Here is a 60948-nt window from a genome sequence, read left to right as displayed (position 1 = left end):
TCCCTCCTCGTGCATTTTGGGGTCAATAAAATAAAGGAATTCTGTCCTGTCGTCAGGTCTCTTTTTCCTGAACGAGTGAGACAACAAGGGACAAAGTGAAACAAACACAGAGAGCTGCCAAAGGCTCAGGAGAGAGAAATCTGAGAAGGGAATGTTATGTGTAATCCAGCTAATTAAGTTGAATAAACTTTTATTAAAAGATTTTATTTATTTATTTTTAGACAGAAGGGAGGAAGAAAGACAGGGAGAGAAGTATCCAGGTGTGGTTGCCTCTCAAGTGCCCCCTACTGGGGACCTAGCCTGCAACCCAGACATGTGCCCTGACTGGGAATCGAACCCACGACCCTTTGGTTCACAGGCTGGTGCTCAGTCCACTGAGCCACAGCAGCCAGGGCATGTAATTGCAGGTAGTCCTTCACAGCTGCCTGCAGGGAAGGTGTCATCCTTCCATTTTACACGTAGGACACCGAGTCTCATCCAAGGCATGGAGACTGCTGGGTACCTCGGAGGGTGACAATGGCAGCATGAGTTCCCTGTCTTCATGTGGAGGCAGACATTTCCAAGTAGCTCTGGGAGAGGGGATCCCTGACGGCGGTGGGACAGAACAGAATACCCAGTGCCGCTTACTGTGCGTGCACTACGTGACCAGCGTTGCACATGTATCTCCGTCTTGAAACCTCACCCATTTGAAAGACAAAAAGAAAGCTGAAGCTCAGAGACTTAATTTCGTCTCCAAGGTCAAAATAACCAGTAATGGCAGGAGTCAGGATTCAAATTCAAGACCCTTTGACTCCAAAGACGGTCCTCTGAGACAGGTTTGAAAGCTGTGCCCCCAAAGACCCCGGGGATCACAAAAGGGAACTTGGGTGCTTCAAATAGGGAAGCTCTGCTTTTCATGTTGTGTGGTGGTTTTTTTTTTTTCAGAGACAATTTGGAATAAAATTTTGTACAAAGATTTGGTTTTTATAATATTTATATCATGAAGTCCTGAACTGCAAGTTGGCGGTGGGGCGGGGGGGCGGTGAGGAGGTAGTGAGGGCTGAGAAAATGACATTGGATTTGGAAATGAGAAGCCTGGTGGTGTCCTGGGTATGGGCAGTTAGATCCCACTGGCTCCTAGCAACAGAAACTTATTGTGGCTATTCTAAGCAGAGAAGGGCTTTGTGAGAGTGGTGTGGGCATGTCGTGGGCATCTAGTGTCCCTTCATAATAGTAGCCGTAAGTGTGTCCCTGTTGGATTCTTCATCTTGCAACCAGTAGAACTGGGGGGAAGCTGGAAGAATCCAGCTTGGGAGCAGATGGTACAGCAGGCAAGACTGAGGTGTCCCCAGGGCCCCTCTGAATAAGCATACACGTTCAGGTCTTCAGTCATTCACGGCTTGAGGTGAAAATTCTACAGAGAGCCCCTCTTTGTCTGGTGGTAGGGCAGGCCCCCCTTTTTTTAATCAGCAGGCCCCCCTCACTCACCTGTCCTGGGTAGAGGGAGAGTCATTCCCCCACAGCAAAATCAGGGTACCTGTTATCAGGAAAAGAACAAATGAATGCTAGGTAACAGAACGACAAAATAGACGCTACACGCAGAAAGTTTTCTGTCCAAGTGAAGGGAGCTGGGGTGGGTCCAATGGTCCAAGAGCTTAAGGCCCCATTGTGTGTTAAAGATGCCCTGTTTGTTCCTGGGAATTTTTGAAACCTTCAAGGTTAACTTGTTTATAGTCACCTTAGAGTGGGTGTGCCTACATCTGACTAACATCACCTCCCATTGTAAACCTTTCCTATTCCCTTTCTTTCCTTCCTTCTCTGATAAATATTATTGTATGCTCATAAAGTCAAGTCTAAAGCTTTTGATGCATCATCTGTGCTAACCTCAGATGTAGGTGTGTGCACAACATTAAAATCACTGGGACCACGTGACAAAAAGCTGTTGGCACGTGTCTCCTTCTGGTTTACTGGCTGCGTTTCCTCTACTTAGTAAGTAAGTCACCTTGCAGAGCTGAATTTCAGTTTCTTTAATACGTGAATAATAGTACTTAATTCATAAGAGCGTTAAGTCAACACTAGCTACCTTACACTGAACACTAACCATGCAACTACCCCAGAGGTCACAATTTTAAATGTCCTCCAGGCCAGGCAAGTAGTGTGAAAGGACATAGTTATTGTGGGCATGAGGACATGTGAGACAGTAAGGGAGGGTGGAGATTATAGGAAAGTGGAAATAATTCTGCCCTCATAAAATCAGAGCAGATCTACTTAACCGTAGTTAATGGTTTTCAAAGTACGGTAAGGTAGTGATACTTGACTGTCGGTATGAGCATCACATGAAAACTGGTTGAAATGCTAGTTCTCAAGTCCCACCTGTCAAATTCAAAACAGAGTCTAGAGGCTTTGCCAGAAATAAATAATACCCCCTGGGTGGTACAGCCCAGTGGATTGAGCGGCCTGTGAACCAAAAGGTCACCGGTTTGATTCTCAGTCAGGGCACATGCCTGGGTTGCGGGCCAGGTCCCCAGTAGGGGGCGTGCGAGAGGCAACCATACATTGATGCTTCTCTCTCCCTCTTTCTCCTGTCTAAAAATAAATAAATAAAAATCTTTAATATATATATATATTCAATTTCTTTAAAAAATAGAAATAAATGATAAAGGTTTACTAAGAGTCTTAGGGTTTGCAAACTGAAAACAAAATTAGGAAAAGACCCAGAAGTGTTTCAAAGAAGAGAAAAAAGTTAGGAGTTCTTATAGTAAAAGCACAGTCTTGAGAATGATCAGTCCTGCTTTCTTCGATTGATTCAGGATGGTTATCAGATGCCAGGCTGTCTGGAGGATGAGTGACAGGAGGTCTGGTCATGCCCAGTGACCTGGACAATGGCTGTCATGTGGTTTGCACCCATGAGTCCTTCAGGGGGTAATTAGAGGGCTGCCTGGAGGTTTCATATAGATCCAGGCATTGACTGACGCAGGACTGGAAAGTTCGAAAGTTTAAGTTCCCAAGCTTGTTAAAGCAAAAACAGAACAGTTCCCTCCTATCTCAGCCTACTTGATTTTAGTAATTTAGCAGCTTGACTATAGTGACTCCATTTGATTTCTTCCCTCTAGTCCTCGCATCCCAGACTTACTGAATCGAAACTCTGGGGGCAGAGATATCCAAATCTGTGTTTTAACAAGCTCTCCCACTGAGCTGAGACCCACTTACTGCTACATAAGACTGCAGGACTGTGTTGCCCGATCTTTTACTTTTTCTAAGAGAAGCTAGAAATTTATTTTTCTGAGAAACCCCTCACTTTCAAATCTGGGCAACAAATTCAAATTTTAAAATATACGGTGTGTTCTGACAACAGACATGTTTCAGCCAGGTTTGCAACCTCTGGTTTATGCTTTCCCCCCACTTTAATCCTTAAAATAATCCTACAACACAGTTATGATGATACCTCTTTTATACAAGAACATGCCAGTCCAAAAAGTGAAATGTTGCTCTAAGTCAATAGCCAGGATTTGGACTTGAATGTGTGTGGTTCTAAAGCCTCTGCCTGTTTACCTTTTATGTAGAAGAGGAAATACAGGAGGGTCCCTAGCACAGAGACCAGCTTCACAAAAGCGAAGCATCTTTTACTCGCCAAGGGCTGTCCACTGATGAAACTATGTTCTCCATCCTCTGCCCCACCACATGTGGCTGCCTCAGGCTGATCCTCATTCCTGTAAAAGAATGCCTGTCATCAGGGGAGCCCAAGAGGGCCAGGGAGTGGTGAGGCTGGGCAGTTTCCTGGCCCGAGGAGCTGGGCAGGTCCCGGAAGAAAGCTGTGGGCAGCAGAACCTACAGCTTTCTGAATATCCAGAAGCCAGCTGAATCCACAGGCTAAAACCGGCTGCTCTCCAAAGAGACTTCTGTGTGCCCTCCGCTGGGTTTCCGCAGCTCCCCCACCTGGCTCCTGCTTCATTGCTGTTGACTTCTCTGAGCTCAGAGTCAACAGTCCTGGCCCCTCCCAAGGAAGGCACGTCTCTGGTTCCCCAGGCTGGGCACGGGAAGTTGGGGGAGGCACTCTCAGCCTTACCCGTCTGTGGGGACAGTGGCTGGAGGTGAGCCCACTCACCTGACGTCCCAAGGTCACTGCCCCGGACCCCCTTATAGCCTTCGGCAGCAAAGAGCTCCTGGGGATAGGGGGAGCAAGAGTTAGAAAATTTTAGTTTAAGGTGAATAGTTATAAGGCTAGTAGGTTAAAGCTATTGTTTCAGGAACGGCAGGTAACGCCCATCCTGACTCCTGGGAGAGACAGCCACCTCCAGGAGCACCGCTAAAGATGACCGCCTGGGAACAAGTGGACACATCCTGGGAACAGGTGGACACATCTGGGCCATTGTGCTATGGGGAGAGATAGACAACCGCCAGCTCACCTCCTGCTCAGGGACAGCTAACTGCCCAGGGCGAGAATAGTACAGTTTTTAAAATCTAATTACCGTGAATTTCAAAACCCCTCACTGCACTTTGTTCTCCGTTATAAAAAGGCTGGCCTGGAAGGAAATGTAAGATGTTCCATTAGGGTGGGAATCCGCAGTCTGCTCAGGACCCGGCTGTCTGAATAAAGTACCCATGGAGATGCAATCCCCGTCTCTGCTTATTGGGCTTGGTATGTGACCAGCAACACAAATGCCGGCTTTTCCAGGTTCCCTGGGACTTAGAGAATACCCAAGTGCTGGAGCAGGAAGGATATCGGAAGGTACTTCTTGTCTAACTCCCTGGGTAACTCAGTCTTGGCATTCGCCAGCCCTGAGTGTAAAACTTGGTGCATACTTCTCAGGGCCCTCAGTAACTGCAGACAGCATCTACCGGTACATCTGGGTCAGGACTGGGCCCCTGTGCCCACCACGGGGACCCAGCCCTCCACCAGGACACAGCTCTTCCAGGCCAGGAACGCTGCCTTTGCATTCTCACTGAATTCTGGGACTATTACCATCTGTGTAGCTGACAGAACGACAGCTCGGGGCCAGAAGGGATTCATCCCAGGCCCCGCAGCTGCACGGTGGTCAAGGTGGTCATCGGACCCAGACCCTGTCCCCTCCAGACCAGTGCCGGAAGATTCCTTTGATTGCTTCTTTCTGAATCAGGTGTCTTGCCCTCTTGCCCAACAGACCTCACGTAGTGGGCACCTCGAGAATATTTACGGTGGCGCAGGAAAGACCGGGGCTTGGAGAGGAGGAGACCCGGGTTCAGATCTTGGTCCCCACAGAGTTCCGTGGGAACTTGCTGGGGAGGGGCCCGAACCGCCCAACGCCCAGGGCATCCGTCAAGTCCGGCTGACGGTAATAACAGCTCTCTGTTCACAGGGCTGCTGGGCAGATCCCTGAGACCCGTCAGTCAGCGAGCAGGAGGGGCGCACGGAGGGGCACACGGTCAGCCCTGACAGGTGGCTGGGGTGAAAAGAGAGGAAGAAACCCACTCCCCAAATTTCTGGAGACCATTAATAGGTGTTTCACCTTTACGGACCTCAGTTTCTTGTGTCAAATGGGTTCGTTTATTCATAAATGCTCTTTTTTTTTTGTAGGGGTTACTATGTGCTCTACATCCCCACGCTACACCTCCATCACTAATCCCTAAAGAGGGGTTTGTTCTGAACTGGCTGACCCCAAGTCCAACCACTTAATCCCCAGGCTTTCTAGCCTCCCCGTGGGCCCCGCCCTTTCCCCCTCCTCCTCGGACCTGGGCTTCACGGGAGACCCCGGTCCCGGAATGGGAACCTGGAGTCCCGCGGCCCTGCCCTCAGGCCCCAGGAGGGAGGAGGGGAAGGGGAAGTGGACAAGGGTCCGGCTGCGCCAGCCTGGAAGCTGATTAGGTTCCTGGTTCCCACCGGGCCAAGAGTGACACCTGATCCCAGGGGATTGTGAAATGGCAGGAGGTGGCCGCCCGCCCGTGGTGCGCTCTACCCCCGCCGGCTCGGCCCCGCCCCTATCCACAGCCCCAGCGCGCGCGCACGGTTAAATCCCCCCATCCCGACGGCGGCGGCGGCTCTCACCCGCACCCCGCCGGGCGCAGCACCATGACTGCCGGCCGCCTCGGTCCGCTCGTCACCCCCCTCTTCCTGGGCCTGGTGCTGCTCGTCTTCCACCCGGGCGCAGATGCGTGGTTCCGGAGCAGGGCGAGCGCCCCGAGGGACGAGCCACGAACGCCAGGTGGGAGCCGGGCAGAGGCGGCGTAGCCTCTCTGCGGGCGGGGGAAGTGCGATTTCTGGGGCGGAAGTGGGGAGACTCAGGAAGACTAAAATGTGGGGGTCCCTGGTGCCTAAGGTGGGGACCCTGGGAACGTAGGGTGTGGGGTCCGAAGTACTGGGGGCGGTGATACCACTGAAGACTGAGATTTGAGGGGGGGTAGGCTTTGTGCTGAAGGTGGGGAGTGTGACCGGAGGGGGGCGCTCTGTCTAGACATCAGTAGCTCCTACGTGGCCAGCTGTGTGGGGGTCCCCTGAGGATAGAGGGCTCTGGGATCGAGGGTGCGATAACGGCTGTACTCCCCGTGGTCGCGGACCCCTGTCCTGGAAGGCGGGTCCGCTGAAGGCTGTAAAGGGGACGTCTGGGGCCAGACTGAGAATTCCTTGAAGCTTGAGATTTGGGGTCCTCGGAGCAGGAGGTGGCTGTCCTCTGGGACAGGCGCTCCGGGCTGCCACTGATGGTCCTCAGCCTCCCCTCCCAGGCCCAGCCCCAGGCCCAGGCCCAACCCCGCGGCCAACCCCGCGGCCAACCCCAGTCCCAGAAGCAGCGAAAACGGGCGTGTGCCCCGAGCTGGAGAAGGACGTGAACTGTACGCAGGAGTGCAGCTCCGATGCAGAGTGCCCGGAAAACCTCAAGTGCTGCAAGGCCGGCTGCGCCAGCGTCTGCCACTTGCCGGATGGTAACTCCCGGGCGACCGCGCGGGGCGGGCGGGGCGCTGGGAGGAGGCGCGAGCGAGCGCCGGGGTTGGAGGAGGAGGGACGCGCCGGGACCCCGGGACCCCTGGCAAAGTCCAGGCGGATGGAACCAGATCGGTCCGAGCTCGCCTTGCCCCGGGGGAGACAAAGGCGTCACTGAGGCGCAGCGGGAGGTCAGGGGGGCCCCCCACCCCTACCTGTATTCTATTCTCTGGTGCGTGACGGGCTTCCGGCACGCACAACAGGGACGTTGTTCTGCAGGTTAGGGGACGGGGTCTCGAAGTTCCCTCACCCACCCGGTGGTGGAGCCGTGGGGAAGCCCAGAGCTGGCAGGGAGCTGGGTCCCAAGGCCTGGGGCCTCTGCCAGCCCCGGGGGAAGGCCTCGGGACTCCGGCCTGGCAGGACTTCCCGGATAACTCTGTCCAGGCAGAAGGAAACCTTACAGATTGAGTGAGGAGAGAGAAAAGTTCTTGCCCAAGATCGCACGTTGACTCAGCAGGAGGCATAGCCAAGGGGTTGGACTGTTGTCCCCCTGGTTTGAAGAAAGTCAGGGCTCTTGCCTGAGCACGCCCCTCCCCTCCTCACTAAAACAAACTCTCCCACTCTGGGGACTGAGTGAGAGAAAGTGTGAGAAAGCTCAGGTGCTCCATAAACAGTGCTTTCGAGAGAGTCCCTCCACTAGGGCTGTGGGACCCCCGTCAGAGCAGAGAGTGGCATTAGACGGCATGGGATCCCAGCTTCCTGTTTTCCGCAGGGAAGACCTGAGGACTGGAAGCAGGTCTCTGCCCTGGGGTACCAACTTGGGGTGATCACTGGTCCTTCTCCAGAATATGGCCCCTGTGGTTTCTCTTCTTGGTTACTTCTCCAAAGATGCCGGCGGGGGCTGGGAAGGTTTGTGGTTAGAGACCTCAGACACTTAGCATCAGAGAGGTGGGAGGCAGAGAAAGGACTGGCCCACCCCGGCAGCTGCTGGATCTGGGGGCCTACAGGCTGGACCAGAGCGAGGAGGAGCGGAAGGGGAGGTAGAGATCAGGACAGACAGCGAGAGGTGGACAGACGAAAAGAAGAAGGGAGTCGCCACTGTCAGGTGGGGTCTTTGCTGTCCCCCTGTCTCAGATGGACACACTGAGGCAGGAAGAGGGCCAGGCTGGATGGCCTCCTGAACTAGAACCCTGGTTCTGTCACCTGCTAGTCGCGTGATCCTGAGCCAGCTGCTTTACCTCTCTGAGCCTCTACCTTTCCTCTCTCGCTCAAACTTTGTAGGAGCCCCATGAGGGCTAACTGAAATGATATATGTAACACATCTTCGTAGAGAGTAGGCACTCCGTACACGGTGCCTTGTTTTACTAGTAAACTGCTGGGCAGCTGGGTCTCCGGAGAGCCCCTGCCTTTTTCAAAGAAGTGGACGTCTTCGTGCTAGGAAGTCAGCCACTCCCGTCCTCTGCAGCCCGTCACGGGCTCCGTGCCTGTGTTTGACGTTCAGCGGGCTTGCTCCCGGGGCCTCTGGGACGTGAGCTGAGTGCCCTTCTCCGTGAGCCAGGAAGTGGGGCCCAGTGCGTGTGGGGAGGTGAGCAGAAAGGACAGATGTGGGAAGGCTGGGCTCGGGTCTAGACGGCAGTGCGGTGCTGGGTGGTGCCTTCGTGCCTCCGTGCCTCATTTTCCCCACCTGTGACAGGAACAGGGCCGGAAGCGTCCCCGACAGAGGGGACATGTGTGGTGAGGATTGAAGGAGGTGGTGGGTTTGCACCAAGAGCATTTTCAGGGGCGCATCTCTGCAGCCGTAGCTGTGCGTGTGTCAGTGGACGGACGTTTGTCTTTGCGTGGCGCTCTGTGGATGCGAATGGGAGTGAGTACAGAGAGTGTGGGTGTGTGATCCCTCCTCTGTGCACCGTGCTTTGCAGCCTAGAAAGCAGCTGAGCGCATGGCGTGCGGACTCTGAAGCCAGATTCCTGGCTTTCAGATCCTGCCTCTGTCCTATATGACCTCCAGCAAATTGCTGAACCTCTTGTGCCTCAGTTTCCTCATCTGTCACAGGAAGAGACACTAACAATACCTCTCCCTCTCTTTTAGAACTGTTGTGACAATTAGATGAGTTAATACACAAGTTAATACACATCGAGCGCTTAGCGTAACACAGAGAAAGAGCTAAGTAAATGTGAACTGTTGTAATCACTCATTTTTGTTATTACTGCAAAGGAGTTTGGTTTTTCAGGGAGAATTCATACAGGTATATCGCCTCCATTACTGTGACAACAGCCAGTGCCCGCGATGCGGGCAGCACTGTTCTTCTGTGGCACCTAACGAACAGCAGCTGTGGGAGATTTCTGGCCCAGGCCACGATATTAGGAAAGGGCAGAGCTGGGACTCACCCTGGGGTCCTGTGATTCTGAAACCAGGGCTGGAAGGAGCCGGAGGGAGAGGGTTTGCAGGGGCGGGGCGGGGCGGGGGCGGGGATGGATCTCCCAGGTGAGCAGCTGCGCTGGGAGAGCAGCTGTGGATACATGTTCTCCTCCGGGCATTTCCCTCCGCCCACCCCGCTCCCCCACTCCTTTTTCTCTGCAGAAAAGCCGGGCTCCTGCCCCGAGGTGGACCTTCCCTTGACTCCGCTTGGCCTCTGCCGGGACCAGTGCCAGGTGGACAGCCAGTGTCCCGAACGGATGAAATGCTGCCGCAATGGTTGCGGGAAGGTGTCCTGCGTCACTCCCGTCTTCTGAGGTAGGTGGGTGGGAGGCAGGCGGTGCCCTGATGCCCACGAGTGATGGCACCTGCCGGAGGTGGAGAAGGAGGGGCCGGGCTGGCACACTGCCCTTCACTGATCTGCTTGTTCATTTACCTTCTTCCCCGGACAGATGCTTACTGAGCAGCTGTCATGTGCGTGCTCCGCTGCGGGGGCTGGGGAGGCTTCGTGGGGGAACAGATCAGAAACATCTCTCGGAGGGGGTTTCTGGCTAGCAGACCATCATCAAAATAAGAGGCACATTCTGCAGAATATTAGAGAAATAAGTGTCGTGGAGCAAAAGAAAACCGAAGGGGGATAAGGAGTACGGGGTGGGGGCGGGGTGGGGTGGGCCATGGAGGGCCTGTCCGGATGGGGCACTGGCACTGACGGGGGGAGCCCTGAGGACTCGGGGACAGCGCGGCAGCAGGAGCAGAGGCAGGAGCCTCCTGGCGCATTTCAGGAAAAGCCAGAGGCTGGAGCCAGTAAGACGAGAAGGATGGGTAAGCGGGCAGCTCCTTAGTGGCCTGACCGGCTGTTGTGAGGACTCTGGTCTTGAGCCAGACATGTTGCGCCCTTGGAAATGGACATGCTCTGACTTAGATTTGAAAAGGCTTGCTCTGACTGCTGTGTGGAGACCAGGCTGCAGGGGCAGCGGCAGAAGCAGGGGAGCCAGCCAGGAGGCCCCCTGCAAAGAGCGGAGTGGGGGGGGGGCGGGGAGAGGGTGACCAGGGGTGAGTAGTGGCTGGGCTGGGGACAGAGATGAAGGTGGATGACGAATTGGGCAGCTCGGGAAAGAGAGATTTACCCTTTCATTTCCTTAATGCCACGGCACTTACGTAAGTCATCAGCGGGAGGAGCGGCCCTGTCGTGGGAGGGGGCGGAGGGGCTGGAGGGCCCCTGGGGGAGGCGGGAAGTTCTGCGCAGCCAGCAGGAGGCGGAAGAGTTGATCTTCACTTTCACCGAGAAGCCTGGCTTTCCAGGATGGAGGTGGTAGAGATCAGTTAACTTCAGTTTACTCCCTCAAACGTGTGTCGGGGCTGTGTCGAGCACTTCGCCTGTGGCAGCTGGAATTGTACGTGGCCCCTCCCGTGGCCCTGACACTAGAAGGACTGTGGAGCCTCCCTGTCCCCATCTGTGATTAACAATAAACCAGGACTGAGCCCTAAAGAAAGCAGAAGGAAACACAGCAAAACAAAACCCGACTACGTGCTCAGTCGGCCCACTGAGTGATCCAGGACCGTGCCACCAGCTCTGCCCGGTGCCGGGACAGAAGGTGACCGCTGCCCTTCCTCACAGAGCTGGCAGCCGGTGGCTGCAGGGGACAGACGGACGGACACTCCCAGTGCCTGTAGTCAGTGCTGCAGAGGAAGCAGAATAAACGAGAACCTGCAGTCTCGTTGTCGATCTGCTGCCTTGGACAAGGTCTCAGCCACGGGACTGGCAGGTCACAGCGGAGCCCAGTTCGCATGGAGGAGACTGGAGCCCAGCGAGAGGGGAGCCCGAGCCCGAGGCTCCTGTTTCCAGGCCTGACTTTGGTGCCTGGGAGGGACCCGAGGTCTCCCCAGGGTGCAGAGCTTTCCTCCCTCACCTCCACGAGCACCCACAGCAAGGCAGGGCGTTTTTAGTCAGGAAAACACAAGTTTGAATCTCAGCCCTGACACTTAAAACTAGCCTTTCACCTGAGCTGCAGTTATTTTACTTATAAAATGAGATAAATAAGATTTGTGTGATTAGATAACCCTGGCTTAACCCAAAGGACAGGGGTATGGTGGAACTCCCTCCCTGGTGGTAGGGGGACACCTGAGGAGATGAATGACCATGGCTCCTCGGGAAGGCCACATGGACGGCTGGGGCCGCGGGGTGGCCAGGTGTGTCCTGGGAGTGGTCTGAAGCAGAGGTGCGTGACCTGCAGGGAAGTGCAGGCAGAGCCCTGGGGCCTCCAGGAGGCGAAGGGTGTGTGTGTGTGTGTGTGTGTGTGTGTGTGTGTGTGTGTGTTGGAAGGTCCGATGCGGCAGGGGAAGCTTTGATCCAGAATTTACCGGTAAGCGGCAGGTACTGTCGTCCCGGATATTGTTGTTGATGGTTTTATTATGATTTTCTCCCTCCAGTTTCAGCCACCGCAGCCGGAGGAATGAGGGAGTGGAAGTTTCTGCCAGGCCCTGTCTGGCTCCGGCCCAGCCCCGTCTGGCTCCAGCCCAGCTGCCCTCCCCTCTTTCTGGCCTCTGCACTCCCTCCTGTGCTGGCCACAGTTTCATTTTCCAGCCAATAAAGTGACCGCTTCCAGCACCGGTGGGGCCGTGACCTCCATTCTTATCGTTCTGTCCCTGCGTCCCCTGCCGCTGGGTCAGGATGGGGTGGGGGAGCGGCCAGACCGCCCAGGCATAAAGCCCAGCGAGGGATCAGCTCTGAAACAATGAAGATATTTTCAGGGCCTGCCTCACGGGCAGTGGGTGGTTCTCCTCCCAGGACGATGGAGGAGAAAACTGAGGCGCAGAGATGATGACATGCTTCTAAGGCCGCTCCGATTCATCCGACTCAGCAGCCGCCCTGCTGCTGGGGCTCCTGGTGGCCCAGCAGCAGGGGCCTCGAGCACCAGATGCAAGGTGGGGAGGCTCCCTGGTGAGGCCTGGACCCAGGAGACCACCCAGAGCAGGCGATGGCAGGCCCGCGGTGCAGACCAGGACTCCTACATAGACCGCAGAGAAAAAACGTGGCCAGGCTGGGTTCTTTGTTGTTACTGTTTTTGGTCAAGCCATTGTTTGGTATAAACAATACATTCATACAGATCGAAATGTAAACGGTAGAGATGGAAGGCATCTTGTACCCTCAGCTCCCTCCCTCTAACCCCAGCCGCCCCCAGTGGGTTTGTTTCTGTGGGCGCCGGCGAGAGCAGTCCCCGTGTTCGTTCCGGAGGCCGCGCCGGCTCTCCGTCCAGCTTCCCGCTCTTCCTTCTCTGTGTCTCTCGTTTCCTCTTCCTTCCGTCCCTTAATCCTCTCCCCTCTGTCTCCCTTCTTCTCTCTTACTCACTCTCTTCCTTTTTTCTTCCTATTTCCCCCCTCTTTCCCTTACTTTTCTATCTTCCCTTCCCCCCCTCCCTCTGTCTGGCCCCTTTTTCTATACCCTCTATTTCCCCCCTTATCCCTCACCACCCTCTGTCTAGCCCCCCAACCCCCCTATTCTTCCTCTGTCCCTCCCTGTCCCCTCCCTCCATCACCCCCTCTCTGTTCCCCTTTCTCCATGGCCCTCTCTCTCACCTTCTCTCCCTACCCGTCTCTCAACACCCACAGGTGTTCTAAATGCTGTCTCCCCTACACCTGCTGATACCCTTCAGGAATGGTGTCTAGCATCATCTCCCTCATGCAGACTGGGGAGAAGGGGAGGCCCTGAGAGGCACAAGGGCTTTTCCGGGACACAGAGCTGGGGAGAAAAAACAGGCGTGAGCTCAGGTCTCCTCGCAGCTGGGAAGCCGGCGCATCTCCCGGGAGCTGTGTCGGATGACGGTGTGGGTACGGAGATGGCGCGGGCCGGGAGGGTGAGCAGTCAGCAGTCCAGAGGGGGCTTTGGGTGGCTCTGATTGGAAAAAGGGACCCAGGGGATTCATGGAACCTTGAGGGGTGATGTCACTTCCTTGGTGACAGACTGCACAACAGGAGTTAGAACTCCGGGAACCAGACACCCCTCCGCAGCCCACTTGACTGGAGCCTGGTCAAAGAGAGCAGGATGTACGCTGGCTGCTTCCTGACCTTCTGAGGCTCGGGCTGAGCACAGCCCAGGGTGTCAGCCCAGAGTGACGGGCGTTTCTGTGGCTGTGGAGAGTGGCGCAGAGCTCGCATCCAATACCTCCGGCGATTCGGCACGAGGCTCCCTCAGGTGACAGGGCAGCCCCAGGCCGACCCGTCCGGGCCAGGCTGCCACTGTGCTCCCACGTGGGCAGCCCTTTCTCTTCCTCCTCCCTCCTTCCCCTCCTCCCAGGACCCCCTCTTGTTCTTCTGCATGTACTGCCCCTCTCCATTCCTTTACACCTGTTTTCTCTCCTTCTCTCCCCTCCCTATTTCCCTGCCCTCCTTCTCGCCCCTCCCTCTCTGATCTCCCTCATCTGTCTCTGTCTAGGAATACAATTCTTTTTACACGAATCACACCCTGTACACACTGTTCTGTATCTCGTTTCACGTATCTAGAGGGTCACTCCGTAGTGAGGGGTAAAGAATTGCTTCATCCTTCGCTGTGGCTGTAGAACCTCCCGTTGTTTGGATGTACAGAGTTTATTTGACCACCCCTCTACTGGGACTGTTCAGGTGGCTTTCAGCCCCGTGCGGGCCTGGGTTCGAACCCGAGTCACCCGACGCCACAGTCCCGTGCTTGCTCCACTGCCGGGTTTTCTCACTTCAACCCACGGAGTGTGTGCTCAGCCTTTGGGCTGAGAACGAGGGAAAGGACACAAGTGCTGGCAGCGACTCCGGCCCCCAGGACAGCCTCCAGGCGTCCTGTTGCTGCGCCCGCTGTGGACCGTGGGGCAGATGGTGTGTGACGGTCTGGAGACAGAAGAGGTCAGCGGCTTGGTGTCTGGCCAGTCTTACCTTTCTTATCCTCTTGTGGGTCCTGGCCCTGGGCCCTGAGGGGGGCGGGGCTTCTCCCTCCACCCCCCCTGGGGTACGAGGTGAATGGGTCTCCTGGATGGGAGTGGCGGTGCTCAGGGCCTAAGTCCGTCCCCTGGCGATAGGTGGCAGTGAAGGTTCTTTTTTAACTTTCCCTTTTCTTATTTCTATCCTTGGCCACACTTCAGGCTTCCCAGCCCTTCTAGGCAGAAACAAAGGCAGCCGGTGGTGGGCTGGGTAGAGTCGTTCGGGACTAACTGTGTGGCTGCCAGGCCCCCACTTTCTCCAGGTGTGCGTTCTGAACAAGCGTGCTGGGCCGGGCTGTGTCTAACTGGGGGATGGCAGAGTCTTTTGTACGCGTGCCCTCACTCCTTCCACCTGCTCCCGCACTGCGCAATGTTCCCCCTTGCGCTGCTCCTTTCATGAGCCTATCTGTGGCCACAGAACCTTCAACCCAGAGCTCCAGGCGGCTGCCCCCAGCTACCCACTCGTTGGAGTTCGCAGGCACGTTTGCTACTTCTGATTTAGCTCAAGATATGAAGTGCCAGCGGAGGAATATCAGACCTGGCCGTTGAGGGTTTACTGAGTGATAAGGATGCACAGGGCCACCCTGAGTAGGGGGTCCAAGGGAGATGGACCCCCAACTAATCGGCAAACTCCCAGGCTTTCCACCAGAACCTTAATAGGGGACGGGGCTTTTTCAAGGGGCTTGCTGGGGAAGAGGAGGTGAGAAAAACCAGGGCGGAGGTGGGGACGCATCCCAGGGGCAAACAGGAAGAATCTGCCTGGGAAAGAGAGTCGGGTGAGAAATCTGGGTGGGGGGTTATAAGGAGCCCCTGGCCTAGGACTTTTCTTCGATCAGACTTGCAGCCAGCTGGCTGCTGGAGGCCAGGGACTCCGAAGGCCTTCGGCTCAGGAGGGCAAAGAGGAAAGAAGGAGGGGCTCTGGACTGGCCCCTTCCTCCCCCCTATCAGGTTTCGATGGGACCCGAGTGCCATGGTCAGACCACAGCGGTTTTTAGTTTGGGCTGGGCAGGGTGGGGGACTCCAGGGCCAGGAATGGAGGTAAAACTGCACCATCCTGATGGGACTGTCCCCCTCGGGCCCCTCCCAGGACTGCTCGGGGCAGGGTTTCTCCCTGCTCTCACCTTTCCCCTCACCAGCAGCGAGCTGCTTTGCTGGCACCTCTAAACCCCATGCCTGGTCCCCAGAGCTGTGGAGGGTAACACCCGTGTGGGACAGCAGCTGTTCCGCAGGAAAGCTCAGGTTTGCGGTGGGAGGGAAGTTATGTAGGAGTGAGCTGGAGCTTGGGAAACGAAGGTCTAGAGCCAGACCAGTAGAGGGTAGCCCTGCCTGGGGAACAGTGCACGCAGAGGCATTCAGTCATTGGCTTCCAATTTATTGAGCTCCTACTACGTGTTTTGTTCCAGGTGGTGGAATATCAAGGAGGAGAGTGTGTGTGTGTGTGTGTGTGTGTGTGTGTGTGTGTGTTGGGGGGACTAGTCAATGAATGAATGAACCCACACGTGTGTACCACGTCAGGCTGTGGAAAGGGGATGGAGGACTGTTAAGCTGGGTAAGAGGACTAGTGGGTCCAGAGGGTGGGTCGAGGTAGGGCTGGTTACTTTGCAGAAGGTATTCAGGGAAGTCACGCATAGGTATCATGCAAGCAGTGAGCTGAAGGAAGGGAGATGTGAGCCATGTGACAATCCGAGGGGACAGCGGTCCAAGCCAAGGAAACTTCCAGAGCTAAGGGCCTGAGGTCAGCGTGCTGTTTGGAGGTGTTCGAGGCTGGTGTGAATGAATGGTCAGGAGCACAGGGGAGATGAGGTCGGAGATGTCGTGTGGGCACAGGTTACAGAGAGCCCATGGTCACTGCTAGGACTTTGCCTTTTGTTCTGAGTGAATTTAGGAGCCACAGGAGGGGTTTGAACAGGGCGATGACCCCAGTTGGAAAAAGATCCGTCTGGCTGCCATGTTAAGAATAGACTCTAGGGGGCGATGTGGAAGCTGGGAGACCGGTTAAGCTACTGCAGCAAGGGAGACACTTTGAGACTCTGTAAAAATCCTATTACTTCTCAAAATTTTACTTACTAGTTTTTAACATTCATGGATGATTCTTGCCAGAATCGATGATTATTTAATGGTTGCTAAACAGTGGTTTTCTAATCTACCCTTTTGAGCTCTTTTTCGGCTTCCCATCTCCAGCTACAGTAGGGGGTTGAGATCTCTCCTCCGAGTTTGATTACACGTCCTATGCTGGGGTTTACTCCATCTCTGTAGTACAACGTCCTACTCCCAAGGGGGACTCACCCCTAGCCTTACGTTAACCCACCCACTCTGGGCAGAGCTCGGGACCCCTCTCTTCCCCTCCCCTCCTCCCTCCCTTTCTTCTTTCCTCGCCATCTTCCATAAAAGTCAGCGATGATGAGACTCCTAGCGTTCCCTCATAGTTTAAAGCCTTAATTCCAAAAACTAAATCCCAGGTTCCTCCTCCCCTCCATGATATAATCTCTATGAAACTACTCAGCAAGTACTTGCCGATACCACCTTATTCCAGTAATCCAAGTTAGCATTGTGAGCAGCCAAACAAATCAACATCATGGGCCCTGTGCGTGTCACTGCTCTCGGCTCAGGGGAGGGGGGGATGTGTAACAGGGGTGTCCAACCTTTTGGCGTCTCTGCGCCGCACCGGAAGAAGAAAAGTTGTCTCAGACCACATGCTAAATACATTGCGACACATAATCACAAAAAATACAAGTAAATGTACGATTTTGTGTTGGGCCGCGTTCACAGCCATCCTGGGCTGCATGCGGCCTGCGGGCGGTAGGTCCGACACCCCTAAGGCCAGGTCCCCGACTTCAAGAACCTCCAGAATGAGAGCCTGCAGACGGAGAGGCAGGCAAGCCCCGAAGACCTCTCTGTAGTCTCCATGGAGATGTCCGGGGGTGTTATGGAAGGGAGAGGGAAAGAGGGACCGGGCTGGCCATGGCCAAGCTGAACGTGAACGATGGCACACTGATTAAGAACGTGGGCGCTGGAGTCAGACTTTGATTTGACACCAGCTTCATTCCCTGCCCGTTTGCTATTTTGGGCGTGTAATTTATCTTCCCGACCTTCAGCTTTCTCGTTCGTAGGATACAGATATTAATAGAGTCCCCCTCTTTGGGCTGTTGGGAATATTGAATGAGATGCTGTGTGTTAAGCATGAAGCTGGGCTCCTGGCGTATCGTACGTGTGTGTCCCACCAGGTCTTTGGGGGGCTGCTGTTTGGCCCCTGGACAGTCCCTAAACTGGCAGAACTGGCCCTCGACCATGGCCAAGAGGGGCTGGAACGGAGCCCCAGGTCTGCCTCGGCTTCCACAGCCCAGGCTGATCTGCAGACCTGGCTCTGGAGGCCCGGCTGGGCGTGTCTCCCTCCCAACTGGATGTTGCATCTCTGAGTACAGAGGAAGTTTGGGCAAATAATCAGGTGGCTGTGGCAATGCAGAGGAAAATGTCTTTTTCTTCGATTAGTGATGCCTCTATTTCATCCCCACCCCCTGATTTTAGAGGCGTCCCTACCCATCTTTGGCCCTCCATTTTCCCTTCTTGATTTAGACAGCTGAACAGATGATACCCGTGTTTTCTCCTTCCCTTCCCAGCTGTAATAACTGGGGCCGCCCAAGGCGAATCAAGGGACTCCAAGACTAGGGCTCTTCACGCCTCTCCCCATGTAGCCCGTGGCAGGACAGTGTGGGCTTTTAGAAAGTTTCACTAATTTTTCAATTAAAAATGGCCTTAGTATCTTCGGTCCCTCCCCCACTTCCCTTCCTTCTCTGGTTTCTGTTGTTCCCCTTGTCTTGTTTCGCAGGACTCTGGAAATCCTTTCCTTGTCCAGTGCTGGCCTCCATACCACGCTCGGGTAGTCAGCTTCACCAAAACCTCTCTCCTCCAACACTGTTACCCTGCACTGGGCTAAGCAGTGATTCAAACTAAGTGTGGATAACCATTCCCTGGTTTCCCCAGTATGTGTGCGTGTATGTATGTAAGCAAGCAGGTCTTCCAATTTTAAGCACGTTGGCAATATTTATAGAATTTCAAGCACAGAGATGAGTGATGTTAAGAACACAGCAGGGAGAATAAGCCTGGGGTGGAGAAATGCATCTCTTGTTCACACAAATGTCTATAGTTGTCTGAGAGCAACCCCGACCCCGGGGAGGGCTAGTCTTTTCTTAAGAAACCGGGTGTACTGGCAGGCTTCCTTGCACGTTTCTTTCTTCAAAAAGTTGTTCCCATTGCCTTGGCAGCCTCCGTAGAAAAACACCTCACATTCAGAAGTATTGGAGTTGTAAAACCATCGTTGGATTCGAGCTCGACAAGGGCCCCTCTCCACATGAAGCCTGCAGACCTTTGGGGAGACAGTGTGTCTATTCCGGCCTAAAGAGAGAGAGTGGTTGAGAGAGGCCAGACCTGCTACCTTTCTCTTGTTAGCCCCATCTGCCAGGGGCTGGGATGGCCGTGGGCACCCACGTGAGGCTGTCTCTGAGCTCTGGACCTCTTCCCATGCAGCCCATGGCTCACCCAGCCGTGACCTTATCCATCTAAATAGAAACGGAAGTCTTTACTTCTGGGTGTAGCCTACTGTGCTAGAAACCCCAGACTTGAGAATCCGGCTGTAGCGGATTCAACTCCACTTACTGCTGTGTGACACTGTGTCAGCTTAACGTCTCCCAATCATCACTCCTTCGTTTGTGAAGTTAGGGAGTTGAGCTCCGTGCTCTCCGAGCATCCTTTCAGAGCTGATTTTCTAGGATTGGGTGAGCAGACTCTCTCTGGCTTCCCTCTCCTGCCTCGTCATCATTCTAGGGTAGATGTCCGATAGGAAAGGACTGACTTGGCATCTGCGAGTGGGGCTCAAAGTTGATTCAATTATTTCTAGCTGTATGATCTTAGACAAACCCCCTGTATCTTTGGCACTCAATTGTCTTCATGTAAAATGGACAATAATATTCCCACTGTAGGCTTACTGAAGGCTTAGAGAGAACCTGTGGGAAGCAGTGATCAACAGAAAAGCATAACTAAAGGGTAGCTGTTCGCAATCACTCTTTCCCTTCCTTCACCAAGAAGACTCTCGAGAGCAGGGACCTCATGCTACTCGTTTCCACAGACTACGTGCCTCACACAGAGCCATGCCTGGCCCTGAGTTCTCAGTAAATACTTGTTCATAGAAAAGAAACCCGTGAGATCCTCTGAGGTGGGGTCGCAAGGTTCTTTGTGTTCCCATTTTATGTAAAGCACTTTATCCTTGCAATTACTCTCCAAGGTAAATATCAGGACTTCCAACTTTATATGAAGAAACTAAGGTCAGAATGGGAAGTGCCTTTCCTAAGGTCATGCTAGAAAGTGGTCGGACCAAGAATCAAACCCAGGATGGTTAGGCTGCGAAGGCTTGCGGGTTCTCAGTCCATATGTGTTGTTGGAGAATTGGTGGATGGACGGAAGGATAATCACTCCTGTGGCGGACATTCAGCCCTCAGGCTAGGCGGAGGAAAGATGCGGTCTCTGTCCTTTCTTCCCCCCATAAGGCTGACTCTAAGGGTAAAGGATAACCGGAAAGAGGCAGACTAGTTCATTCAGTCAAGATAGGAAGCGGAATGGGGCCCGTTGGAATGTTCCTGAGACATCCTAGTCACAGCAGCCTCACGCCCCGGACACTTACAGGTGGCTTTGCAGGGGCTGGAGTCCCACTTGCTTTTTAATTTTCTCATTCCTGCCTCTCTGCTCCTCCATTTCATTGAGCCAAAAAGGGAAAAAAAGTCTCTTGACTTGTTTCCTGTTTCATGAAGTTAAGATGATAATACCCCCTGTGTACGTGTGCCTGTGTGAGCGTGTGCATGTATGTGTGTGTTTTGAGTGTGAAAGAAACTGCTAATGCTTTCCAAGAACCTAATAGTTCTTTTGTTCTGCCTATTTATCTCATTTTCTATTCTGTTCTCACTTTATTACTTTTGCCTTAGCTTGGGGGGTTTGCTCTCTTGTGTCCCTAAGGTCTTGAGTGCTATGCGTGGCTAACTGACTTACATGTAAACACTTAAGGCTACAAATTCCCTCTAAGAACTATGTTAGCTGTCTACCACACAGTTTGTTCCATGATATTTTCATAACTGATTAGTTCTAAGATAACAATATATTAACAGCTAAATTGTACCGAAAGCTTTATATGCAGCGCAGCAGTTGGTCAATAAAGTCAATTCATTCACCTTATTTTAAAGAAGAAGGAACTGAAGCTCAGAGAGGCTAAATAGTATTCCCAAGGCATGGGGTTTGTAAGTGGTAGAGCCAGGACCCGAACCCCCTCACCCAGGTGTCTGATTCCGGGTGTGCTCATCCTGTTGCCCACTACACTCTCCTTCCTTGTCGCAGAGGTTCTTGAACCTGAGTGCGCACCAGAATCACCTGGAGGGCTTGTTAACCCGTAGATCGTGAGAACCACCCCCCAAAGTCTCTGGTTCAGAAGGCCTGGAAATTAGTAAGTTCTTCTGAACCAGGAGACGAACTCTAAGACTTTCTGGCCTATAGGGTTGTTGGGAGGTATAGCATCTCATTTATATATAAGGATCTATAATCGATAGCTTCGTGCAGGTACGTATGTGCAGAGAGCTATATGTGGACGCTCACTCACATGTTAACAGTGATCATCTCTGGTAGATACAATTTGTACAAATGTCTATTTTCTCCCTTACACTTTTGTATTTTGAGTTTCTTACCAAGTATAGGTATTTTTATAAGCATGTATTATAAGACACATTTTTAGAAAGGAATCTTCCTGCCTGCTCAAAAATCTTGGCAACTACTGCTAATTGCCCTCCTTTCTAATGGATTATCCTGGATGTATTGCATTTCATCTCCCAATTTCACTTGCAGACTTTAAGTTTCAGCAAAGAAAGTAGTCCTTTCTACACATAAGTCCAACTTGGCGAAGTCCCTCACCTTCAAATTTTGGCTCATGTCTCTTCTTCCCAACCTTTCCTTGCTCTCAGACAGCCCCGCCCCAGACTTGGAACCCCCTTTACCTGCTTTACTTTTTCTCTTTTGTATAGCACATTTACCCTCTGTTATGTATATTACCTATTGTCTGCCTCTCTTCCACTGGAATATACATTCCACAAAGCAGGGTCTTTGTTTCACTCATTACTTTAGCCCTAGCACCTAGCACCTGGCATATTGCATGCTCCCAACACGTATTGAATGAAGTGAATTGAGTTGACTCCCTGCCCTATGAGATAATGAACAGACTCTCTTTGTACTGCTGAACCCCCCGCCCCAGCCCTTTCCCAGGCTGCTCTGGGAGCTCCCCCTTCCATACCAACCTTTTCCTATGTCAGACTGGAGCTCTTGGCCGAAGGTGAGAAGCAGGAGAAATGGGAGAGAGACCCGGTGCTGCATGGCGTCACCCATCCAGTGGCCCAGCCTGGGGCTGGTGTTTTAGGAATAAAGTGGACCCACGGGGAGGAGCTTGACCCCACATTCTGTTCTTTCATCTCTAACTCCTGCTAATCACCAGTTAGCAGGGCTGCCCCTGGAACAGAGCGTCCAGCCAAAGAACGTCTCTGCCCATTTTCTTTGGTCTTATCTGATCTTTGGCCTTTATCCAAAGCCACCTTACCAGCACTTCAGTGTGGAAGCCGCTGTAACAATAATAAAACCACAGGTACCATTTGTTGCATGTCTTTACCTTCCCAGGCACCAGGTAAACTACACTTCACGCATTACCTCCCTTGAATCCACCCAGGATTTCCAAAAGGCTTAGAACCCCCATTTTGTAGGTGAAGAGAGGTTAAACTACCTTCACCATTGTCCCATGAATGGTGAGTTTCAGAGCCAAGACTGGGACCCTCATCTGTCCAGTTCCAATGTCCTTGTATTACTCATTCATTCAACAAACATGTATTGAATTCCCAACACTCTGCCAGGCATAGTCTTGGCTGCTGCCTCCCTCCCATCTGGGGTCTCCCAGGGAATGGTGAAAGCAACACACACATTGTTGTGTAGAAGGACGACACAACTTTGTTTGGTTTAGAGAATCGTGCTGTCTAGAGACACACCTCATTTGCCAAGGACCAGTGCACTCCCTACCCACATCCTTTCTCAAATCCTCTAGGGCTCTGACTTTTTTTTTAAAGATTTCATTTATTTATTTTTAGAGAGGGAAGGGAGGGAGATAGAGAGAGAGAGAGAGAGAGAGAGAGAGACATCAATGTGCGGTTGCTGGGGGTCATGGCCTGCAATCCAAGCATGTGCCCTGACTGGGAATCCAACCTGCAACACTTTGGTTCGCAGCCCGCACTCAATCCACTGAGCTACGCCAGCCAGGGCTAGATCTGACTTTTTATAAAAGATAAAGCTGGCATGGTTTAGTGGGATTTTGTGAGTCTTGGATATGAAATTTAAGGTTGTGCTTTTGAGTTCAGGTGCTCTTGACCTTGGGCAAGTCGTGTGATCTCTCTGAGCCTGTTTTCTCATCTGTACGTTGAGGTTAATTGTGCTGGTTTAGCATACTTCCAGCACTGGCACAAGGGTGCAGTGAATACACAACTGCTTCATACATCATCAGTGCATGCGGGCACATGCTATTTGCAGACGTGCGCGTGCACGGTGATCTTTTTTGTAAACGGGAGTGTCAGCTGGATCAGAACCATACTTGCTCCACAGAAGTGTGCTACCCATCTTTGCATCTCACCAGTAACTCTTCCTCCTTTCTCTTTAAGTCCCCTGCAGCCTTGATGATTCTCATTGCAGCCGTGATGGTTCTCATTCCTTGGACCTTGCCTCTCCAAACTCTAGTTCATGCAATGGTCAGTCAGCCCTCTCATCCTCACTGCTTCCTCTGCCTTCATGTTCTCGAAGACTCCTCTGGAGCCTGCGTTCCAGCATCTCTGTGATACATCTTCTTTTGCACTTCGGATGGTTCCTGGCATCTCTCTCCTTAGCTCTCTTGAGTGGTCAGATCTGTTCATCAGAAACCAAAACAATGGCAGGAGGAGGCCCCCAGGGAGTGAACAGACTGGAACTTGCCGTTCAGACAAAGCAAAGACAGGACTGCCTATATGTGCTCTTGGCTGAGAGCTCCCTCTTCTAGAGCAGCGGACCAGGAGGTGAGAATTGACCTTTTAACACACAGTTCTGAAGAGCAGTTTTCATCTGGGGAGGGGGCGATTCTGCTGCTCAGGGACACTTGGCAATATCTAGAGACATTTTTTTAAAGATTTGTTTGTTTGTTTGTTTGTTTTTAGAAAGAGGGTAATGGAAAAAGAGAGGGAGAGAAACATCAGTGGTTGCCTCTCACATATCCCCTATTGGGGATCTGGCTCACAACCCAGGCATGTGCCCTGACTGGGAGTCGAACCGGTGACCCTTCGGTTCACAGGCCGACACTCAATCCACTGAGCCACACCAGCCAGGGCTCTAGAGACATTTTTGATTGTCACAACTTGGGGGAGGGTTCTCCTGCTGGTAGAGGCCAGTGAGGCTGCTAACCTAGCCATCCTGCAATGCACAGGATAGCCCACAACAAAGAATGGTCTGTTTCCAAACATCAGTAGTGCCAAGGTTAGGAAACCCTGTAGAAGAATTGTGGGTATAAGTATTTTTTTTTAGTTATAAAAATATTTCCAATGTGAGCAGGGTGATAAGGACTCCATGCAGCGAGGGCAGTGTTTGATGAGGTGTGCCTGTACTTACCTGGCTGAGCACACCTGGTGGGTGGGCGTGGGAGGCACTGGCCTTTGAAAACCAGGCATTCTGTACTCAGGTTGCCCTGGGGGATCTTTGGCCACAACTCAGGGAACTGGCTCTTCCTTGGGCGGTGTAGATGGTAGAGTTACAATCATCCCAGAAGACGGAGGGCAAGTGTAAGACTTATTAAAAGCTCTTAGTAGTAACCTAGCACTTATACTCATCAAAGGAATCTTACTAACCCTGTATAATCATATGCATGTAGAGAACTAAATTACTTTTGATTAGCATCCATTGATTTGGGTGTTGTAGGGATGGGAGAATAATGTTTCCCTTTCAGGTTCTGAACTCCACAAAACCTTTCCAGAAGGGGGAAGGAAACTACTACCACTTCAACACTGACAATATGTCAATGAACTTTCTGCCTTGTCTCATTACATTCTTACCAAAAAAGTCCTTGGAGTAGATATTATTGTCATTCTCGTTTTACAGAACAGTGGAACAGGGACTTAGAGCAAAGACTTGTTTGTACATATAACAAATACATTTATCATAAGCACATCCTACTAAGAGAGTTTATTTCTGCCTTTTTACCTTATTTTTATGTTCAAAATAAATGTCTAGAGGTGCAAAATAAGGTTGATCACTTTAAGAGCAGAGTCACTTTATGTCTTCAGAAATCCAAGTAAAATTTTTAGTCGAAGATACTTTTTAGCATTCTATGCCAAATAGCTTGAATATAAACAGAGCTACCTTGGGACCTTTCTTTCTTTTTATGTCTTATCCAATGTTTTAAAGACTCTAGAACTCTGAGTTCTTAAAGTACTGGTATTGGTGAGTCACTTATATGATTTAGCTATAAAAAAATTCCTTGACCTACCCCCAAACAGACACTGTATTTAAAAGTCTCCGCAGTGCACGCCCACCTTCCTCACAGAGCCTGCTGGTGTTGTTTCGTGTCTGAGGTATCACAGACGAGCTCAGGCAGCAGTCCTTGTTGACTTCTCAGGGTGGAAACTGGCCTTGAACACAAAACCTAGGGCTCCCTTACAGTTACACGGGCTCAGTTCTCCCTTCCTGCTGTGTTATTGCCCTGGAGCACAGCTCATCTAGTGAGAGGCAGACGTAGCACAGGGGCTTGGACTCCCAGGCCGTCCTGGAAGGTGCATGGTGCAGGGTGTCCAACCCGCAGCCTACGGGCTGTATGTGGCCCAGGATGGCTATGAATGCAGCCCAACACAACACTCTACATGTACTTAAACCATCAAGTGATTTTTTTGTTTGGTTTTGTGAGTGTTTGTGCATTTAATGTGTGGCCCAAGACAACTCTTCTTCTTCCAGTGTGGCCCAGAGACACCAAAAGTTTGGATACCCCTGGTACAGTGTTAGGGCCACACTTTTCCCTTCATGAACACTACTGATATCTTTTTGGATGTCACTGGGGCCGGGAAGGATGACAGCCAAGGCAATGTCCCGGGTGAGGCTGGGGTGAGGAGAAGATCCTTTTTTCCCGCCCTGTCTTTTCCCAGTGGTGCATGTGTAGAACTGGGGCCCAGAGAGGAGTGTGACTTGCTCAGCGTCACGTAGAGATTAATGGCTGGGCCAGCATGAGAGACCAGATGCCGGTGCCCAAGCCCCAAGCTTTCCTACTGTTCATGGAGCTAGCCTCCCTTTGCCCTGCTATTATGGAGCAAGTGTTCTCTCTGATTCCTATCCAAGCCCTGGTTCTTTCTTACTGTCCAGATCCTCCCAACACGTACGTGATCAACAGTCAGTATTAAGTTTTCTGTTTGAAATACTGACTTTGGTTTCTGTGTTCATTACTAAACTCCGACTGATGAGCAAGAGCCTGGCCTTTCAGCTTTGATAGTGCAGTGCTATCAAAGCGGTCAAGGTCTGACCTTGGACAAAGACTCCTCAGGGTGTGGACTTCTTCAACTGTAGGAGTGACCTTAAGATGCGGACTATTAAAAAACAAAGCAGTGAGTAGCCATTACATTCACCCAGATTTCCAACGAGACTGTGGGGTCTGACAACACCTTGCTGCTCTTTGAACCTGGATTTTAGCTCCACTTTTACTATTGATTTGCTGTGTGATCTTGGGTGTCTATTTCCGACTAGTAGCTTTCATTTGTACATTTGTAAAAAAATAAAAAGGAGGGTTATGGGGGCTATTGGAGCTCTCTAACTCCCTCAACTGGGACATTCCCAGAGTTTGCAAACCACCCACAGCTTTCTCTGGGCATTTCTGGCTCTGCAAGAAGCTTTGGGGTGAGAATAAGAAGGAGAGGGAAGACAAGGTGTCCCAGGTTTGCATGGCGCCATGAATAACACCTGAAGATTCCACTGGAGGTGTCCATTGGAGGTGTTCTAACAGGCCAAGAAATGAGCAAACAGTTGATAACAAAGAGGTACAGCATCTTTGCTGTAATGACATCACTGATGTCATTATAAGGCGTGGAGATCCCTGTACTCTGCCACAAGGGCTCAGAGCTCTCTGCCGAGCACAGCAGGTGCACAGATACTGTCAACTACAGGGAACACGCTGGCTCTTCCCAAGGACCTCTCTGGTCCATGGGCTCCCAGCGTAGATGATGCTGTCCCAGTCACTCATGTACATCAACCCCAAGCAAGGATTGGGAAGCTCCAATGTGATGGGAAAGCCCCAGGTGCCTACCAGATTGGGCAGGACTCCTGAGTTGCCTTATCTTCTTAACTTTAGAAGTATTCCTTGACATTAGTCCATTGCCTTCAACTTGCCTTCAACTGATGGGAAACTGAGGTCCTGAGAGGAACGTCCCTGCACTCTACCCTGTCCCAACCAGGTTTCTTGATGGAATTGTACGAAGAGAATTTATTTAAATTGCTGTATTTTTAGAACACAAACCTTTAATAGGACTACAAATATCAAGTATGGCTGTGCATTCATGCTTCTGTTTTATGCATCTAACCAGTCAAAATAAAAATAGAATCATTTTTGGGTCAGCCACATTCAACAAAGGACCTAATTATCTTTCCATAGTAATTGAGTTTCGCGTGCTTGCTGCCATATATGTAAAAACTGTAATAATTAGTCTATATGGATTTTGTGCAATTTGTGGTATTTGTTAGCTTTCTAAAAATGTTCCTTCTCATTTGAAATAATATTCACTTCTTAATTTAAGTTGTATTCATTTTTAAAAGGACACTCCTAACTTTATAAACTTTAGACCATACAAAACATGGATCTGCTGTGGATCTTCAGCATCTTGTGACAACTTCACCAGGGCAACAGGGTCACCAGAGTTCTCCACCTGCAGGGTTTTCCTGCTCCTCCCTCTTGACATCACTAGGAGACCCAGTGGCTTCTCTGAAAACCACACTGGGGCATCAGATGTGAATTTTTCAGCCTTGGAGAAACCAGATCTCACAGAGCACTTTATTGGGGGAAACGGGGGCCTCCAAAGCATACATGGAGGCCCTGAAAGTCAAAGAGACAGGGACACATACTGAGAAAGGGTCAAAAGGTGAAGGGCATTATGCTTGAAGAGAAGCTGAACTGGAGGAAAGGGAGTAAGCAAATCCTGGGGTTCTGTGTTTGGAACAGCCAAGGTCCTGGGCAGCCGAGGTGTGGCCAGTGGAAACCAATATGGAGCATCAGTCAAGCGCAAGTGTAGAGAGACTGGGTTATGAGCCAGGTCCTGGAGGTTGTCCCAGTTCAGGTTAGGTTATCCTAGTCAAGAAGACGACTCTGCAAGATAGCAGGATAGAAAAGGGTGAGATGCTGGGGCTCTGATCCCCTTAGGAAAAAAATCTTGCAGTTAATGGAAAAAGGGAGGTAAGGTTAGTGCGTGTGTGTGTTATTCTGATAGTAGGATTGTTAAAGCTGGGGACAGTGAAGCAAAGGGAGGGCTTAGGGTAGGAGAAGCAACAGGAGAGAGCCCGGGCGGGGCTCTGCTTTGGATTCTGGAAACGTTACAGGAAAGAAGTGAGCCACGCTGGGCCGGGTGGACTCACTGAGAAGTGAGCATCACAGGGACGGAAGTGAGCCAAGGTGGGGCTGCCGTTAGCTCACTGGGAAGTCAGAGAAAAGGGGGCCTTGGAGACAGGTTCCTGGTGTTAGCTTGGGAGGAGCTGCTGCTGCCTGCTGCTCCCCTCATTGCAAGTCTTGCCAGGACCCTCAGAGCTTAGGAGAAAGCAGAAATACACGCCTGAGAAAAGGGGGAAGAAAGGTGTGGGCGTGCTCAAGGTAATATCACTTTGACATCTTTTCACAGGAAGAGGAAACAGAAGTGGAGTGACTCGTGTGGCTCTGGTTTTTCCAGTAGAGCCCCAGTTTATGTCTGTCCTCTCAGTATAATGAGTAACTGCATTCCCTTCCTCAAAAGTGTCTTGGTGTGGTCAATAAAGCATTTGGTTGTCCTGGCTATAATCACCTTAAGAAGGGAACGAGAATTGGTGATGAGGTTTGGTGAGAAGTAAAGGCCTGGAGTGACTGACAGGTGCATGGTGCCCAGCACCGAGCCGATTCACTGGGCTTCCTTCTGACTTAGTGTCGGACACTCACCACTTTTGCTTCCTCTCTCTGCACCCCCTGTTTATCTCATACTTGCCAACTTTTTCTCCTGCTCCCCATCCCACCCTCTTTTTCCTCTACTAACCCCTCTGAAGGTGCATTCTTACCTCCTGATTGAATTGGCCAGTCCCAAGCTGGCCAATTTCCTGAAATAGACCAGCCAACACCCAAACCTCCCAGGGTAGCTAGCCCAGATGAGCATGACAGATGGGACCCCTAGGACTTACATTTCTCTGAGCAGAAGGCCTTGCAGGCAGATTCAGATCGAAAGTTGTTATTGTTTCCTTGGCAACCACCATACATGAATTTGGAGCATGCCTGAGTTTCCATATTATACCACCAGCGTGGAAGGAGGGCCAAGCAGGGGCCAACTACCTGTGGCAAACTGCATATGTCTGCAGAGAGATTGCAGAGAAGAGCAGTTCGGGTGCCTGCCTACCTAGAGAACATTTCAAGCATGTGCAAAGGCATGGAGGAGTGACGCTCTCACACTCCTCCATGCCTTTGCACGTGCCTGAAATGTCCGTCCGTCTTTTGCTCACTAGGTACATTCCTTTTCGTTCTTCAAAACACTTCCCAGACCTCAAACTCTTCTGCATTGCATTTCCTGGCCCCATGCTTCACTCCTTGCTTTTCTTTATTGCTTCTCAGTCTTGCACACACATTCACTGCTTCGATGCAATTATTTGTACGCATTTTCTGACTCCTCCATGAGAATGTGAGATTTGGGCCTTTTGCAATCTCGGTACTCCAGTTCCTAGCAGATAGCTTGGCACTGAGTGGACGCTTCAGGATTGTTCACAGCAAAAAAAATCAAGTGTATCCCCCTACATTTTTCTTACAGATGGGGAAACTAAGGCCCATAAAGTAAAAACTTTGTTACTCACATCACATACTTAAATAGGAGCAAAAAATGAAATAAAACCCAATTGTTGATAGATTTGTATATATTTTTTGCCATTTTATTATTCATAGTTTTGATCTTTTCTTTAACATTCCTTATAATGATGGTTTGGTGATGATGAACTCCTTTAGTTTTTTCTTGTCTGGGAAGCTCTCTATCTGCCCTTCGATTCTAAATGATAGCTTTGCTGGGTAGAGCAAATTTGGTGGTAGGTCTCTGCTTTTCATGACTTCGAATATTGCTCGCCAATCCCTTCTAATCTGCCTGCAAAGTTTCTTTTCAGAAATCATCTGACTGTCTTGTGGGAACTCCCCTGTGGGTAACTTTTATTCCTGCTGCCTTTAAGCTTGTCTCTTTATCTTTAACCTTTGGCATTCTAACTATGAGTGGCCTCTTTGCATCCATCTTGTTTGGGACTCTCTGTGTTTCCTGGACTTGCATGTCTATTTCCTTCACCAAATCAGGACGTTTTCATCATTATCGTTTCAAATAGTTTTCCAATTTCTTGCTCTTCTCCTTCTGGCACACCATGAGAATGCTGGACCTCTTAAAGTTGTCACAGAGGCTGTTGATACTATCCTCTTTTTTTTTCTATTCTTTTTTTCTTCTTGTTGTTCTGATTGGTTGATTTTTGTTTCCTGATGTTCCAAATCATTGATATGATTCTTGGCTTCATCCACTCTACTGTTGTGTCCTTATAAATTGTTTTTTACTGCAATTAGTGTATCTTTTATTTCTGACTGGATCTTTTTTGTGCTGCTGAGCTCCTCAGTAAGTTCCTCGAGCATCTGTATAAGCAGTGTTTTGAATTCAACATTTAATAGATTGCTTGTCTCCATTTTGTTTAGCTCTTTATCTGGAATTTTTGATCTGTTCTTTCATTTGGGCCATATTTCTTTGTCTCCTCATTTTGGCAGGCTCCCTGTGTTTGTTTCTATGTATTAGGTAGAGTTGCTTTGACTCCATGTCTTGGTAGTGTTGCTTAATGTAGTAGATGTCCTGTAGGGTCCAGTGGCACAGCCTCCCCTATCATCCAAGCTGGGTACTCGAGGTGCACCCTTCGTGTGGGCTAAGTACGCCCTCCTCTTGTAGTTGAGCCTTGATTACTGTTGACGAATCAATGGGAGGGACTTACCCAGGCCAGCCAGCTGCAAGAATTGGCTATAACCATTTACCGCAAACCTCCATCCCCTGTGGAGGATCAGCTGTACAGGGGCAGGGTGGTGGTGCTCCAGTGTGGTCTGTAGCAATCCACTGGGTACGCTGGTCTTGGAGTTTCCCAGGTGGTACAGGCCAAGTTCAGTCCCCACCTGTGTTTTTCCCAGTGCCACCCTGCCTGAGTTATAAAGGAGTCTGAGATGGCTGCTGCTTATGCTGGGCTTTGGAGATTCCCAAGCAAAGCCAAGCTGTGAAACTAGGCTAGCTGCTGCTAGTGCCAGGCCTAGGGCTCACTGGGGCCAGCTGTTGCTTGTTTGATAGGATTTAGGAAGTTATGAGTCATGAGCCAAAACCAGCTATTCGTATGAAAAAGCAGCTTTGGTGGGCCCACAAATTGAGTGGGGTAGAGTGAGTGAGTAGAGTCTCTGAGGATCTCCAAGGCTGGTTAAACAGTGTTAGCCAGGTTGATGGAGTCTCAGATATGACACCAGCTCGCCAGCTCTCTGAGGGGGAGGATTTAGAAAAGGGACAATGGGCCCTGGCTGGTGTAGCTCAGTGGATTGAGCTCGGGCTGTAGTTGAGGTCACCGGTTCAATTCCCAGTCAGGGCACATGCCTGGGTTGCAGGCCGGGTCCCCACTGGGGGCCACATAAGACGCAACCACACACTGATGTTTCTCTCCCTCTCTTTCTCCTTCCCATCCCCTTTCTTTAAAAAAATAATAAATTATTTTAAAAATAAAAAATAATAAAGAAAAAAAGAAAAGGGACAATGGCCTCTCCCCACCTTGATGCCTGTATACCAGTGGTGCCTTTCAAGCTGCTACCCTGGTGCTGGAGCTCAGAGGGAGTGAGTCTGAGTAGGTGAGTTCGTTTGTAGGCTCTTTAGGAGGAACTGCTTGGGGCTCCAGAAGTTTCTTCCACCAATTCAATCCCCATGGGCTTTTGCAGCTGGAAGTTGTGAGGACTTATCTTCCTGGCACTGGAACCCTGGGCTGGGGGGCACCTGATGTGGGGCTGGGACTCCTTATTCCTGAGATATCCCTACTGAATTTTTATCCACCACACGTGGGTGAGGGCTTAGCCTGTTCCGCATCTGTGCCCCTCCTACCAGTCTGGATGGATGTGGTTTCTTTAATTCTATAGTTGTCAGATTTCCATTCAACTTGATTTCTGACGGTTCTGAATGATGGTTGTTCTATATTTAGTTGTAATTTTGATGTGATTGTGTGAAAAGGTGAGCCATGTCTCACCTTATCGCCACCATCTTGATCAGAAGTCCCAAAACATTGTCATCACAAAAGAAAACCCCATACCCATTAACAGTCACTCTGTTATCCCTCAGCCTACTCCAGCTCCTGGAAACCACTAAACTATTTTCTACTTCTATGAATTTACCTATTCTGGATGTTTTATGTAAATGGAATTATAGAGTGTAGGGCCTTTTGTGTCTGGCTTCCTTTACTTAGCGTAATGTTTTTGAGGTTCATGTACAGAGTAGTGTCTACATGTGCTTCATTCCTTTTTATGGCTGAACAATAGTCAGTGCACAATGATAGCTTTCCACCTTGAGCTTCAGAGTCTCTGCTTCTCCGCTGTGGGTTTTTCATGGCTCCTGGGAGCTTGCTTAGATTGTGTGCAGAACACAATCTAAGGGATTGTGTGCAATCCCTAGAAAAATGAGGGATTTCATGCCCCCAGACACCCACTAGGGTATGGGAGTCAGTGGATACCCACCTCAGCTTCCCCATAACTGAAGACAGGTTTTTTAAAATATGGAAACATGTTTTACATGGTCCCTTAGAAGGTCTCCAATAGGATTAAGCTATAGTTTCTCACAGTAGCAACTTGCTCATAATCAATTTCTCACTTTCCTGTATCACTTACCCCACTCCCTACATTTATGTCCCAAATAAAATACTTTCACCCATGCCCTTGTCCTAGGACCAATTTCTGGGGGCTCCAAACTAAGGCAATGCCCATGGGCCCCTGTCAGAAAAGGGTCTGAAATTCTTTTGAAGAAACAGAGGAGGATAACAATATCCCTGGGGTTCTCAACTTTCAAGGTTCTGATTTTCTTCATGCCCCTGAATGGTGTCTCCAGGAGCCCCAGTGAGCTTTTACTCTCCACAAACCATAATGTGCCAACTGATGGGAATCATTCAGCCTCAGAGGCACAGGGTCACACAGAGCACCTTATTGGGAAAAACTGGGAGCTGCACAGGTATAAACAGGGGGTGTTAGAAGTTGGACTATAGAAATGGGATCAAAGCAGGATATCATGGCTGTGGCTGGTGTGGCTCAATTGCTTGGGCATCGTCCCACAAACTAAAACATGGATTCGATTCCCAGTCAGGGCACATGTCTGGGCTGTGTGTTCAGTCCCCGTAGGGGTGCATGTAGGAGGCAACCAACTGATGTTTCTTTCTCACATCAATGTTTCTCTTCTCCTCTTTCTCCCTCCCCTCCCCTCTCTCTGGAATCAAAGAAAGGAAGGGAGGGAGGAAGAGAGGGAGGGAGAGAGGGAGGTAGGGAGAGAGGGGGGAGAAGGATGGAGGGATTTTTAAGAAAAACAGGATATTATGTATGAAAAGAGACTGAGATGGAGCAAGAGGGAGGCAGATCCTGGGGTTCTGTTTTGGGAAGGGCTAAGGCCTTTGAATGCTGGGAGTGGAACCCATCCTGGAGCATCGATCAGGCGCACAGAGCCTTGAATCAGGAGCCAAAGCCTGAAGGTTGTTCCGGTGTATCTGTATTCTCAGGATGAGGAGACTGTTGAGAAGGTAGGACAGGACCAGCTGAGCATTTTTGGGCTTGCCTATCTTCAGAACTAGTCTTGAAAGTCACATTTGTTCATCTTGCATAGAACATCAAAAGGAACTGGGTTTACTTTGAGAAGCTAGGAATCTCCTAAAGGAAAAACGGATGTGGAGAGGAGTGGATGGATGATGGGAGTGGACTGCTAGCCAAGAGTGGTAATGAGGAAATTAAAGGCCTGGGGTGGTCAGTCAACATGTCCAATGCGAGGGCGGATGTCCTGTGAGCTCTCTGAAGTTGGGTCCCTGAGATTTCACCACATCTGCATCCTCGCTCCACCCCTCATGCTGGCCAGCTTTGATTCATGACCATGTCCCTTCCCAACCTCAGTTTGCAGGAAGCCACTGTCCAACCCTCTGTGAGATGTATTCTCACCTCCTGATTGGAGCTGGTTCTGTCTGCACCTGGTCCACCAAGAAAGTAGCCTTCCCAGATTAGACCAGCCAACACCCAGACCTCCCCTGTGGCCCTGGCGAAGATGAAAGATTGGGGCCCTTGGGACTCACGTTTCTTGGAGCACACGCTCAGGCACAGGTCTTTGGATTGGAAGTTGTTATTGTTTCCCTGGCAGCCGCCGTAGTCAAAGTCGTAACAGGTATCATTTTTCTTATCATACCACCAGCGAGGAAACAAAGCTAAGCAGGGCCCAATATCTTTCGGCAAACTGCATATGTCTGCAGGGAGACCCCAGAGTTGAGAACTTGAAGAATGTCCACCCCGCAAAAGTACAACTGTTACTGTCCCTCCCACAACCCCCATAGATGACACTGAGTGGTCTCCTTTCACCTTGTCATACCTCAGGGGCCCAGCTCCCTCTGCAGGGAGACCCCCAAAGTGGAGCTCTTTGGGTGCCTCCACCCCTGGAGAACATCGGTATCTCCCTTCACGTCTGGTCACTGGCCTCATTGTCTCTCCAGAGAGTGAGCAGGCTCTGGTTTCAAGGTCCTTTTCCTAATTCAGTGTCTGCCCATCAACCTCCCATATTACCTGCTTTGTCCTTGACTTCCTTCTCTGTAAAGTGGAAATGCAAAATCCTACCGTGCTTGCTGCACAGGGCTGTCCTGAGGGGCAAGTGAGACCACCCTCCTGGCCCCCTGAGCTGTGAGCTCCTTGATTGTCCCTGAATGAGCGGCTTCTAGCACTGTGCCTGGCAGAGAGTAGCTCAGCGGCTCAGTAAACACGCCCCGAATGGTTGAAAGAGATGGAAGTGCCTTGGAAATGACCAACTGTAAGCCATCTACTCTGCCTTCCAAACTGTGTCAAGAAGAGACTATGGGATCATGAGTCAAGTGAAAGTTGCTGCAGGGAAGGAGAGGGTGGTTTTTTTGGAAAGTCAAGCACCTTTTCTTTCTGCAGTCAGCTTCAGTCCTGTTGTGGGTTGAACTGCATCTCTCCCCACCCCCTCGCCCTTCATATGGTCAAGTCTTAACCCTCAGAGTGTGACCCTCTTTGGAAATAGAGTTGTGGCAGATGTAATTAGCTGAGATGAGATGAGTCATACTGGAATAGGGTGCATCTCTAACCCGACATAATGGATGGCCTCGTAAAAAGGAGAAATTTGAGCATGGACACACACAGGGAGAGCTCTCTGTGAAGATAAAGACAGAGGTTTACAAGATTTCCAGCCAAAGATTTCTGGCAAACCACCAGAAATCGGGGAAGAGGCGGGGAACACATTCTCTTGCACAATCTGAGAAAGAACCAATCCTGCCAACACTTGACCTTGGACGTCTAGCCTGCAGAACTGTAAGACAACACCTTTCTGTGGTGAAAGCCACCCAGTCTGTGGGTCTTTGTTACAGCAGCCCCAGCAAACTAACACAGATCGGAAACCGTGAGTTCAGCTAAATAGTTGGGTTCTACTGACTTTCACTTCCTCATAGCTAACCTCTCTGTCACGTTCTCATCAAATTGTATTTGTTTTTCAATTACAGTTGACATTTCATATTATATCAGTTTCAAGTGGACAGCATAGTGGTTCGATATTTATATTGTAGCTTATGAAGTGATCCCCCTGTAAGTCTGGTACCCACCATACATAGTTACTACAATATTTAAAAAATTTTCAATCACAGTTTACATTCTGTATTCTTTTGTATTAGTTTCAGGAGGACAGCATAGTGGTTAGACAATCGCATACTTTACAGGGTGATCCCCCTGATATCCCAGCACCTACCCACCGGGCACCATACATGGTTACCACGGTGTTACTGACTGTATTCCCTCTGCTGTACTTCACGTCCCCGGGACGATTTTGTAACTGCCACTTTGTACCTCTTCATCCCTTTACCTCTTTCCCTCAGCCCTGCAACTTCCTCCCACCGGGCAACCATCACCTTGTTCACTGTATCTAGGAGTCTGTTTCTGTTTTGTTTGTTTTGTTTATTAGATTCCACGTATGAGTGAAATCCTACATGTTTGTCTTTGTCCGACTTATTTCATTTAGCATAATGTGCTCTAGGCCGATCCAGGTTGTCACAAATGAGGAGATTTAATTCTTTTTTAGGGCTGAGTCATATTCCATTGTCTACAGGCACCATGTCCACTCCTCGCTTTAAGTCTGTGTCTCGTGCCTGGACAGTTGAGATGGCCTCGAACGGACCTCCCTGCCTCCGCCCCTGTTCCTTCCAATCCGTCCTTCGCGCTGCCCAGCAGGGAGAAGGACCCGGTGCATCTGAAGCAGCGCTGGTCGCAGCATTCTGCACTCACGTTCTGCCTCCTGCCTGTGGCTCTGGCCTCCTCCCACCGTGGTTCCCTTCCGGGCTCCACGCCCCTGCACCCGCACCCCGCCATGCTGTCCCCCGCTGTCACACCTCTCACTCCACAGCCCCTCTGCCTACCCCAATGTTGTTCATTAGTGACACTCCTTTTCTCCCTTCAAAACCTTTCTGGGACATCAGCTTCCATGTGGTGTCTCTGACTCCATTCTGCATTCCACCCCCCTCACGTGCCGGAACTGGCCGGGCATCTTTCGATGGTGCTTCTGAATGGGGCACATTTGTCACCTGTGTCCATCTTCGGCCTCGACTGTGAGGTTGTGAGTTTCTAATGAACAGATTATAACTGATTTGGTCTTGGAAACCCCATTCCTAGCAGGCAGTCTGGCACAGTGTAGAATCTGGCAGAACGTTGAGGGTAAAGCAAAGAATGAATGAGGAGTCTTTGACTGGGACTGGATCAGCCACTGAGCGCCAACCATGTGCTAGACACTTGAGGAGACCAAGGAAAGGGTTGGCCCTGCTGTGCGAGAGCTCCCGGTCACGAATGACGAATAGTTAAGCTAATATGTGTCACATGACTCTGGTCTACCAGGCAGCGCTCACAGCACTTCACGCACATCAACTCCCTGAGTCCTTCAAGTAACTCTAATGTCAGCCCTTTCATTATCTGAGGAAATGGAGGCACGGAGAGGGGAAGTTATTCCTTTGCCCCCCACCCCCAAGATACATAGGCTGGTGGAGACTGGAGCCGAGGTTTGACCTCGGGAAGTCTGAATTCAGAATCCCTCCTCTGCAGGCAAATGAACGGCTCACCATCCTCCTGCCTCCCCGCTCTGCCCCATGGTCAAGTCCGGTTTACTTTACCTCCTGAACGCCTATGGGACACACCCCATTCTTCTTCATCCCCTCAGCCACCTCCCTCGTCCAAGCTGCCATTGCCTTTCATCCTGAAGTCCTTCAAGACAGTCCATTTCTCCTCTGCAGGCAGAGTGGGAGCCTGTTCGTGTCGCCGCCCACCTCAGTGAGTCTCCATTGCTCTTAAGAGACTCCAGCCCACTGGACCCTACCTACCCGCAATGTTTTTCTCCATGTACCACGCTGATACTCCCTCAGCTCCTCTGTGAAGTACATGTTGTTCCCTGTGCCTGGAGAGCCCTTCCATCCACTTTGGCCTAAATGTACTCCCTGCCCTTCTGAATTCAACTCCACTTTTGCTTTCTCGGGGAAGCTTTCCTCAACCTCCCTGGCTGCCTTGGTCAGATCCCACTGACTTTCAGAGACGCAACATTTGTTCAAGGAATGAGGAAAGAATCTTTGATAGTCTTTTGGAAACCCGGGGAGATGGGCATGGAGTGAAGACTGTAGCAGCAAAGGAAAAGCGCTCCAGTCTGCAGGGGTCAGGGGTCAGGGGAGGTTTCCTGGCGTGCCAGGTCAGACTTGTGGGGTTAGGCAGGGAGGCGGACACTCCAGAGCAGAAAGTGTCATTATCTCTCACAGCGACAAGGTCGGTATAGGGTGGCCCCCAAAGTAGTAAGAGTAGAAAGTAGCCAAGAGAAAATCTGGTTCGACCACACCCTTATACCCTCCTTGTGGGGGAAGAAACCGAAGCCCGGACAAAATGAAGATCCCATCTACTGTCAGACGTCCGTCCTGTTAGGGGCAGGGACGAGTGCTGTTATCAGGTCTCCCACGTCCCGCACTGTTGCCCAGAGACCAACCCTTAGCAAACCAGCAACAAAGGCAGCCCAAGTGGGCCGAAAGCGAGGGCTTGGGGAGAAGAATTGGTTATTCCGACGCTCTGAATCGTACCTTCTTTGAGGTCTACACATTTTTTTCCGCAGCCAAAGACGCAGCACTTCATGTTGCCTGGACAGTTTTTGTCCTTCTTACATATATCCCTTTCTTTGAATTCACATTTCTCTTGGCTTTTGGGGCATCTCTCTGCAAAAGGAACAGTCTTATCACCACAAGGCTTGGAGGGCACAGTGTCTACTCTTCTCCAGACCCAAGGCAATTCTGGGGGTGCAGGGAAATTTGCTTCTACTTTGCTCATCTCCAGGAGCCCTCGTCCTCAGGGTGCCCTTTCGTGTCTCCCAGCCCTGCCCACACTGCTCTCCCTCCTGACCGCCCCTCACTCCCCACCTTCCTGTCCCATCCTCGGTTCTATCCTCTGGCCCCACCCCTTTGAAGGCAGGACTTCTCAGCCTGGACACTAGGGGCAGTCTGGCTGGACAATTACTTGATAGGAAAGAGAGACCTGTCTTGTGCACCATAGAATGTGTAGCGACATCCCTGGCCTCTCTCCACCAGATGCCAGTAGCTCCCCCCAGTCATAACTCAGAATATCTCCAGACTTTGCAGATGTCCCCTGGAGGGCAAAATCACCTTATTGGAAGCCACTGGTCTAAAAGAATCTGGTCGTTTCAGCCTGGTTGGGGACTCAGTGTTTGGGAGTTCCTTCTGAGGGGTGCTATTGTACAGTGGTTAATATCACTCATCCTGGCATCAGACAGTTAGGTTTTTAAATCCTTAACTCTTGGTTTTACCATTGACTCTTTCTGAGCCTTGGTTTCTTCACTGATAAAATCGTCATAGCCTTACGGAGTTATGAGGAAGAAACAAGACAGTGTGTAGAGCTAGAATCATAGTAACCGATACACAGTAACATTAACTAACATCTGTTAATTATTTACAAAAGGCCAAGCACTCTTCTAAGCAATTTAAATGTATTCTCTCATTGAATCCCCATGATGGCTCTATGAGGGAAATTCTATTGATATCCCTATTTTGCAGATAGACAAACCAAAGCAGGTGGAATTTAAGTAACTTGTCCAAGGTTACATGGCTACTGAGTAGTGGAACCAAAATTTGGACCACCAAGTGTAGCTCCAGATCCCTCTCTTTAAATCCCTACTTTCTGAATGTTTTGTCAATGGCAGCAATTATCATTAATACTATATAGTCATGGAGCACTACTGTCTGAAGTTCAAAGGAATTTTTGAGTACTGTCTTTTATACCAAAGTCAAGGAACCCCTGGGGTGCAGTGCTACTGTATGGGACTGTATTTGAAAGAATCCAGAGTTCATAGGGATGATGTCCCAAGGAAGGGGGCTATCTTCGTTGTGGGGTGAGGAGAAGGTCCCTTAGGCTTCCTGGAATTCTACAGACCCTCCCACAAATGCTTTATCCCATGACTCTCCCCGCCCTTCCTCCCTCCCCCCTAGAAAGACCCTCTACTTCAAAGAGGCTGAAAGTAATGGTTGCCTTAGATCTGGACTCTTGCATTCACGGAAGGGATCTTCCACAGAGAGGGAAATAGGAAGAAACACTTCAAACATCTCTCTGCTTTCCCAGCCCGGGACCAAGGCTAAGGCAGTGAAAAGCAACTCAAGTCTAAGGAATAATTGTTCCTCATTCCTTCCTTCCAGCACCACTTCCTTCTCTCCCAGGCAGGGCTGAGGCCCCAATACTTACTGGGCATTAACAAGTCACTCAGAGTAAATACTTGGACATTCACGACAAGGATGAACAGCAGCAGGATCCTCAGAAGTCCAGAAAACGCCATTCTAAAGAAGAGCTGGCCTGTCTGTCCGGTGGATCCAGAACGAGAAAATGTCTGGCTGCCTTTGTCCAGCCTATTTTTTCAGTCGTCAGTATTTTAGATATGGAGTCAGGCCAGCCTCCCCCTTTCTTCCTGGGAACACCGAGTTCCTGAGACTATCAGTGTGACTAGCTGGCACATATAGCTCACGGCCCTGGGGAAAGGTCTCTTATTGGATAGCTCCTGATCCTTAGCCCCTTGGGCTGGGCTGGGCCACTTGGTCAACCAGAGGGGGAGTGGGCAAAGCTTGTCTCACATTCCAGGCTACCATAGGAGTAAATGGGGTCTTCTTGACAACTTTGAGACTTGCGGACTGTCCTCATTGTCTATTCATTTTCCATTTGATCTGCACACTGGCACACCCCTTTTGTCTCTGACAATGTGTTGTTTGTTTGTTTTTGATCTCTTGGTATCTCTTTGTTTCTCTGTGCCTCTCTGTTGTCTATGCCTGGCTTTTTCTTTCTCGGTGCCTCTCCTATAATCTCTGTGTCTCTTTCTCCCTTTCCCACATTTTCCTCCTGTCCCCCTCTCTTTTCTCTTTAGGTCGCTGATACTCTTTGACTAAGGCCAAAGAGTAAAGATGTTGCCCCAGTTGCCCCAGAGTAGCAAAGTTAATAGATAGAGTTTGTCAATGTTGTGTTGCTTGGAGAGCAGGAGAGAATGTCAGAGCTTCTAGAAAGCTTCTATCATCAGGTGCAAAAACTCCTTGTTGTCTGAGGAGGAACTGTGAAGCAAAGAGACTGGCCTGAGAGGCTACAATTCAATAAAGTCAATAACACAGCAGAGTTGCTGGATTCTAATTAGAATACTGGAAAGGCCATTCGAGAGAGTGCTGGCCTACTTGGCACCTTTCCTGCAGCAGCAGAATCCAAAACATGAGCCAGTCAACCAGTCTTCGCAGAGGGAGGGACACTCTTCCAAGAGTAAATGTCACCTCTAAGGGTCCCATTCCCTTTCCAAATTAGCTACTGCCCTTCTGGGCCAAGCTTTGTTCTCCAACTTTCCTACCTGATGGACAGAAGCCATCCAAAGCCAGCCTTATCATCAGTGAGTGACTATATGGTCACAGAATTTAGGACCACAGACAGAGCCCCTCAGCCTGTGGATAGTGGTGTCCTTGGCTAGGAATGTCTACAGTCAGGCGGCTGTATTCACTCAGGTAGTGAACCCCACAGGCATGCCCCTACCACCTCCAGGACCAATGTGGTGCTTGGACCAGCCCTTGTGGCTCTTACTCTGATGGCAGGACTCACCTCTACAAAACTGTCAGGGAACTTTGAAGATTTATTACTCACAGGTCCCAAAGGATACACAGTAGGCTGGAGGGCCACAAAGCAAGGTCAAGGGCAGAGAGAGGAGCAGGAAGTGAGGATGTGGGGCTCTGGCTTTATTAAAGTCCAAGTGTGGGGTATATAGGGTTTCACAGTTCACTCTTTATTACAGAATTGGAAGCATAAAAGTGGGAATTGGGGCATGGGAAGGGAGAAGCAGGGTTGCTCCAGGGGTCAGCCTTCTACCCAGGGTACTCAGGGCTTCCTAACAAAGGGGACTCCATGCATGGGGGCAGTCTAGTCCTTTATCTAGTTGTTTTGCTAATGGCTGTGTCTTCGGCTGGAAATAGGTTTATTAGAGGTGGATAAACACCTCTTTGAAATAAACTCCTTTGCCATCAAAACCTTAACCTCAGGTACTTACCGTACAATAAAAAAGCTTAATGCCAGATGCTTAAACTACACAATTCCATCCCGTCAACTTCAGTGTCTCACCAGATCCCCCACAGACACTAAGGAATAGATTTTCTAATGAACGACCGAGACGTCTTCAGCAGCCCTGTCCCTCTTATCTCTACTACCTGCCTTCTCCCACACTCCGCCCCGGAGGAGATGGAAGGCCGAGACACCCAGGTGCCAGGATTCTGAGGGCCCATCAGGTCCCGTTTCCCCCTCTTCCAGGTAGGGATCACGAAGGCCCTGCAAAGCGAAAGGTGTCAGCTAATGTCACCCGGCAAGTGAGTGTCAGAGACAAAGTTGAGAGGGAGCTGAGTGTCTAAGTTCTTGCCACGGGCCACTAGGGAATTTTCTGATATTAGTGTAAGTGTGATATTTTACTATGGAGTTGAGGGTAGGGAGGAACTGTGGGTCCAAAGAGAATGAAAGTCACGCCCTCAGTGAGGACGGGGGCTAAAGACACACAGAGTCGACAAATGTCCAGCTGGTTCCCAGGGCTCCCAAGCAAGGTAAAATTTTCTCAAAAGTAAATGAAAACTCAGAATTTTTTTTAAGCAGGAAACAAAACACCTTTATTTCTATCAAATTAAAAAGTATGAATAATCCTTAAGTAAGATAATCAAAATAATCACACAATGAATAGTTAGAAGAGCATTTACAGATTAGATTTAGATACTTTGAATTAAGCACATACACCCAAATCACCGAAATCAAGAGGGCTGATGGCTTTCACACCGAAAAGACCCTGGCTCATCCTAAACACGTGACTTCTGGTCAAGTGGAGTTGTCATTTCACAGGACAGTAAACCAAAGAGACATTAGGTTAGAGAGCTACTTGAGCTCAAAAGAGATCACAGTGAAACGGCACTGGAACCCAACAGTGTCCTTCAGAGGTCTGTTTATCTAAAAAATAACTGTATAAAAATCAGGAGTACAAATTCTCATAAAACTAGAAAAGCCCTCTAATCCCTAGCACCTTGGGGCTGACATAAAGACTGACTTTTTCTTCCCTTTACTCGTCTCTAAATTAAGTACAAGTCAGTTTGTTTTTATTCAGTACATTTCTGACTTTACAGCCAAAGCTTTACAAATGAAGAAAAGAAAGGTGTAATGAAATGGAGTCAGACACACACTAACGCCAGGGAGAATCTAGGTGCACCACTCCTTTGGGAAGTGTTACAGAGGAACCTTCTCCTTCAAGAAAGAAGCTGTGCCTCTGGGAATAGCCCAGTTACCGCTAAGGAGGAGAGGACCACCTGTGCCACACAAGCGCTGTCTCCCTTTTGGACATGCCTTACCATCCCCTTCTCACTCTCCTGCTTGCGCACACAAACACACACATTTATTAGGATTAAACTGGGAATTCCACCCTGGCTGATGTAGCTCAGTGGATTGAGCGCGGGCTGCACACCAAAGTATCACAGGTTCGATTCCCAGTCAGGGTACATGCCTGGGTTGCAGGCCATGACCCACAGCAATGGCACATTGATGTTTCTCTCTCTCTCTCTATCTCCCTCCCTTCCCTCTCTAAAAATGAATAAATAAAATCTTAAAAAACAAAAACAAAAAACTGGGGCATTCCCTGAAGTGTACAGATCATGGCATTTATTTTGGCCACAACTGTGCAGTTTGTCAAAGGGAAGATAAGGTACGGCATTTATAAACAACTGTAATTATAACACATCCGAACGGCTGTAGGAAGCAGATTTGTCTTTGTCGCTGGTATACAGCTCTGTGGTTTCCCGACGTCTGGGTCTTGCACTCGTCTCCTCTGGAAACCAGCCAGGATCACCTAAATATGGAAATGGATAATAGCTTATGACCAGACCACGTTCTTGTATTAAAAGAAGTCTCCATTACTGGGTTCTTCTTTTGAAAAGCCAAACAGACAGGGGAGTGACTAAAGATGGAGGAGAAGACAATTCAGACTTGGACCATGACTCTGATTTAGGAATTGTCTCTCTGGCGAAATTAACCACAGCAAAGAAAGGTACCATCAGTTAAGTGAAAGTGATTAATACAATTCATCAGCCAGACACGGATGCGTCCCAAGATCCTGTAACCAGCAGAGAACAAATGAGACATATGCTCTCTGTAAACACAGTGTGGAATTACCACGAGGACCTCCATGTCCTGTGTCAGCATCAGAGCCCCAAAACCAAAGATCCCGGGAGGGAGCAAATATGGCACACTGCTTTAGCTATTAACGAGAATGGAGAGCTCCAACCAAATGAAAGGCACCAAAAAGTCCCTCAGTGTTGAAAAGGCTTTAAACACAGCAACATCTTTAAGCTCTGATTAAGAGGGAAGGCTGTCAGGATAAGGGAAAGCAAAATGACTTCGCAGCCTGTTACAGTCACAGACTGTGACGACAGGTGGGAATCTCAGGGACCACCCAAACTACTGTTTCCACATGACAGCGAAGCAATGGTGTTTGTGGCAGTAGAAGGAAATCCAAGAAAAGCTATCCCTTGAATTTTACTTTGGTCCAAATATTTTTTAAAAACTTTAATTTTGTAAAATCGTTGAAGGAGTTTGTTGAAGAAAACCAGAAATAGACTTCTTTTAGGTCACTGAACATAAAACAAGCAACATCTTTCAAACACCCTGGGAATGATGTTTGTCTTTTATTGACCTCACCTAGCAAAGGTTCCTCGGTCACCGGGCAATGGCTGAAACAGCCAGCACTGTTGAGACATAGAGTGGCTCTGAGATCTGCTGTGGCCTTCTGTTTGGCTGGGAGGAAGCGGAGGAGGGAGGAGTAGATCAGGGAATCGGGGGTTGCACCATTTCCCATATCCTGCACCTCTCCCCAGAGTCACTCCCAGGAACGGCAAAGGACTCTCACTGGGGATAAGCACACAGCGCAAAGAAGAATATTTTTAAGGCAATGGGAATAAATGTCATCGTCCCTCCCAGAGGAGAGGAACAATTATACGAAGTGACCACAAACTCTGGAAACCAAGCAAATCCCTAATAAATGACTTACTGATATTACATGACAATGAATGACAAAGTAGTACTGTCTATAATTCTAGACTTTATGGCCACCCTATTGAATCTTTGGAATAGAAAAAAGATTTTGTTTTCTTGTAACTACAAAGCTGTCATACTTAGTCTAGGCACAGCCAGGGTGACGTGTGTCCTCAACTCCACTCTCTTTACCGACTATTTATTCTATATACTCATATTGTCGAGTTCCTCCCAGGAGAAAAACTCTGCCAGTATCAACGTTTAGCGACATTTTCAAAATACGTTTTTTAAAATCTTGAATAAAAAGGTATTATTTTAGTTCCGTAATCCCATGTGCTCTTATTGCATCTGCCCATAAGATAGGATCTTTTCATACTTATCTAAGTGTATCTTTCTTATTTCTCGAGGCCTTCCCAAAGACTCTGTGGATTTTATGTTTTCACAAGAAAGACAGGCACGGAATTCACGCATGAGAAGCAGGTCAGCAGTTGAACCCCCGCCCCCCCCGCCCCAGAGCTCACTCCCTGGTGTGGGAAATCACTCAACCCTGTCCTCTGGGGCTCAGCTCTTAGGAAGGAATTTTGGAGGGGAAAAGGCAACAACTATCTGTGTTACTTAATAGCCTAGGAAGGGAGAAAACAGATGTAAAAAAAGACAGTGAAATAAAGATAGCAGAAGCTGTCCTTTCACTCCAGGGCGTCTGAGAAGAAGAGACTACAGAGCACGGACGGAAGAAAGAAGGTGTCGCTCCTCACAAAGAAACATGAACTGTGGGCACAGTCGCTCCAGGTCAGAGAAGTGACCACGGAGAGCAACTGGCTGTAACCTCATTGTCCCCAGAGGGGCACATGCCAGGGAACATAGGACGAAGCCCAGGCCGCAGCCCTCGGCATTCTCAGGCCCCCTGGCGCTACGGTTCAAAAGTCTTTAGGGGATGGGGACACTCAGAGAGCATCGCCGTCATGGCTACTGTGGCAACAACATGACTGTCACATCAGCTGGAGCTTGGGTCACACACCGTTTGAAATCCAGCCTAGTCCTTGAGGACCTGGTCCTTCAGTTCAAGAAGCTAGCTGAGATGGCTTCTCAGCATAGTTCAGGAATTTCAGAGGGATAAAAGCAGTAACTATCTATTACTTAATAGCCTAGGAAGGGAGAAAAAAGATGTATATAGCAGAAGGAAGAAATAGCCTAGGAAGGGAGAAAAAAGATGTATATAGCAGAAGCCAAAGCCTTTCATCCCAGAGTGTCTGAAGAGACTCTATGAGGCATGGATGCAGAAAAGAAGGTGTCACTCCTAAAAGGAAAAATGAACAGTGGACACATGGGATGAATGGGTCTATTAATAGCAGCTGTCTGAATGGAAGGTAGATGAGTGGATTGGTAGGTAGGTGGGGGGGTGGGTATAGGAATGATGGAAAAGCATGGTGATGGCTATTAGAGAATGTGTATGTATGAAAGATAAGTAGATAGATAACAGGTATGTGAGAGAAACACTGGATTTAACATGGGCAGCTGGATAGGCAGAAGGAAGATGAGTGGAAAGGGTAAATGGATGGGCGGGTGGGAAGGCAGATGAGTTAAAAGGCATGTCAGTCAATTAGAGGGCCAGATGAATGGACGAATAGGTGAGCACATGAACTGACCAGCTGGTGCATAGGTGGGGGGATGGAAACACGAATGTATGAATGAAAACATTAACCAAAGTTAAAGATAAGAAAGGAATTATATGGAGAATAACTATGCTACTCCAAAACAGTACATTTGAAAATAGAGAGAAAACAGATCCATTTTAGCAAACATAAAAGGTCAAAATTTACAGAAGCTGAGATAGAAAGCCTGTGCAGACGATAAGATGAAGTATGAAAACATTAGTAAAAATATACCATCAGAGAAGGAATCTCAGATGCTTTTGGGGTTTTGTCTAAACTTGAAAGAACAGAGAATTGATACACTATTTAAAATAATGCAGATCATAGGAAACATAGGTTAGTTTCCCATGCTAGTTTTTGGAAGTAGTGTGACTCAAATAGCAAAACAAAAGTCATAGACCTATTTTTCTTTTGACTATAGGTGTGAAAATTCTAAATAAACTATTTGCTAAAAGAACCAAGAGTGTATTGATATGAGTATAACCTCAGTATAACTAAGGTAATTCTAGAAATGCAAGGATGGTTCAACATATATATATTTAATATGTTATTATAACAACAAATTATAAGAGAAAAGTCATTATATAACTAGATGCCTAACAGGTATTTGCCAAAATTCAGCAGTAATTTCCAATAGCAGCAGTAAATGGATAAAAAGGAACAATCCACATGTGATAAAACTTGTTTATCCCAAACCCAACAGCAAAGGCATTTTAAGATTTTATTTACTTATTTTTAGAGAGGGAAGGGAGGGAAAGAGAGAGAGAGAGAGAGAGAAACATCAATATGTGGTTGCTGGGGGCCGTGGCCTGCAACCCAGGCATGTGCCCTGACTGGGAATCGAACCTGCGATGCTTTGGTTCGAAGCCCGCACTCAATCCACTGAGCTACGCCAGCCAGGAACAAATGCATTTTATACAGCAGAAGACACTGCCTTTAAAATAAAGGAACTGTATAGGGATGGGTGCCACTGCCTTTATTTTCAGCATTATTTTGGAGGTTCTACATAATATAAGACAAGAAAACAAAGTAAGTTGTAAAGTTGGGAAAAAATGAGAGTCCAATTCATCATCTTCAGATGACATAATCACATATACAATCAGAGTAACCCCCTTCAATACAGTTACACTTAATAAGACACTTGGTCAAGGTAGTTGGATACAAGACAAAATCTATGTCTTTTTATCACACTAGTCGCCATGAACGATCTCGAAGGAAATATTTTTGACTTGCCCTGGCCAGGTCCCTTGTTTGGTTAGAGCATCGTCCCAATCTGCCAAAGTTGCAGGTTTGATTTCCAGTCAGAGCACATGCAAGAATCAACCGATGAATACATAAACAAGGACAACCACAAATTGATATCTCTCTTTCTAAAACTCAATTAATTTTTTAAGAGATTGTTTAAAGAAAACACGTTTCACTTACTGTGAAATCATTACGGGCTCCAGGCACCTGAGCCCGCAGAGCGAGCAGCACTTCTCTCCCAGGGGGCAGGCCTCGTCGTGCAGGCACTGGGGCTTCTCGATCTTCGGGCACGACAGGGGCTTTTCTGGGCAGGAACCTGATTTGACTTCATGGGGTAAAACAAAACACTTGACTTTGAAATCCTTGATTCTAGTTGGAGACAAATTTGGGGTAATCTTGGGAAGCCTAAACAGGCTTTTGGTCTGATTAAGCCTCTTATCTTTTCCCCTCGAGTAAAAATAGAGTGATGGAGGCAGAGTATCAACTTATCAAAAAGTCTTGCCGTCTCTGACTTATAACATCTGATAGCGTTCCTACCTGTCCCTACAGAAGGGATGGATTTGGGTTATCTAATCCCAGAGTGCCAGAGACAGGAGTATTAGAAATCACCCAGAACTTCCTTGTTTTATAAAGTGTAGCAATTGAGAGCTATGTAGGGGGAATTAAGTTGCCTAAGGCCACACAGATAAAACAGTCGAGAAGTTGAAGTGACTGGAAAAGACTTGACCCCTTCCATCACACCACACTGTCCCTCAAAACATTGACAATCCCAGGGACAAGACCATACATCTGAGCACTGAGTGGCAGAGTGAGCACTAGCCACAGAGGCTGGAGAGTTCTCTTCTACCCCAACAGCATTTTGCTGCCAGTCTTTTCGCCAGCGCACCTTATAGGATGTGAATATGCTATGCATGCTCGGAAGTTCCGTGCAGACACAAGGGCTTATTAAGAATATACTCAATGGTTATGATTTTTTTGTATAAATAAGTGCATATTGTCACCTTGCAGGCCATCGAAGAACGAGATGCAGAATAAATGGGATTGCATGGGGAAAATGGAGAGTGGCCCCGTGCACGAATGGCTTTGAAGAAGAACACATAGTCTCCCAAGATAAGGAGGGCGACATGAGAGAATTGGTTGGACGTCAAAAGGACAAAAGTTCCCAAGAGACCTCTAAGATCACCCTAAGACACAGCATGGCACCCTTAGCCCAGTAGACTTTGGGAGATCTATCCCAGTCCTCACCTGTCCAGGCCCTGGCACAAGCAAAGCCACACATGGATTCACAACATTTATCCATTTGAGGGCAATCAGCGTCACTCCTACACCAACCCGAACATTCCACACGCTCCTCGAAAGGGAAGAATGGGCACTCTCCTTTCTTGACTAAAACAAGAGCAGACATGAGTCCCTTGGAACCCCACCCCATCCCACTGCCCCTTCAAACAGCTTCCCCTTCTCTTCAAAACGAGTATTTCTTGCGACTTAGTTCATTCTGCCCACCTCCGGCAGGGTGGAGGAACGAAAGGCTCACATTTCATGGGATGCAGTAGAAAGAGAGTCAGGACCGGTGTTCGACACCCCAAGTTCAAGCCCCAGTCCTGCCAATAAATGAGTGGCTTCAGTTTCCTTCTCTATAAAATAGGAGTAATTGTGTAAAATCTACACAAATCCATATAAGCCATGTTAGGGGATTTGGTTTTGCTTTGAACAGGGAGCGACAGACACTGACTCACATTTTGAAAGCATCGTTGTGGATATTGGGTTGGTCGTAGACCGTAAAAAGGGAAGGAGAGAAGCTGGGAGACCTGTGAGGGACTGTTGCCATGCTCCAGGTGAGAAGATGGCATCTCACATCAGAGTGATAGCTGTGGAGGTGGGAAGAAGAGGTCAGATTCTGGATCTATTTTCCTAACCTAATAAGTGTTGTTTGAGAAAGGGAGGTATCAACGGTGATTTGGGAGGTATTGTTGTTTTTCCAGCCAAGGTGGGGAGATCCATGGACACAGCAGGGTTGAGGCGGGAGAGCTAAGCTAACCCATCCAGGCTTTGACAAAGTGAATGCAAGGCGTTCATGAAATCCAGATGAAGCTATTGAGTAAGTGGTTGGAGCTTGGGAGGTCGATCTGGCTGGAGATACACATTTGTGGGTCACTAGCACATCGATGGAATTTAAGTTAATTCTTCAGGATTTTGCACGTCTCCTGTTGTCCTCATCTGATTGCAAATTCTACGATGGCAGGAAGTGTTTCTTTTTACTTCCCCAGGTTAGACTCAGGCTGTGGTGTGATTGGTTCTTAGAGCTATTGTCAAATTCTCTGTGGGCCCCAAATCTATCTCTCTCACAGACCAGCTCAAGCCCACTCCCGTGGCCTCTTCTTCCTGCTGGCCCTTGAGAGAGGGCCAAGGGCTCGTCCACTGGCATGACCCCTTACAGCCTCCCACAGAGGGAAGCCTGTGGTCTTAGCCTCATCAGGTCAGATCATAGGATCGCCCTGGCCACTCAGGCTCACTGTGCCCGTGGAATTACAGCCCCAGCCCTGCGAGGACCCACTGCGAATGCTTGGACAACTCACTTTACCACTTGGTCACCCTTTCCTCGTCTGTAAAATGGTGGCAATGGGACACCTCTCAGCCTGCCTCCCGGAATCTGAGGTCAAAATGCTAATGCTGTCTTTGTAAATCACACAACGCTACACTTTGAAGATCAATGGTCAGCATCTCAATTGTTACCATTGACTGAGCCCACACTACTGGACAGCAACCATGTCCAATCTTTGTGTCCTTGATCACATATGATCCCGCCAACAACCAAATAAGGTCTTTGCTATCGTTCCAGTATTAGAAGGATGAGGAATGAAACTCAAAGAGGCGAAGAAATTTGCAGTAAGTGAGGAAGTAGGATTTTAATGCAGGTCACCTGGCTTCTAAACTCTGTGGGATCCTGTCTCCCAGCATCACTGGTGAGGGTCGTTATACAAAGGAATGCATCCACAACCCTTACCTTCACCCTACCCTTCTCTTCACCTACTCCATGCTCTACCCCTACAACGTGGGATTCCAGAGCTGACCTGTCTACACTTTGATCCTGAAGGAGTCCTCAGGTGGTACTCAACAGGTCAATGTGATGAGGAGACACCTGCTTCTAAGGGGTAGACCAGGCTCTCAGATCCCATTGGCCAAAGATTAACACGTTATGTGCTCTATCTCATTTTTTAGCACAACTCCTTTAGGTAAATACTCTTATTATCCCCATTTTATAAACAAGAAAACTGAAACTCAAAAAGGCAGGTAACTGACCCAAGACTGCCCCAGCCAGTGAATGACAGAGCCAAGACTTGAACCAAGACAGTTTAACCTCAAAGCCTGGGTCTCTATTCTATTTCTAGTTAGGCTAGCCCTCAGGTTGCCAAGGATAAAAGCCTTACCAGCTGAAGAGCAAGCCGCCATGCAGTCCTTCTTGCTGAGGAAGTTGTTGGTATTCCCATTGCAGCCTCCATAGTTAAACTGTTGGCATTCATTATGTTTTAAGACATAATACCAGCGCTTAGTAATACTCTTACAGCGTCCTGGGTCTACAGGCAGCATGCAGGGTTCTGATGGTAAGATGCAAAGAGGGAAGAGCATAAAAGGTAGCAAAAGAGGAAAGGGGTCAGGCCCTCAGCCTTTGTATAGTACATGGTGTTACGGCCCAAATCCTAGAAAGAGCCATGGTCACTAAGTGTTCTAGTCCCAGCTCTACTACGTATACTCTATGGCGAAGAGCATCTCTGAGCACCATTTCTATCTTGCAAAGGATATCATGCCCCGTAAATAAGAAAACTTTGGAACTGATCTTTCCGCTGCTCTGAGTTTTGGGGCAGGAGGGGCAAGACTTGTTTAGCAACTATATCCAAAGTGCCTAAGACAGTGCCTAACACATAGGAGTGATAAAACATTGAGAGAGAAAAAAAAGCAGCCCCTCATGACTAAACACTTTTCTGATGCTCAGAGCTAAGTCATGTTGTTCCACTGTCGGACATGAACAATCTCACAGGACATTCACCTCACATAAGGTCACTCTGTGTCCACGATAATGTGACACCAAAAAAGAAATCATTGTGAAATCCGCAAAATATCAAATCCTGTGAGTGATTTTTGCTTCTCTACCAATTATAGCTCTGTCTTCACTCTAGCCTGCTCTCTCTACAGCTAAGATTCACTGAGATACTCATAGAATTGCCCCCGCTCACTTAGACCCTCCTCAAAATGACTCAGTCAAAGCCTCAACCCTATGGTAGATTCAAACAGCTTCTCACTGAGATGCCCCAGCTTGTCTACGGTGAACCTTCACCCTCACTGCAATGAGGAATCAACCCAACGTGTTCGACTACATGTGCTCCGGGTGCTCTTTGGCCAAAGAGCATTGACAATAGATATTTGCTGAATCAAGCTGTATAAAATGCACAGTTCCCTATTATTAGGAGCTTATTACTTTGAGGTACCAGAAAACGTCCTTGGAGGCCAACGTGTCCAACAACAACTCCGGCCTCTAAGCCACCATTCAAACAGTAGTCTCTTAACACACAGTAAGCATGTCCTTGAAGGCTGGGAGTCTAATTAGAGGAGGAGCAAAGCTCAGACCTTGGCCTCTTTATCCTGCCATCCCAGGGAACTGTCCAGCCAGGTCTGGACCAGGCAGGAAGCAGGGCACCTCCAAAGGCACCTCAGCCAGGAAGCCAATACCTTCGAAAAGATCTACGCACTTCTTCCCACAGGCGAAATAGCAGCACTTCCTTTGTCCCTCACAGTCGAGGTCGTTTCCGCACAAGTCCGGAGCTCTAGCCTCACACATGACCCTGTCTTTGGGGCACGCTCCTTGTTTCCCTGTAAGAAAGACATGTCTGAATTCACATCCCTTGAGAGTTTCAGCTCTTCTCCCACGGCAAAGGTGAAGAGTGAAACTCTCCCAGGCCTGTCCTCTGCCTTTAAGCTTCAGTTCTTGCTCTGCCTGCATTTAGGGACTGGAGCTGCTGCCCACCGTGCTCAGCCCATTTAGGCAGATCTGAATCAGAAAGGTGTGCCCAGGGAGAGTCAAAGGGGAAGCTTCTTGGATTCCAGGGCAGGGGATTAAATAGGGACCAAGATTCTCACCTTAGATCCAGGAGCTCCTATCTCCCCTCAAAACAATATTTTGCCCTGGCTGGCGTAGCTCAGTGGATTGAGCACGGGCTGCGAACCAAAGTGTCGCAGGTTCGATTCCCAGTCAGGGCACATGCCTGGGTCGCAGGCCACGGCCTCCAGCAACCACACAGTGATGTTTTTCTCTCTCTCTCTCTTTCTCCCTCCCTTCCCTGTCTAAAAAAGATAAACAAATAAAATCTTTAAAAAAATTTAAAAAGGATATCCTTGATAAAATAGTAAAAATTAATTTTAAAAAAACTTAATATTTTAATGCCTAGTTTCTGCCTCTTGTATGTTAGTTGACAGGGGAAATTAATTCGTGAGAAATAATAGAAATATTATGGAAATCGGAGTCAGGAGACCTGATGTTGGCTTCTGACTCCCTGTGAGCTCAAGACCACCTGGGTTCTGCTATATCACTGCACAGGTACGTCTCAGGGGGAGCGACATCTCGAGTGGAAGAAGCACTGTAGGTGAGGCAGATCTGGCTAGGGAGCCTGACTCCGACACAGCCAGCTAAAAAAGCCTTGGGGGAAAAAAGGCCTCCTTTGTCTGCGTCATCATTGCCGCATCTGTAAAACGAGAATCTAATCTCTACCTTATGGCTGCTTACAAGAATGAAACGGGCTGCCTATACTGCACTTTTCGCAGGACCTGGCACATGCTAAGAGCTTGGCAGACGGGGGTTTCTTTTTAGGGCTGCGTATGGCATCCTTATGGCAGTGCTTTTAGGAGGCACAGTTCTACAGTGTCAGCCCTCCACATTCCCACCCTCTAGTGAATGAGTCAAGCACCTATTTAGACCCTGCTGTGCAGAGATTTTGCAGAGGGAATTAAAGTCTTAAGTTAGTTGACCTGAAGACACAGAGATTATTTAAGTGAGCCTGATCCGATCTGTTGAGTCCTTAAAAAGAAGTTAATTTTTTCCCTAATTAATAGAGGAGAAGAGGCCAGAAAGATCCAAACTCTAAGAGGAACCTGTTATGCTATTAGTAGCTTTGAAGGTGGAGGAGGCTGAGTGCCCAGGAGTGAGGGCGGCCTCTACAAGCTGACAGGCAGTAAGGGTTTTTTTCTTTAAAGATTTAATTAATTTATTTCCAGAGAGGGAAGGGAGGGAGAAAGAGAAAGAGATAAACATGAATGTGTGGTTGCTGGGGGCCGTGGCCTGCGACCCAGGCATGTGCCCTGACTGGGAATCGAATCTGCGATGCTTTGGTTCGCAGCTCATGCTCAATCCACTGAGCTACGCCAGCCAGGGCTGACAGGCAGTAAGGAACCCTCAGTTCAACGATAGCAAGGAAATGATCCTGCTAACAACCGGTGAGCTTGAAAGAGAACCCCGAATCCCAGGTGAGAACTGCAGCCTTGGCTGACACCTTGGTTCCAGCCTGGTCAGGACCTGAGCCTAGGATCCACACCCACCGCGCCAGACTCCTCACGGACAGGGAACTGGTTACGCGGCAGCAGAAAGCTGTTACAGGTGTGGCTCCGTGGCTCTAAACTGAACATCTCTCCAGTGGAACCTGACCAGAGACGCGGGACCCTTTCAAATAGACTGAGTGCACGATTACAGAAGTTTAGATTTACAAACACTGTAATAACCATTAGTATTAACCTCCTAATTTCATAGATTTTTAAATGAGGTCAAATAGGATATAATACAGTGACTTACGAGACAGTGTGGGGCTTCTAATCCACGGCTCAGGCCAGAAGCCCCGCATCTCCCCTGAGGTCTGGCCACTGAGACTTGTAGCACCTTGCAACTATATTTCTCACCCCTTAACCTAACCTTAATGCACCCTCCAAGGATAACCTGAAGCTAAGAAAAGCATATGGTTCCTAATCTGAGGGGTACATCAAAATATCTGTGCCTCGTTTAGCAAATATAGACCGTGGACTAAACCAGAATCTCTGGCAGGGGTGTCCAACCTGCAGCTCCCGGGCCACATGTACCCCAGGATGGCTATGCATGCAGCCCAACACAAAATCGTAAATTTACTTAAAACATTATGAGATTTTTCGTGATTACGTGTCACAATGTATTTGATGTGTGGCCCAAGGCAACTCTTCTTCTTCCAGTGTGGCCCAGAGACACCGGCATTTTGGACACCCCCGCTAGAAAGCAAGGCCAGGGGGACCAGAGTCTTTCAAGTTCCTAGGTGATCCCAAAGCAGCCGGCTGGGCTCCAGGATGCGGGCTGCTACTTGGGAGCCATGTTCTGGGTCTGGGCCCAGGGAGAGTTCAGTAAATCGTCTAGGAAGACCTCCAAAGGGGTAAAGAGGCGCAGAAACCTTGCGATGATGAACACAAACTTCCTGCCTCTCACTAGTGCCGACTCCAGCCAGGTCTGCCTGCTTCCTGTGTTGGGGGAACCGTTTAAACCTTTGTTGGGGCTGCTTTCAGTCATGGTAGCTCCTTACCCCACTGTCAGCTTGAACTCTCACTGAGAATCCTCCTTCCTGCCCGTCAGCCCTTCTCAGCCTTGTGCGTGCAGTGTCCTCTGTGAGACACACCCGGGCCTCCCCCACAGTCACTGAGAACCGTCCCCAGGGTTCCGGTCTCAGCCCTCTCCTGTCACTGCTCAACACACGCTTCCCAAGTGTCCACATCCGTTCCCGTGACAATCTCCTAACTGTGATTGCCTGATCTCCCCCCACACCTGTCCTCTTTTCCAGGCTAAGACACTTATATCCAACCCTCTGGGGAAAACGGCATTTGAGCATTTCATAAGCACCTCTGGTTGCAACATGTTTAAAATCATACCATGCCTGAACAGCTCCTTCTCTCTGTCCCCATCTTGACATCTGGCATCAGTACTCCCCCTGGGATTCGCTCTTCCCTTTCTTTCCATCGGCCTAACATCCTTCTCAGCCATGGACTTGGGTCAATGCAATCTCCTAACTCTTCGACCCCATCTCCTCTCCTCCTTTACTACGACTTCCTCAAGTCAGCGTCTGACCTCCCAGCCTTCTCATCGACTCCTCCTGTCTAATGACTGATTCGTTTTTAAAAATTAAACTTGGAAAAGACACCTATGGGGACAAGCCAGGGGAATAATTTTCAGGGAGCAGGTGAGGGAAGGGTTTGAAGGGCCCAGGGTGGGTGAGGAGGGCTAGTTCTCTGAGGCCACAATGGAAGTGGCTTCATCTGACACCTCAAGGAAGGCCCTCAGCCCCCAGGAATGCCTGCTAAGGAGGAGTGGCTGCAGCTTTTCCGAACACACTTCTGTTTTTTGTGCCTCTGTGATACCCTGCCCATGTCTGCTCCAGCAAGAGGCAGAGAGACAGCAGGAGTGCTACTTTCCTCCTGGAGCAGGTGCAGCTGCAGCAAGGAAGGAACCTGTGTGGGAGGAGAAGAGGGGCAGGAGTTAGGCATAAGACAGAGGGAGACACAGCACACGCGGATGACCCTTAAAGACCACCCACCAATTCCCTCAGTTCGCAGTAGAGGTGCACAGTGGGGAAGGGGCTTGTTTCTGATCATATGACAAGTGGGGCAGGACCTTCAGTCCCAGGACCCTCCCATGGTCCCACACTCTTCCATGGTGCTGTATGTGATCTATCCAGACACTCGCTCATTGTCTCACTGTGGGTGAGAGGCCACACAGGAATGATCACAGCGATTCATCAGGGACAGTGCAGGGCTGGTTTGCCCAGAGTCACGCCGGGGGCAATCCCGGGCACCTTTTTTTGCACTATGGATGGCAGGAAGCTGAGATTTTCTGGAGAGCCTGGGCGTGTGGCCCTGGGTCTGCGTGCCCCAGGAGCAAACAAAGATCGCAGATGGCCTTGAGTTAACAAAAGGACCCTTCTTATTCCTTCTGGTGTCATCTGAGTCTAAGAGCTTATGATGCGTCCGGACAACCACATGCACCAATGACCTTTCCCCACTCACACTCGTCTCCATTTTCCGGGTCTCTTCCTGACCCTTGTGTCTGCAGCAATATAAAAGCATTTTCTAAAATATATATTATCAAGGGTCTATCAAAGTTAATAGTACTCAAACTTTCCAACACTTAACAGAGTGTATCAGATTAAATGAGGTATTTAAATAAAACAATAATGGGTATAGTTAACAGCATTATTAATCATTTGGAAAATGCTAGCAAAGCCTTTTCTGGAAATTAAGAAAATCACCTATGATTTGTGATCAGTATTCTAACTACTAGGAAACAAATTATTTTGTAAATATAAGGTTTCTAATCCTATTCCTTGATAAAAATGGAAAAAGGGTTTAATCAAGCTGTTGATTAATATTTAACTTTGATCATTAAAATAATTTTTGATTATTTGATTTTAATTATTTGATATTTGGCCATATACTGGAAGGTCAAAGAACCAAGAGACATACCAGTAACAAAACTTTCACTCCCGGACACTTACATATTCTTTGAGACATGCATGACCTATAGAACTTTATCAATAAAATTTTGTATATTGATCAATAGTTTCAATGTATTTATTTATATAGTCATTATTATTATGTTATTTAAGTGACAACTTGAACAGAAAATAAATCCATAAGAAAAAAAAATTTATTCCTAGAGTTCTACGGTCGCGGTAGATGAAAACATTAAATTTTAACTTACATGCGTGTTCTCTTTGCATAGAAACGTGAAAGGTCATGAATAAAAAGACTGTTGAACATAAGCTTGTATTCCATTAGATTGAAAGACTGTGGGGTAAGGGGGCTAGAAATAGGAGTTCACGGGGAAGAAAAAGTGTTTTAAAATTTCCAGCTATTCAAGTGGTTTTCATGTGTACATATATCTTTTTCATCGGTACAGAGGTCTTTCATTTTGTTACACCCATCGCGCTGCGATTTCACAGGGAACGGGTTCCAGCAGCTCAGGCTCCTCCCCACCGGCCCTCCCACCGTGCGCAGCTCCGCGTGGAGCAGACTGGCGCTTCTGGGGGCCCCCGGCACCCTTCTCTTGGGCTCCCTTCCTTTCCTGATCATTTTTCTTCACATGCCCCAGGAGGCTGTCTTGGCTCTTAGAGTGTTTAATGTGCTCAACACATCCACGAATTCTCTTGGTAAGAATCTTGCCCTTCACGTGTTTGTTGACAACAGTGCCCACCGCATGCTGGGTGACACTGTAGATGCCTCCAGTTTGCCTATGGTAACGTCTGCGGGACGTTCCTTTGTGAATAGTGCCCGTTCGATGTCTGCAAAATCACCTTTCTCATAGATGTGCCTACACATGGCCAAAGGAACAGCGCCATGTTTTCTGAAGCACCTGGAGAACGTATAGCGGGTGCCCCTCCCCCTTCCCTTTGTGGCAGTTACTTTGGCGAATTACTGGAAGGCGGCAGCTCCAGCCAAAGGGAGAAGTGGTATAGTTTTAAGTGGATTGTGGGTACCAGCTTAGTATGGTGTTCTGACCTCAATTAATTTATTTTTCAAAGTTATAAAGGAGTTTTTAAAATATTAATATTTATAACGTGTTAGCATAATGAATTGAAGATTCCTTTTATGATGTCAAGTACCGTTTGTCCTTTTTGGTTGCTGAGTTATCGTCCATTGTCTGGATGTAATGGACCTTGTTTACCCATTTACTAGTTAATGGACATTTGGGTGGTTTCTGGTTTTGGACAATTAGGACTAGTAAAACCTGTATAAGCATTTGCATACAGGTTTTTATATGAACATAAATTGTCATTTCTTTTGAGTAAATACCAGGCGGTGGGATTGCTGGGTTCTATGATAAACGTGTGTAAGACACTGCCAAACTGTTTTCCAAAGTGACTGTGTGTTTTTGCACCTCCACTAGCACTGTGTAAGAGTTCCACCTGCTCCCTATACTTGCTAGCACTTAGTTTGTGTATGATTTTATTTTAGTCATTCTAATAGATGTATAATCTGAAGGTATTTTAAGAGATTAAAGAAATTAGCTTAAATTTCTGGGATTCTAAGAATCTAAATCACTTAGAATGATGGTGTGACGATGTTTCCTATTTCCCAGTTTTTCCTAGGACACTGTTTTAAACCCAGGGGGGTCCTTGGTTCTTGAGCCTGACTGGTCAGGAGTTTCTCCAGAACCCCGTCATGGAACCTACCTCCTTCTCCACAAGTCAGAGGCCACTCTTTGCAGTAAATCGAGGAGCATTTTGCAATGGAAAGATCTACAGATATCCAAGAGCTGGGGAAAGAGTGTGAATTTCCAGGTTACAACCTTTCAACAGTACAGGGAAGACCCCATCAGGACCCCCTACTGCCTCCTCGCTGGGACCATACCCTGCCTCAGGGTCCTGGGCTGTTTCTAAGCACAAAAGCTCCTTGTTCGCATCTCCCTCATCCCCATGGCATGGTGTGTGCTGTCTCATAGCTCCTCAACCACGAATGTGCCTTCAGCCTTGGTCACAGGGCAGGAGACCCTGAGGAGGATAATTAGCTCTGTAGGTGTCTTTAATACACCTTGCCTTAAGCTCAAGCAAGGTAAGTAGATGATTCCTCCAAATACATGACCTTCTAAATAACTCCTACTCCGTGATCTGCATTCTGATATTGAGGAAAGGCAGTCTCTAAGTGTGGAGTGCAGAGCACGGTATATATTCACAGTGTGTCATTTAAATGTCTTCAATCTTTCTAATATTTTTTTCTCTTTGACGGATCAATAATTGAGAAAGGTGTGTTTAGGGCTCTTCACACAGCCATGGGTTTCTCAGCGTATGCCTTTAATTCCATTAATGTTTGTTTAATATAACCTGATTCTATTGATTTGGGTAAATATGAATGAATTCCTGAATTATTTTTATCATTATATAGTAACCAAATATAACAATCACAGAGACAGCTAGCAACAAAGAAAAGAGGAGGCATTCTCTTACAGGAGACACTACTCTGTAAGTTTGATATAAGCACAGGACCGAGGCTTCTTCTCTAGGAAGGAGGGAAAGAGGTCTGGTCTCCAGCTTTATAGTGTGCTCCCTGCAGAGTTGGTCTCTATCTGGCTTTATTTTATATTAAATACTACTGACCAGTGAAGGTTTCTCTCAGTCAAAACTAGTTCATAAAGGCTGCTGCTTCAAATGTGCAGACAAGGAAACAAATGTGCACGGACTTGAAGAATCAACCAAGTGTGACACACTCAAAGGAAGAAAATAAATCTTCAGTAACAAACCCTAAAGAAATGGAGATCCATGAATTGCCCAACAAAAAATTCAAAAATAACTTTTTTAAAACTCAAAGAAAACACAGATTGACCACCAAATGAATTTTTATACAAGATAGATGAACAGAATGATAATATCAACAAAGAAATAGAAATGATAAAAAAGGAACCAAATAAAAATACTGTAGGTGAAGAATACAATAAATGAACTGAAAAACTCACTAGAGAATTCAAAAACAGACTTGATCAAGCAGAAGAAAAAAGCAGTGGACTTGAAGAGAGGTCATTTTAAATCATCTGATTAAAACTGCATTCAACAGCACATTTAAAGGATCACATAACATGACCAAGTAGAATTTATCCCTAGGATGTAAAGATGGCTCAACATCTACAAATCAAGTAATGTGATAGGTCATGTTAACTGAATAAAGGATAAAAATCACATGACCATCTCAATAGATGCAGAGAAAGCATATACAGAATTCATAATCTTTTCATAATAAAATTCTCAACAATAAAGGTCATATATGACAAGCCCACAGCTAATATAATACATAGTTAATATCATACTGAAGCTTTTCCTCTAAGATTGGGAACAAAACAAGAATGCCCACTCTTGCCACTTCTTTTCAACACAATACTGGAAGTCTTAGCCAGAAAATTACACAAGAAAAAGAAATGAAATGCATCCAAATTGGAAAGGAAGAAGTTAAATTGTGTTTACTGATGACCTAAATTGTGTTTGCTGATATATTTTAATATATACATTTTAAAAACCATAAAGAAAAACTGTAATGAGAGGGAAGTGGGGAGGGTTGGGTGGGTGGGCTGGACGGGGAGTAAAAGGGAGAAAACTGTACTTGAACAATGATTAAAATAAAAAAAGAAAAACTGGTAGAACAAAAAAAATTCAGTGAAGTTATAAAATACAAAATTAAAATATATAAAATCAGTTCTGTTTCTATATACTAACAAAAGAAATTAAGAAAACAAAACTATTTATAATAGCATCAAAATCAATAAAATACTTAGGAATAAATTTAGCCAAGGAGATGAAAGGTTTGTTGTACAGAGGAAACTGTAAAACAGCAATGAAAGAAAGTAGAATGATACCTCTTCTTCATAGATTGGAAGATTTAATATTATCTAAAGGTCCATGCTGCCCAAAGTGATCTACAGAATCAATGCATTCCCTATCAAAATTCCAAAGACATTTCTTTCATAAATAGAAAAAACAATCATAAAATTCTTGTGGATTCACAAAAAAAAAATCTTCAGAAAAAATAGCAAAGCTGGATGCATCACATTTCCTGATTTCAAAATATATCAGGAAGCTACAGTAACTAAAACAGTGTGGTATTGTTATAAAAACAAACATGTAGACCAATGGAACACAGTAG

General features: G+C 48.5%; 3 protein-coding genes and 2 long non-coding RNA genes across 6 annotated transcripts; 1 reads left to right on the top strand and 4 right to left on the bottom strand.

The window, feature by feature from the left end:
* Positions 1-336: 336 nt before the first annotated feature.
* LOC123815343 lies at positions 337-4143 on the bottom strand. Its single transcript, XR_006785064.1, has 4 exons — positions 4085-4143; positions 3532-3689; positions 1468-1516; positions 337-585 (listed from the first exon to the last, which is right to left on the bottom strand). It is a non-coding gene; the product is annotated as an uncharacterized LOC123815343 (long non-coding RNA).
* A 1793-nt stretch (positions 4144-5936) lies between these two features.
* Positions 5937-11894, top strand: WFDC2 (WAP four-disulfide core domain 2). The gene is made up of 4 exons (XM_045832598.1): positions 5937-6158; positions 6676-6873; positions 9452-9604; positions 11717-11894. The coding sequence occupies exons 1-3, from the start codon at positions 6026-6028 to the stop codon at positions 9601-9603; spliced, it is 483 nt and encodes a 160-aa protein (XP_045688554.1). The 5' UTR covers positions 5937-6025; the 3' UTR covers position 9604; positions 11717-11894.
* A 6363-nt stretch (positions 11895-18257) lies between these two features.
* On the bottom strand, positions 18258-21684 carry LOC123815329. The gene is made up of 2 exons (XR_006785059.1): positions 21555-21684; positions 18258-18621 (listed from the first exon to the last, which is right to left on the bottom strand). It is a non-coding gene; the product is annotated as an uncharacterized LOC123815329 (long non-coding RNA).
* Positions 21685-27323: 5639 nt separating this feature from the next.
* Positions 27324-39702, bottom strand: LOC123815166 (eppin-like). Of its 2 annotated transcripts, XM_045833376.1 has the most exons (5): positions 39548-39702; positions 37882-38013; positions 33859-34026; positions 28702-28869; positions 27324-27649 (listed from the first exon to the last, which is right to left on the bottom strand). In XM_045833376.1, coding segments are annotated over exons 1-5 (561 nt in total). In that variant the 5' UTR covers positions 39639-39702; the 3' UTR covers positions 27324-27647. The 2 variants fall into 2 exon arrangements, with proteins under 2 accessions (XP_045689332.1, XP_045689333.1); XM_045833377.1 differs by lacking the exon at positions 28702-28869.
* A 7745-nt stretch (positions 39703-47447) lies between these two features.
* Positions 47448-52105, bottom strand: WFDC8 (WAP four-disulfide core domain 8). The gene is made up of 4 exons (XM_045833165.1): positions 51997-52105; positions 50700-50867; positions 48517-48657; positions 47448-47596 (listed from the first exon to the last, which is right to left on the bottom strand). The coding sequence occupies exons 1-4, from the start codon at positions 52103-52105 to the stop codon at positions 47448-47450; spliced, it is 567 nt and encodes a 188-aa protein (XP_045689121.1).
* Positions 52106-60948: the final 8843 nt, after the last annotated feature.

This window comes from Phyllostomus hastatus, unplaced genomic scaffold (assembly GCF_019186645.2).
Source record: "Phyllostomus hastatus isolate PE091 unplaced genomic scaffold, TTU_PhHast_1.1 phas_contig_17, whole genome shotgun sequence".
NCBI lineage: Eukaryota > Metazoa > Chordata > Mammalia > Chiroptera > Phyllostomidae > Phyllostomus > Phyllostomus hastatus.
The sequence above is the reverse complement of the archived record's forward strand: the minus strand, read 5'-3'. Positions and strand labels throughout refer to the sequence as shown.

What these genes read in the sequence shown, in the direction of transcription:
- LOC123815166 (XM_045833376.1), bottom strand. Translation starts at nt 39,638, where the DNA reads ATGGCGTTTTCTGGACTTCTGAGGATCCTGCTGCTGTTCATCCTTGTC. An exon ending in ATGTGTAGACCTCAAAGAAG is followed by an intron (nt 34,027 to 37,881) that starts GTACGATTCAGA and finishes GTCTCCCTGCAG; the next exon opens with ACATATGCAGTTTGCCGAAA. An exon ending in GAGCGTGTGCTCCAAGAAAC is followed by an intron (nt 28,870 to 33,858) that starts GTGAGTCCCAAG and finishes ATCTCTCTGCAG; the next exon opens with ACATATGCAGTTTGCCACAG.
- WFDC2 (XM_045832598.1), top strand. Translation starts at nt 6,026, where the DNA reads ATGACTGCCGGCCGCCTCGGTCCGCTCGTCACCCCCCTCTTCCTGGGC. An exon ending in GGACGAGCCACGAACGCCAG is followed by an intron (nt 6,159 to 6,675) that starts GTGGGAGCCGGG and finishes CTCCCCTCCCAG; the next exon opens with GCCCAGCCCCAGGCCCAGGC. An exon ending in CGTCTGCCACTTGCCGGATG is followed by an intron (nt 6,874 to 9,451) that starts GTAACTCCCGGG and finishes TTTTCTCTGCAG; the next exon opens with AAAAGCCGGGCTCCTGCCCC.
- WFDC8 (XM_045833165.1), bottom strand. Translation starts at nt 52,105, where the DNA reads ATGTGTGAGGCTAGAGCTCCGGACTTGTGCGGAAACGACCTCGACTGT. An exon ending in GTGCGTAGATCTTTTCGAAG is followed by an intron (nt 50,868 to 51,996) that starts GTATTGGCTTCC and finishes TCTTACCATCAG; the next exon opens with AACCCTGCATGCTGCCTGTA. An exon ending in TTGTGCCAGGGCCTGGACAG is followed by an intron (nt 47,597 to 48,516) that starts GTGAGGACTGGG and finishes TACCCCATGAAG; the next exon opens with TCAAATCAGGTTCCTGCCCA.